The sequence below is a fragment of the Sceloporus occidentalis genome, unplaced genomic scaffold (genome assembly GCF_023333645.1).
Source record: "Sceloporus occidentalis isolate IW3139 unplaced genomic scaffold, rSceOcc1.0.p SCAF_8, whole genome shotgun sequence".
Lineage (NCBI taxonomy): Eukaryota > Metazoa > Chordata > Lepidosauria > Squamata > Phrynosomatidae > Sceloporus > Sceloporus occidentalis.
In genome coordinates, this window is record NW_028316988.1 from 32,672,725 (window position 1) to 32,724,588 (window position 51,864).

Genomic DNA, 51,864 nt, shown 5'->3' on the forward strand with positions numbered 1-51,864 from the left:
CACTGTTGTTAGCGTTGTTGTTGTTTTTTCCGGTGCAGTGGGTGGCCTTCATTGTTTGACCAGAGCAGGATAACACCCCCCCACACACACACACACAAGACACACACAGACTGATGTGTGGGAAAAGATAGCAACAAGCACCTCTACTGACTGCTGGAACTACTAGGTTTTTTGATTTGGGTTTTTTGTGATGGACTCCGAAGGGCTGCCATAATTGTCCACTTTTACCAGGGACAAAATGTAGGACAAATTCAAGACCAAACTGTAGGGCAACTGCAGGACAAAACTCAGCTCAAAATGTAGGACATTTAAGGTCCACCATTTTTCTTCAATGTCCTACATTTTGGGCTGAGTTTTGTCCTGCAGTTGTCCTACAGTTTGGTCTTGAATTTGTTCCACATTTTGTCCCTGGTAAAAGTGGACAATTATGGCAACCCTAGTTGGAGCTGCAAAATAGCATGAGCAAGGAGTGGTCAAACTGATCTCTGCGTACCCCAAAGAACCCCACATGCACACACTTTATGATTGCTTTGGGGGGGGAAATGGGAAATGAAGCCAAAGAGCTCCCCTGCCCTGCCCATGTCATCCTGAGCGGCAAACCTGGGGCAGCAGCTGTTGTGATGGAAGCCTGGCCTGAGACAGGCTTCTTTTAGAGGCAGCGGGGGATCGCTAGCTGGGATGCTTCAAAGACCTGCAAGCCACACTCCGGCTCTTGCTGGCTCTGTCTTTTCGGGTGGGATCTGGGAAAGAAGCTCCTTCCTCTGAGTTCCCACTGCCTCCATCTCCCTGCATCTCCTGGCCCTGCTTGGCCCACAGAAGAGGCCAAGAGAGACAGGCCCTTCCCGGCGGCTGCTCCTTCTCTTTGAGGTTTATCACACGGAGGCCTTTGCAGCTCAGATCCGGAGTGACTCTTGGTTCACCTATATGAATTCACATTATAACATGAGTGTTTTATCACACCTGGTTGCCCTTCCGAATCGAGGGAGAATTGGATTCAAGGCAAGTCGCGTGATGCGGATTCACGCAAAGCAGAGTGAGTGCGCATTGTATTACCACACCGGTGGGATTCAACTATTTGAATCGGCACCCTTGCACATGCTCAGTGCGGGTCTGAATGCATCGCGACCTTGTACGTTTCTGGGGTGAAAAGGGACGCAAGTTCTTGTTCCCTGTTTCGCGTGATTGTGTGAATATATTGCCTCGTGAATCTTTCTGTGTCTTCTTTATCCCCCCTTTTTATTTGCCCTTCCATTTCAGCAATTTCAACACACACATAGATAGATAAATGATAGATAGATAGATAGACAGACAGACAGACAGACATATCTGTATATTCACACATGTATATATTCCAAAAAAATGAGTTGCCCTACAAACACACCTCCTCCTGCAACATAGCAGCTGGGAAGCGCGCCTGAGGCGGGGGGGATAGGAAATGGAAGAAAACCATAGCCCCTCCATTGCAGACGGGAGGAATGGGAAGCCCAAGGTGAGAAATGGGGTCCTGCCCAGTTCACATTATAACGTGAAAATGTTTAACGAGCACATAACCCCCAGGAAAAGGTTTCAGCCTTATCCCAGCGACAACACACAGAACAACGCCTCCCCCCAGTTGCCCTGAAAAGTGGAACGACCACAGGAAGGAAATGGGGGAAACTTGCAGTGCTGCATCATGGGAAATTTGCAACCGGGGGGGGGGGTGTGTGGTGGTGTACCAGAGAAGAAACAAAGTTGCATTCCACACCAGACCAATTTGGAGGGAAATCGAAGTGAAGCGAATTCTGTGAATTCACTTTTTTTCCCGAATTCACCAAAATGAGGAGTCACTTTGGAGTCACTGCGGAAGCACCAAGGAAGGAGCGCCCACAGAAAGGAATTGTGTCTGATAAAACATTCAAGTTATGACGTGAATTCACATGTGGACCCGCAGTCACCTCGGATCTGGCCGCAACCCCCCCCCCCCCAAAAAAAAACCTCAGTGTGATAAACGCCCTTGTAGCTGCCCTTCCTTCTCTGAGAAACTGCGCCCATCAGGCCAAAAGCCTCTGGGGTGGCAGTGGCTGCTGCTGTGAGCCTTGGCAGATGCCCAGTATGGCCAATCTCCACGAGGACACTTCCTACACTCACTCCTGCCCTGTTGGCCTGGCCATCTACACACAGGTGGCAACCCAGTTGGCAGACACTCATGGAAGCAGGGACACCCCCATCCCCCCCGACTCATGGCTGGGCCCCAGGGACTCTTCTGCTGTTTTCCCTTGCTTTGCTCACTCAAGGGAGAGCAGGAGGGGAGCTCAGCTTTGCAGCTCAGCTATGCACCTTTGGTTCCCTCTTCCCCAATGCTTCCCTTCTTTCATGATCATCTGATTTAGCCAAGGCCCAGTGTGCTGGAACCTCAGACCAGCTGTGCTGCTGGCGGAATCCACTGGCGATCGATCGCTCTGGGCACAGAGGGAGCCATGAGCCACAGGGGGCTGTTTCCTCCAGTCCTCCTCATTCTGTGGCGGTGGCCGATGGCCCTAGTCAGAGGCTGCGTCGGCCACAAGAGAAAGGGAGGTGGTAGTCACATGCAGGACCAGGAGGTCTTCCTGTGTGCAGTAACAGCATCGCCATCTGTAAATGGTGTCCCAGCTGTTTTAGCATGGGACAAGTGTCTATAATCGTCACACACTTGAGATTAATTCTATTGGTTCTCGGAGCTCCATGGCTGAGAATGACTAATATGTGACAGCAAGCCTGACCATTCAACTGTGGGGAGCTGAAAACGGCCGTTGTGTGGGGCAAGTGGGGGCTGGCCGCTGGCCCAGGTTCCAAGCCCAGCAGAACCCATCCTTTTCCTGGGGACTGCTGGCCCTCCCCTCCCAGGCAGCACCAAGAGCAGCTAGAAAGTCTGTTCTGCCGCAACATTAATAGAATCCTAGAGTTGAAAGAGACCCAAGAAGGGCCCCAAACCAGTCCAGCCCCATTCTGCCATGCAGGAACTCTCCATCAAAGCATCCCCATTGACAGAGGCTCTCCGTGGTCCTCAGCACCAGCGGCCGCCTGCCCAGCCACCGGCCATGCGGCCCTCCCAGGCCCCGGCCACCTTCCCCACGGCTCCCTTTCCCAGGTGAAGGAGTGGAGGGCTCCCTGTTTGGCACATGTGTCCCGAAACACAAACGGAACATTTCAGACTTAGACTGGCAGGAAAGAAATGAACATGTCCTGTTTCAAGGCTGTATTTTGAAAGTGTAATTTCTTTTTGGGTTAGAAAAAAAACAAGAAAGTTTTCTGGCTAATTAACAATTTTAAAATACATTTTTGCCCATGTACATTGCCATTTGCTTCAAAAAGAAAAGAGAAGTGTGTGTGTGCGTGAGTGTGTCTCTGTGTGTGAACAACTTCTCAAAAGAAGGAGAAAGGAAAACATGGACGTACGCAGATGATGCTTGTTTGGCACGCTTATGGTCTCCTTTTAAAAACATTGGTTGAATACTGATCATGTTTCATACAAAACTGTAAACTATTTTCAAGTTCTTGTTTTAAACATTAGCTCATGGTCATCTTCCAAAAACTGTCACTTTTAAAGCAACAGGATTTCTAAATAGAAAAGCCAACAGGAGGAATGATGATGATGATGATGATGATGATGAGGATGATGATGATGGAGACAGTTTTTGAAAGGATGCCCATGGAGCTGTTGGTGAGTCTGCACTTCCTGCTGCGGCAGCGGCTGCTTCCCTCCTGAAGGAAGGAAGGAAGGAAGGAAGGAGGCTCTCGATGGCTGTCAGTCGTAGGAAGTGCTGCTTGGGAACAGGAAGTGTTTCCTCACTAATCACACTTTCACACCTGTAGAGTAGACAAAGATGGCTCTTTAGGTTGTTTTATTTATCCCCCCCCTTTTTTTTTCCCTGCTGTTTTGTACAAAAAGTCTACATCTAAATCACTTTGCTATAAACATTATTTCCTTTTCTGGTTTGTACACTTTTAAAGCAGACTCTGCTTTTGTGGAAAAAAAGAAGAGACAAAGATCAAGGACTTATTTCATGCAGAAAAATGCAAATCAAAGAAAGGTAATTCAAAAAGGGTGTTTTCCCTGCCCCCCCCCCCCCCCCCAGAAACACTGTACAAGATGCAAAGGAACCGCTCAGAGAAGGTTGAAAATGGCCCACAGCAGTCCCTTCTGCAGCGCATGTTTGGTGTCAGGGCAGTGGCATGGATCTCCCTTGCCATTGGCTTGTTGTGTTTCATTTCACATCTTCCCAGGTGAGATGATGTTGACTTCCCATTACATGTCAGAGGAAGGGGAGGCATCTAAACCGACTTCCAGAGAATGCCTCCTTCTCACCGCGCCCAAGGGGCATGGTGCGTATGTGCAGGGAGCCAAGCTCCTTCACAGCCATGCCATGCGCGCTGCCTTCTCTCTCAACTTTTCGGTTGTTAACTGAGTTATTGTCTGGTTTGTCATGCAAGGCAGCTGTTCTTTTGGCTAAATGCCCATATTACAGCAATAAGTCACCTGTTTCATGATGGAATGATGCATACTATGTAATGATCCAATAAGCAACAACTGACATGCCAACACACAAGCCATCAGCAAACACCACCAGGACACCTGACACTTTCTTCCTAAAGCTCTGGAAATAGTCCAGAGGTTGCCATCCTCCACAAAATAAGGCTGAAGTTTGCTGAAGTCTTATGTACAGTTCAACTTGCCATCTTCAGTGGGATAGACTTCTGCCTCCATGATAACCTCAAGGACCAGAGAGACAGCGTCTGGACTTCTCTCAGCGCATTTCAAGGTAAATGGTACAGTCCTGCTCCTTCCTGCAGCTGTGGGGCAGGAGCAGGGGCACAGTGATGGAGGGGACCAAGGGGCACTGCCCCATCTCCACTGCACTTTTCCAGGAAGAGGAAGAGAAATGAGCCCAGGCAACTTTGCTTCTCTTCCTCTCGCTGGAAAATTGCAGCTGGAAGGGGAAGCACTCTCTGCAGCTCGGTCCTCTTCTCCCTTTCCGTCCTTCTGCAGTTCAGCAGCCGCAGCCGCCGCCTCTGCCCTTTTCCTATGGGGCTTGAACACTGAACTGCACATGCAGAGCATGACATGGCACACCTGGCCCGGAATCTCAGCCCATCATAGGTTTTGAAAGCATATAAAAGGCTGCAAATTCTACAAGCCTTTTCAGTAGGCAGAATGGAGCAGTCTGTGCAGTGCAAAAGCTGGTATGTTCTTAGACCTCCTACTCCTTGGCCTACTACAGATAAGTATACCTGATTGATCTGAAAGAGGTGCACGCAGATGCGCTTGCCTGCCTCTCCCCTAAAGCCCACTTTGGCCTGGGTTAAAGGAAGGGCCTCTCCCCAATTGCTTCAGCTGAAGAAGACAGCCTCCCATTTGGCTTAAAGCACAGGAACAAAAGGACTACTGCCACCAGAAATCTGTATTTCATTGAGCTCTGTGATCTTATGGAGACAGGGAAGATTTATAAAGGGGCAGCTCTTCTCCTCCTCTGCACGAGCAGATTGCATCCACCAAAAGTCTTTCTGCTTCCTGACAGAAGGGATATTGGCTGGCATCCTTTTAGCATGCTACAATAGCCTCGGTCCAACTCACGCCGCCATAACTCTCCCTTTGGTCTTTGTGGGGTCAAAGGGCTTTATCAGCCTGCAGTGACCTAAATTCCCCCAAATCCATCCTTAAAGCAATGCACACGCACACACGCATGCACACACACACACACACACACGCACACATTCAGCTCAGCCATTTTTGTGCTGCTGGAGAATGGGAGGATCAGGGCAGATACCTCCAGCTCTTTTCCTGTCACTGGACATACTTCGCTGGCAATCAGTCTGCAAAGGAATCCTGCAGCACCTTTGAGGCTAACTGAAAGAGCTAAGTTCGTAGCATGAGCTTTCGTAGACTTGGTCTACTTCCTCAGATGCATGTGATGGAGAGGAAAGCCCAGAAACAGACCTTTATAGCAATCTCTGTGTGAGAATGTCCATAGGAATGCAAAACTTTGTGGGTGTGCAGATGGGGTGACAGGTTCCCTCTCTTGGCCAGTCCATCACATCCTCTTTTTGGCTCCCATACCACACCCCAAGACTCACTCATAAGGTGACCTACTCACCTTGGCTTTAGGCAACATCCTTGCCTTGTCACCCAATCACAATAGTTAAAACTGAACTTGTCACCTAATCTCCACACCCCAACATTTCCCATTCCTATGGACATTCTCTCACACAGACTGCTATATAGACCTGCCTCTGGTTTCTCCACTCCTGAGGAAGGAGGATCAAGCCTACAAAACCTCATGCTACCAGCTGCTTTCTTTCAGTTAGTCTCAAAGGTGCCACAAGATCCCTTTGCAGACTGATTTGCCAGACTAACACAGCAATAGCTTTGCATTCTCTATGACTAAAATGCCTAGCAGTTGCGTTGGGGGAGGCAACACCAGGAGCCATTGGTTCCCATGCAGGATTCCAGGATTCCTGCCGCTCTCCTTTGCACCCTTTTTGCAGGAAGAAGAATTTGGAACATAAGGCAAGACCCTGTTTGTGTGTGTGTGTGTGTGTGTGTGTGTGTGAGAGAGAGAGAGAGAGAGAGAGAGAGAGATTGTGAGAGAGAGATGGCTGAGGAGTCGCCTGGGAGGTGACTATCCACCCGCATGCCCCAGCCGGTCTGACCGATCTTGAAGGGCGCGCACGCACGCACCCCCCCCCCACAGCAATTGAGGATGTCACACTGATGCCCCGCAACAATTTAGTCCTAGGGATGCATTTAAATATAACTTTTTAATTAGAGAGGGGAAACTTTCAGCTCTTGTGAATTTCCTGAGAACTCTGTGTTTGTAAAATATTTTCAGTTTTTCAAATATTACTATTTGATTTTACTATTTTGTGATTTGAAATATTGTGGGATTGTTGAACAGGAAAGTGCACTTTTGACTATGTGTGTGTGAACACAAACACAAGGTCAGATTTGGGGAAGTGGGGTTTCCAAGTAACCTGATACTGAGTTTCACACAGTGCCCTAAAATCTCTTTTAGTCCAGACTAGAGCAGGCCCATTCAAGCTCCAGATACATCACCATTGGGCCACTGACCAAACAGGTCCTCTCTGCTCAGGATGACAGCACAGCTGGGGACTCCGGTCCAGCCTTTTGCCTGCTTAAGACGTCACTTGTGGCCCTTTTGCCTTGGGAAACACCCCCATCATGCAAGAAAGGGCAAAGCTTCCCTTTTGAGGCCTGAATATAAGAAGCTGTGATGTGCTGTCTCTCAGCTGCACCGTCAAGATTTCTTCTCCTTAAAAAACAAACATGGCATGCTTATTCGATGCTAGTGAGGCTGGGCAAGCATCCAGGTTAAAGACCTGACTACTATTTTCTGCTAAAGATCCTTTCGGTGACATTAAACCTGGTCACACAACATCCCAGCTCAAGCTCCCCCTAAGAATGGGGCTGGCACTTACTCTGGGGGCCCTACATCTCATTCACTTGGACAAGACCATTCACAGGGGCACATTTACAAAGTGGCCAAGGTTGTTCAAACACTGGGCAGCTGAGAATGGAAGAAATGGGTATGAATGGGCAGCAGGTGAATAGGCACCAGACCCAAGAGGGACAGAAGGGTGAGGTTCCCAAAGCCATACGATGGGGCTGGAATCAGCAGCAACACTGCCGCAGGGGGTACAGGCCCCTCATCTTCCTCACAGCTACACAACTGGGGCACCAACCAACTCACAGGCGGAGCAGCCTGGCAAGGCCTCCATCAGAAGGCAAGCTGGGGGTGCTTGCCCTGACTCACTCATCAGAGCTACTCTTATGGTCTCCAAGGGCATTAGTTTTGGGCTACACAATAGTTCTGCACATTCCAGCAAGGTAGACCCCTCCAAGTCACTTGGGTGATAATCTCTGACTGCTTCTGATAATAGAACCAATTAGACCCATTTCCCAGACAATGATCACGAAAACAGTCTCTACTGCTGTGTTCCAGGACCCTCACAGCTAGCCCTTGCATTCTCCTCAGCGGGGAAGGGCCTGGTGAATTCCCCGTGCCAAGCCTGCTACGCCGCGCCACGGCACTTCTTTGCCTTTGCGGGCCAGGGCCCAGCTGGAGGAACTGTGAAGCCCCTTGCCCCCTCAGGCTCCCTGGCCTCTTGTCCTTCTTTTGCACAGAGGAGAGGCTGGCGAGAACCCAGCAGAGCCAATGTGCAGCCACTGGATGCACTGTGCAAAGCCACCATGTGAGACATCGCCAGCCAGTTCTCACTTGCATTTGTCAAGAGATCACTTTCTGGCTTTTGTGGTCAAACACTTTTTGAAGACTCTCTGTTTTATCTTGCCAGCTTCTTCCTGAAGAACCACATGCTTGGTTTTCACCAAAATGCCAGAAAACAAAGCATAGCTGAAACCAAAGTCCAAGAAAAGCCTACATGTAACTAATCCAACAATTCCTCTCCCTGGCCCTGACCCCACTGCCCCACAGAAACAGAGAATCCCATGTTAAGAGAGCTTTCCTCTTCCTCCCCAGGGACACTGCCAGGGACTGGAAGGGTGTATTTTGCCTGCAAAACAGGCCTGCCTCTCTGCTGCTCACCTACAGACTCCTTTCTTGCTCCCACAATAGGGCTCCTTGCCTTTCAGATCTGACAAAGATGCTTCGGAGACCAATAACGGCCTAAGACGTCTCCCCCTCTTCTTTGGCCATGGCCCATTGTTAGCGGGGTGGCCAGAATTACTAGTGCAGAGGCTGAGTGTCTGTTTTGGCTTCTCCCAACAGTGTCGTTTCTTTCTGAGCAGCTCCTATGTCTGGCAGCATGTCTTCCTCTGCCACCGGACAAGAACCCAATGCTCTTCCATGGCATCCATTCCTGGCAGATGGCCACTCACTGCATGGTAGCACAAACCATTGGCTTTGTTTCTTCCCTCTGGTGTTTCTTGAGGAACGAATGTGACCTCGAGTACTTGCCAGATGTCTCAAAGAATCATAGCCATTTCTTTGAACTGGCCAGCATCTGGGAAGTCCCTGTCTACCCTCAAAAGATGGAATGGGGAGTCAAGGTTCTTCCACTGCTTGGCTGCAAGTCAGATCTTGTCTCCGCGCGATCCCCCCTCTCTGCCGCAGAAGGGTTGCAGCCCCACCTGTGAGGATGGCTGGGGACACCTGCTTGTTCTGGGCATGTTGAATAACTCTCTTTAGCTGATATGAAGGCGCCTCTCTTTTGCCCTGCCTTCAAAGGTACACCATTGCCTTTGTGTGCCATTTGGACATTCTTCTCTTGCCTCGCATTTCATTCGCCTGCTCATTTCCCAGCTTGCTCACCCATCTCTGAAGAAGCAGCAGGGGGTGGCAAGCTGAAGGGATGGATAGGATGGTGTCCCCAGTGCATAAAAATCCCTGAGTGGTGGCAGCGGTGGCGGCGGCTGTGTTCTGTGCCAACAGAGGAAAATGAAGCACGCATGTTCATTGCGCTACCCTGAGATTTCCAACATGCACCTGTTTTCCTCCCCCATATCGTGCAGACTGGATGTCTACCTGCAGACCATCATGTGCAACCTCTGACATTGCCTGAGTGCTCCATTCACCTGAGAGACCAAGCTGTCTCTTAGAGGCAAAAAAACCCATCCTGGGATGAAGAGCTCCGGGGTGCTCCCAGGCTGCTGTGCTGACATCAGAGAAGGAGTGGAGCACAGCCATTGCATGCATTAGGAAGAGCTAGAGGAGATGGTGAGGGTGCCTAGAAGAAACAACCAAGAAAGAAGTAGAGCGAGTCCTCCTCAGAAAGACAGTCCAGATGGCAGAAAAACCAAGGCAGAAAGAGGGGAGGTCAGCACAGTCTTGCCAGTAAGACTCTCTGGCAAGTCGAGATGGTAGCCAAGCAAATGTTTGATGGATGCTTTGGGAAAAAGAAATGGGGTGCACTTTGCTGGAAGTGGCAGCTGAGTGGAGCTGCCATCATGAAAGGATCCCAGTGAGGCTGAGACTCTGAAAGTCTAGGGCGGAAGGGGCAGGCCTCATTTTGGCACTGAGCGGAGCGTCCGTCCCCAACTGGGAGCACCACACCCATCCCACCCCTTCCTGATTTTACATCACACTTGTCTGGACAAAGACAGCAGCAGCTGTGTTTATGAGTGTGTGTCTGTGTGTGGGTGGGGGGCAATACATCTGAAGGAGTCCCTTACTTTCTGTCCAAGACTTGACTCCTCTGATGGTGTAATGGAGGTCAATGGCTCTGCATGTGTGTGTGTCTGTGTGTGTGTGTGTGTACATGCGTGTGTGCGCGCATGCTTGTCAGGGTCTGGCTAGGAAAGAAAGGCAGCTTGCAAACACTGTGGCATGACACACTTGGAAGCATATGCTTTTAAAGCATCCATTACCAGAAAAAAAAGTCCACCTGCCTCTCTCTCTGGACACTTTTTCTTCATAGAGACCTTTGCACAGAGCTCCTCAGTCCCATGTGCTCAGACTACAGTCAAGGCTTGGATGAACACCTGCAAAGCAGCTGCAGCTCCCCAGGAGGAGGTTTTGTCCTTCTTCTCCCAACTGGGAAATCCCACCATCCACTTTCCCACTGCTGGGTCTGGTCATCAGGATGTTGGCGAAAAGAGAGCCACCAATAGCAAGAGCAATTTCAGAGAGAGAAGCTGTTCCTCTCCAGATGAGGCTGGGGCAGAACACATCAAGGTGGAGGATCTTTTGAAAAACTGGTACCCACCACAAGATTTGGAGATAAAGGCAATTAGACATAAATATATTGTTTCCAACTCACTGTTAGTCATCCATTGTGTTGCATCTGTTGAGTGATGAGGATCTTCAGATGCTCCCAGCACTTGTCTCTTGTCCCCATGAAGGGAGAGATGGATGGATGGAGGAGGAAGCCAAGGGCAATGCTGAAGACAGAATAGCAAAGCTCTGTGGGGCCGAGGTGCACCAATGGAGAGCGAGATGCCAAGAAAGAGCAGTTACCCCCACGATGCTCACGGAGGTCTGCATTGGTGGAACGGCCTGTGCTCTTTTCAGTTTGCTTCACACATGGCATTTGCTAAATGGACATTTCAGGCCAGTGCTGCTGAAGCTAAAAGTGGTTGCTCTATGGCTGTGAAAAGTCCAAAGGTGCTGCTTCAGCTCATAATACTCTGAGTCTGGCATGGTCTTCCTGGAGAAGCTTTGGGACACACCTGTTGGCCATTTTCATCAATATGAGAAATCCACAACTGGGTGACGGACTGGGCTTCATGCACCCGCTCCCACCACTGTTTTGCTGAAGGGCATTCATGGCAGAATAGCCTCCGGAGAGCCCTGGCACAAAGAGTCCACCTTGCCTGCCTTGGCACCGCCAGTGCAAGGGAATGCAGCAAAAACAGCTGCTCTTCCAAGTGTTTGTGGACGTCTCATTCTCTTGTCACCGCCGCACATGGGGTCTCCACAACAGGCCCCTTCCCTTCTGGTAGCAGAGAGGGAGTGGGTGCTGCCCCATCTCCTCCCCCCCCAATGCCATGGGGGGCCTGTTGCATTTCGCTGCCTGAACCTTTCTGAGACCTTCCCTACCTTTCCCTACCTTCTTGAAACTCCCCACCACAAGTACACACACAGGACTCCCAAACCCCACACCCCTATTAGCAGTTATACCTTACAGACAGCCTTTTTCTATAAAAGACATAACAAATCCCACCCCTCCCCCTGGAAACAGGCTTTCACACATTTGGGGACACAGCCCCAGACATCCACACCAGGAACAGGTTTAAAAAAGAAACAATCCAGCCCCAGAAGCCGAAAGTTGGAAAAGGCAGCTCACAAACATGCCTTTGCCTTTGAGCTGGGAATGCTCTCCCACACAAGTAACCCCCCATTTCTACCCAGACGGGTGCAACATGAACATTTCATTGTTTTAAGACAGACTCTTGTATACTGATGAGGCAGAAAGAGGGATTAAAGAAATGAAGCTCATGCACCATGAGAATGCAGGCTGAACTTTCAAAAGTATAAATGGGGGAGGGAGATAGAAAGGGATAAAAATGGCCCCCAGGAGAAGGAAGTGGGAGATCTGTGAGCAAAGGATGGTCACCAAGCACCTGCCAGCAACTCCAGGGGCAATGAGGGCCACCGTCCCTGATGCACTGAATTAGCTGCAACAATGCACATTTTGCAAAAGAAAAGGGCCCACCCCACTCAGATGGTAAAGTACTTCAAGCAAAGAATTATAAGGGAGGGAGAGAGAGAGAGAGAGAGAGAGAGAGAGAGATATTTCCCCCACTGATCCCTGAAAGCCACCCCCCTCCACAAGGCCATGGTATATCACACATATACTCTGTGTGTACATAATGTGCTGAAAACAGGAGATGGAGGAGAGAAATGTAACCAAAGATGGGGCAGAGGCAAGGATGTGTGAGAATGGAGCATTTGCCATAATTAAGAAAAGAACCCAAACCCCAAAGACTGCAGCACTCCTGCGGTGTTGTCATAGTTTGAGTGTCTTTCCCTATTTCCACCGCGGATCAGTTCACATAGTACAACCAGTACACCAGGTTGAAGAACCCAAAGGTGATGGGGAAAATGATCCGTGACCACTTGTCAATGGTGCTGACATCTGCCAGATCTGGGATTTTGAGCTTCAGCTTGGATGACCGCCGGCGGAGGCGGCAATTGGTGCGATTGCGGATGGCAGCGTGGTGGGCCAGAGGACCGTGGCGGTCTAAGGTCGGGTGGTGTCCGAAACCATCTCGGGGGGCCAGCGGCTTGCGGAGCTGGATTCCTGAGCCTTCGAAGGACATGACAGAGTTTCGTGAGTCTCCTACCGTGCTCATCATGTCTGTTGCCAGCAGCTCATTGTTCATTTCCAGAGTGCTGAGAAGGATGTTCCCATATGGGTCAACCTGGGAAAGATGGAGCACAGAGTAAGCATTTTCCCTTCCCCTTAGTCACGCCTGAGCAAGCCCCCTGCCAGCTGCAGCTGCTCTCCTCTGACATACTGTAGGTCCCTTGGGGTGGTGCCTACACTGGGGGAGGGCAGTGGCATTAGCTAGCACCCACCAGGGAATGCCCTATGTGCCCCCAGTCACAAAGGCTCCCCTCCTGATGGTTTCAAATGGGGCTACGTTGGCGCCCCCTTGACACAGTCTGATATCCCAGCAATTCTGCAATGGTTGCAACTGGGCAGAGAGGGAGGGAGGGAAAGAAAGAGGGAATGCTACCTCCCTCCTTCTCTCTCTCTCTCACTCCTTTCCCCTCCTTCCTCTTCCCCTCCCTCCCTCCCTCTTCCTCTTCCTCTCACTCGCTTCTCCTCGTATCGGTGCCTCTCGTTATTGGCCTTGTTGATGCGTTCACTCTGCTTCTTCTGCTGACGAGGGCCTCGGCCAAAGAAAATGTAGTTGACGAAGGCATACTCCAGGAGTGCCAGGAACACGAAGACGAAGCAGCCCATGAGATAGACATCGATGGCTTTGACATAGGGGATCTTGGGGAGGGTCTCCCGCAAGTGGGTGTTGATGGTAGTCATGGTGAGCACCGTAGTGACCCCTGCAGGGAGAGAAGGGGCCCACGGCAGTCAGCACCTGCTCCTCACCCCAGGCCCCAAAAGCCCCCTCAGCCTCACACCAAGGTTTGCTCTGTGGATCTGTGCGAAGGACAATGAAGGGGGCTGGCTACAAGGGGGCACTTTTAGCAAGCTGCTTGTAGGGATCCCTATCTAATCATGGGGCGGGGGGGTCTGTCTCGGATGCTGCTTGTTGTTGTGTGCCTTCCAGTCATTTCTGACTTATGGTGACCCTAAGGCAAACCTGTCACAGCATTTTCTTGGCAAGGTTTTTTCTGAAGGTGGTTGCCTTTGCCTTCTTCTGAGGTTGAGACAGCATGACTTGCCAAATGTCAGACAATGGGTTTCCATGGTTGAACAGGGATTTAAACTCTGTTCTCCAGAGACATAGTCTAACCACTGCAGCACACTGGCTCTCACTATATTTGATATCTATAACTATTCCTTTGGTAATTGGCTCTTAGATAACTGCACTGCCTCCAGTGTTCCTGAAAGGCCTGCTGACCTCCCCAAGTTGAATGGGGGCAGTTTAGAGAGAATGCTGCTCCTGCTGCTCCTATCTCCAATATCTGGCCAGAGATAACATTGGGATTTCCATGTGCAACTGCTGGGCAGGGGATCCAGGACATTGCTCCTGGGTGGGAGGGTCCTCCAAGTGCTGGATCCTGGATCTGGGCTGCCTATGAGCAGGTGAGGCTGGCATGCTGAGGGTTCTCTTCCCATGCCATGGGGAACAGAGAGTGGTGTGCCAGGGGAGCACACATTGCACATGCAAAAGGCCTCGCGCAAACCTCCAGCAAGGATTTGGGAACATGCCTCAGTGAAATCCTAGAAAACTGTTGCTGCCAGTCAGTGTAGATGGCACTACACTTGATGGCCCAAAATGTCCTTGGGTCTGAGGCTGCCACATTCTGCTTTCCTGTGTGTGTGATGAGTCTCTCTCATTTTGCAGCTCTTGCCTTTTACTACATACATGCACAGAGAGAATATGTCCTCTGGCCCATTCTGGTAGGTCAGTCACCCATAGTTGAAATGGGAAACAGAAGAGGTCCTAGGCACTGTGAAAACAGTAAAGTGGAGCTGGGATTCTGCGAGTGTCTTCCACAGGCATAACTACAGAACTATGGAAGTGTTTGGATGTTTGTGTTCAAAGTGCAAGAGCTCCAGTGGAGCAAGGGGCTGGGAGCAGTGGTGCATGGTGATGTCCCTTCTCAGCCGGCACATAGCCATGGGTCCCTGTGGGAATTGTTAGTGCTTCTCCTCTGGTTGCATCACTGATGTTCAACTCCACACTGGGAGATTTTTGCCCTTCGCCCTCAATGCAGGCCCTTGGCCCTTGTGTGTTGCACACAGAGCAATGTTCCTGGAGGCCAGGAGGTTCCCTCTGCTCCTTCTTACAAGGGATCCACCTCTACTGTATTTGTCTCCTCCTCTTGCCCATGACCTACCTAGTGCCACGCGAGCAGCAGAGGCGTCGTAATTGATCCAAAAAGAGACCCAGGAGAGGATGGTGATCAGGATAGATGGCATGTAAGTCTGCAAGATGAAGTAGCCAATGTTTCTTTTGATCCGGAAACTGAGGGATAATCGAAGGTAGGAGCCTGTCAATTAGATGACAACAAAACATTTAGAAATGCCAGTGAATTCCCTCCAGAAATCTATGGTTCCTACTAGCCTTTGGCAGACACATGAGTGATAGTGGACAGCAACATGGTGAGCCAGCAGCCAGCCTGTGCTGGGAGGACCAGCCAACCAACCTGGGGTAGGTGCTTCTGAACAAGTGGGGCACAGATTTCAACAAAAGACCTCTCCCTTCAGGTGCTCCCCAGCCCTTCTCCACGGGGCTCCAGTGCCAGATCCCACTGCTCACCTCAGGCTGGCAGGGAGGGAAGGAAGGGCTGGCCCCTGCCACATAGCCCTATTTGGTGGAGCGGGATTGGTGCCATTGACAAGATGATGGTGGTGGTGGTGGTAGTGGTGATATGGTGAAGAACTTTATAAATTGTCAGCTGATTTGGGGACATTTTTGTGGGCTAGGATTGCTGAGAGTCCCAGGCTCTCCGGGACTGCCCCAAGCCCCCCATCCTTCCTACAGACATTTTTCCTTTCCTAGCCTGCCCCCCGTGCACCTTGGTGCCAAATATTGGTCAAGACAGAATTGGGAGGCAGTATTTCTGCTGGAACGGGATGCGCTGGGGTCAGATCTCCTCCAAGGCCAAATTTTCAACTTGCTGATATTTCCTCATTGTAGTGCAATGCCATGATGCCAGGAGTTATGGAGATCATGATGTGGCAGTACAATGAAGAAATATTAGCAAATCCAAATTCCACTTTAGACTACAATAATTCTAGATTAAAAGATCGGACTAATCCAACCCACTCAACATGGGCATCTCTGGAAAAGTCTTTAGCATTTATAGTCAGAAGAAAAACCCAGCAGCTACACTGTTGTCTATCCTACATGATATCCCTGGCTTTGTACAAACTGTACTGGCTTCTAATTTGCTTCCAGTCCAATAACTTTACTCTTGTTTTTGTTGTGTGCCTTCTTTTCAGACTTAGGGCAACCTGAGGCAAATCAACCATAGCTTTTTTGTGGCTATATTTGTCCAGAGGGGGTTTGTCATTGCCTTCTTCTCAGGCTGAGAGTGTGTGGGCACAAAATTGCAGCCTGGGTTCCCATGACTAAGCGGAGATTCAAATCCTGGTCTTCCAAAGTATCAACCCAACACTCTAACTACTATACATCTTTGGCCTTGTTGTTAACTGCTGTTCATTTCCCTTTGACTTATGGTAACTCTATGAATGAGAGACCTCCGACTCCCCTGTTATTAACAGCCCTGCTCAGGTTTTGCAGACTTAGGACAGCCACTTGTGCCTTCCTTTATGGAGTCTGTCCACCTGCAGCGAGTTCTTCTTTTCCTACTGCCTTCTACCTTCCTAAGCAAGATTGTCTTTTCTGGTAAGCCCTGTCTTCTCGTGATGTGTCCAAAACAGGACAGTCTCAGCTTTGCCCTATACAGTCCTATAGAGCCTTGGGCCAGGATGGATGAAGGGGCATGAGGCCCTGGCAGAGGCCCCACTGCATGCCCAGCCACCCCACAAAGCCAGCGGGCAAATGCATGAGGGTCGGGGGTTTCTCAGTAGCAGCCCCTTGGCTGGGGAGGTCAGACTGGCTCCGTCCCTCATGAACTTCCAGCTGGCAGCCAAGATTTCATCCAGGGGACCTTTGCTCCTCAAAACAAGGCCTAGCCTTTGGGAGGATTATAAGTATTGTAACACTTTCTAGAGCTGGCTTTAGAAAAAAGAATTTTTAACTCAATTGTAAAAAATGTTTCTGTCTATTGTAATCTGTTGTACATAGATTTGGAAGTCCTGGCATGATGAGAGTGAATAAACAAACAATTTTAATAAATATCAGTAAATTAATATTCAAAGACATCACTGTATTAACCTGGAAAATCAGTCTGCAAAGGGATCTTGTAGCACCTTTGAAAGTAACTGAAAAAGAGACGTTGGCAGCATGAGCTTTCCTAGACTTCAACCTACTTCATAATGCTGCTAATGTCTCTCTTTCAGTTAGTTTCAAAGGTGCTACAAGACTCATTTGCAAATATGGTTTTTTTGTGGGATTTTCGGGCTCTGTGGCCATGTTCTAGAAGATTTTCCTCCTGACGCTTTGCAAGTAGCATCTGTGGCGTCCAGAAGAAACTCTTCTAGAACATGACCACATAGCCCGAAAAACCCACAAGAAACCATGGATGCCGGCCAGGAAAGCCTTCGACATAACATTTACAAATAAATTAATAGTAAGTTATTATGATAGTAAATATGTTAGGAAATAATGACAACAGAATACCAAATAATGCAATGAAGGCATACATGCTTAAATATTGAAAATGTCCACTAAGCTGGCTTGGTCTCACTGATTTAGAAGCTGGAGACAGTGTAGAGAAAGCCAAGACCAGGACTTTTCTCATTGAAAGCCCCCCCCCCCCCACACACACACAAGTGCTAAAGGGGGGCACAGGGGTTTGGGGCATTTTGGGGAAGGGAAGGAAGAGTTTGCAAAATGGCTTAAGCTATGCACAGATACACAGAATCTCTCTCTCTCTCTCTCTCTCTCTCTCTCTCTCTGAATTTAAACCAATGTTTTGCTGAGTTTAACATTAATAGATAGCCCATTCTAAAAATAAGCTATCCAAACCAAGACACCAAAAGTTCCTGATTTTGCAAAATGGAACAGTTAGCAAACAGAAAGAGAGAACTACCAAAAGGTTATGAGTCATGCCCGTTCAAAGATATGAAGAATATATCCTGATGAAACATAGCCCTGCCTGAATACAATGGTCTATAGTATATCCATAGAACAACCTGGATTTACCTAGGTGTTGACATTATTCATGGAGCCAATGACATCAGTATGTGGTTGTTGATAGGAGCCTGGAGGGGCCCTGAATGCCCTGGCTGCTCTTCCTGCCCTCGGTCCCTCTGGGCCAGCAGTCCCTCCAGCCTCCTGCCTGTCTTCCTTTCCTATGGCTGCCACAGCCCTGAGGCCCAGGAGGACAGGGACATGCACTCTGACTCCCCTGGTTTGTCAGGAACATCCCTGGCTAATCCCCTGCAATACCGCTCTCTCTGCTACTTTTCCCATGACCTGGTTTCTCTGTTCTTTGCCCTCTTCCCCCTTCATTCTCCCCTTACTTCAGTTGCTGGAAATTGAGCACAAAAGGCAGAAGTGGTCTGCACTCAATTTACCCAGCCAAGGACTTAGGAGTGGTGGAGCCATGCCTTTCCCAGAAGGCTCAGGAAAAAGCAAACTGCTGCAGCCTCCCTTAGCTTTGGCCATGGGCAAGCTTAGCACTATGTTTTGTGACTTAAAAATGCTTCTTGAGCAATTACAAATGGAAAAATCACACCTTGTAAAGAGCAGGGGAAGAGGAGAGCCCTATTTGTTAAGAAGGCATTCTCTGAGGAGACCCCAACTGAATTATAGCATCCCTGGAACTTTTCCCTGGCACTCTCTCCATCTCTCTTTCCATGGCACATGGATTTCTCCTGACACCCTTATTTTTCCTAAAATGGCATCAATATGGCAAGGAAGCTTCTTGAATAGATTTTTCCTCCTCCTGATTTTTGTCTAGGCTTGCACAGGCTTTGAGGGGCTAGGTTCCAAGTCTCGCCTTGGAGGAGGAGAGGCCAGAGGAGACAGGTGCCTGGAGGATTCCTAAAGACACATGTTGCTCCTCTGTTCTGCCTGCAGAGCTTTGCTCTCGGCTGCCTAAAGCTGCTTCTGGCCCCTGGCAGGCAAGGAGGCAGCTCAGGAACTCCCAGGAAAACCTTGAGGACCTACCGGTGGTGAAAACGACTTCCCTGGTGACCAGTCTCTGCTCAATAATGGTGAACTGGGGCAGCTCCAGGACCTCCATCCCAGTCACGGCTGAGTTATTTCCTTGCCAGAAGAACACAATGTCATCAACTGTATAGCCATCTGGATGAAAGAGGAGAGGAACGCAGTCAGATCCAAGCCAAAGGCCATGGCCCAGGAGCCACTGCGCATATGTGAGCCAAGGGACCCTCGCCTGAGGGTTGCCAAGCAGGAACCAGGGTTCAAGGCCACTTCCTTCTCAGGAGGCCTTGTGCCTTCTCAGCCTTCTGCAAGGAGGAGGCCTGGATGCCAGGAGGCTACCAGGGCCAGGGGGCTGGCCTGCCCCACACCCGACCGGGTCTCACCTTCCAGGGGGAGCAAGAAGGGGGTGCCTAGAGTGGGGCAGGTGCCACGCTAGTGGCACAGGGCTGCTTCTCCATGGGCAAGGGGCTAGGAAGATTGACGTGTCAGATGAGCTGGGGGCCTCGGCTTTGTCACGGGGTCTTTCTTTGGACTTGAGAGAAAAGGTGTCACCAGCCAGCTGCAAGTTTAGTGCAGAGAGACAACATCTCTCCCACCCAAACATAGCTTCTTACATTTTGAACCTTCTCAACCATCCCTTCTGCAGGGGACAGGCAAGAAACCCTTCTCTGGAAAGAGGCAAAGTGTGCACATGTGTGCGTGTTTGCATGGGTGCACAGGAGCTTCCTGTCACTATGGCTGAGCCCCGCTCCAGCTGGTCTCAGCCAGGGTTGGGGAGGGCAGCACCTGGAGGGAGAGGAGGCAGCCAGTGCCAGCAAGGGGGAAGAATGGGGGGAAGGAAGGGGCCTGGAGCCAGAGCCCAGGGCTGCCTCCCTTTCCTCCAGGCTGCCCTTTGGCAAGGAAGACGGATGGACAGACAGATCCTACGCACAGCTCTCGATCTCGAGGGTGCAGTTCTGCTGGTCGAGGGGGTACCTCCTCAGATCCATCATGCAAGCGGCGGTGGTGGTTATTCTGGAAAAGAAGAAGAAGAGAGGAGGAGAAGACACATCAGCTTGATGGGCTGCTGTTGCTATGACAACCAGAGAACAGGACTGTAGGGAAGTGGGGTGTGTGTGTGTGTGTGTGTGTGTGTGTGTGTGTGTGTCCCAGGAGGATGTGAGTGCTGCTCTTCTCAGCATCAGCTGCACGGCTTAAATCTCATTCGTGACTCACTGCAGCCCTCCGTATCTCCATTAAGAGGAGCTCTGTGTGTCTGTGTGCATCTCTGCCCATTTGTGTGCAGGGGAGGGCAGCACATGGAAAGGGTGGGAAGCAGAGGGAGGCTTCTGCCTTCGTGGCTGCAGGGGAATTGGGGAGGAAGAGGGGAAGCTTGCGCAGTTCCCCAGCTTCTCTGAGGAAAGCTCAGCCATGCCACTGGAAGCAAAGCCAGTGGTTTGCAGATGCTTTCAAACTCTGCAACCAGTGGAGCCTTTGTGATTCTAAAACATGGTTTCTTTTTGTGGACTAATATCCAAGTGTAGCCCATTTCCCCACATGCTGCTATAGTACATGCGACCCACAATTCACCAACCATACGTTACATAAACAAGTTATATAATCCCCAATTCATCAACACAGAAAAGACAATTATGAATTCATGAATAGTAAATAATGAATTCATGAATGTCAAAATGGCAAATGCCTCTATACACGTCAAGTGCAGAATTAACACACTGAAAAGGGACTGGGCTCAACCCATGAAAGTGATCATGTTCAGAGTCTCTCAGGGTTGTGGCTTATTGGGTCAGAATGCAGAACCCGGGTTATCCCTCCCTCCCTCCCTCCCTCCCTCCCTCCCTCCCTTTCCTTCTCCCCTTTGTTTCTTTCCTCCTGGCTTGCACCCAGGATAGATGGTGGCTGCCATATCTGAAGAGCTCAGAGAAGCTGGGCATGTGTCTAGTGGAGCACCTCCTCCGGCAGAATGGGGACAGAAGGCCTTCCGCCGAGTGCTCCCTTCCTGCAGCCCCATCATTTGAGGGTCAAGAACTCACATGGAGAAAAGGCAGAACACTTGGTAATGCACCCTCTGAGCTGTGGGAAACATTTGTGCCATATCCCCCCAACCATCACCACCATTTTATGCCTCAACAGTAAGTTGAGGATGCTTGGAGAGGCATTGGGAAACAAAAGAATTCAGATTTTGGGGTCTGAAGGGTGTCCCCCACGGTGGCAATGCACCCCCCAACCCCCTCCCCCCCGCAGTTCTCCATTCCTAATCTGGCTCCAGGCCTAGTTATGGGTCGGAAACAGCCTTGGTCACTTTTGTGGTTGACCCACACCAGGAACTAGGCAGCGGAAGAGTGCCCCTACTGGTTCTGCTGGACCTCTCTGCAGCTTTCAGTGTCACTGACTGTGATCTCCTCTGGGCTGCCTTGCTGGGTAGGGTTTGGGAGCCCTGTTTTATCATAGCTGCCTTCCTCCCTGGAGGGGCAAATCCAGGCATCAATTGCTGGCCATTGGTCCATGGGGCCCCTTGGGGTTCTACCCCCCCCTTCCCTTGCTATTTAGCAAATACATGGCAGGATGGCCTGGCGCCTGGGGGGTCAGTGGCAGCACCTAACACTGGCGAACCTGCCTTGCACGTGGTGAGCATGGGACACATGTACAGGGAGGGGATGGCAGAGGGGACTGAGCAGCACACCAACCCTCAGCATCCTCCATTGCTCAGCCTGGAGACAGGTACTCACAGCCCCACCAGAGTGGGGTGTTGTGGGGGGCGGATGGAAGGACGAGAGGAATCATTTGTCTCCCCAGAACCCCCACCCCTTGGCCCCTGCTTATGGGGACCCATTGGGGGGCCGCCCAAGGAAGGTTGCCCCCTCCGAGCCTGAGGCCCCCTGTGATAGGGGCTAGGACTGTCCAGGGCCGCGGGGGGAACTCCTTTCCTTGGAGACATGGGAGACACCCACTGGTCAGGGGCTGCACACGAGGTACCCGGGTGTGCTGGTGGAGAAAGAGGGATGGCCATGCGCCAACCAGGAGGCCTTCCTCCAGCCATGCGTTCCTCGAGGGGCGCAAAGGGGGGCAAAGGGGGGAGGGGGGAGCCACAAGGTTGAGAAGGCCCCTGTGTCTTTGAGGTAGCGCTGGAGCTAAATTTATCTTTCTGCTGCGTGTGACGGAGGTTGGAGGAAGCCCGAAGGAGCCGCAGCCTCCCGCCTGGCTAAAAATAGACCCAGCGTTGCTGCTTCTGCTTCTGCCAAGGGAGCACACTCACACTCACACCCCACACACCCCACACACATACTCGCTCTTGGCCTTGGCCTGACGATGGGGGTATGGGGGGATGCCACAGTCTTCTGCCAGGGTCCGCACCTCCCTCCCTCCCTTCCTCCTCTCCACCAGCATCCTTTTCACACGTTCAGAAACATCAGATACCAAGGAGCCCTCAGTTACACAGAGGGAGGATCACACAATCACATGGCTCTGAACATACATCTTTCTGCAGCAGGCCATTACAAAGCAAAAGCATCTGTGGATGAAAACATGCTGCTAAGGAGGGTAAGAGAAAGGGGAGAGGAATTCCCTGGGGGACATGTGAGCCTAGCAGCAGATGGGAGGCCTAGTTTAATCTAGGACTGATGGGAGGACAGATCTAGTCCAGCAATCCCACAGCAATTCATATGGCCAGGATCCGACACTCTGCCTACACACCATGCACACCATGTCATTACATGGTGTGTATGGATGCACAACTCCACTCTTCTGCAGAATACCAACAGATAGTGCCTCTGCTGCCACTTCCTCCCTTGTGAAATGGGGAGTAATGCACTGGGGCTGTTTCTACCATCCCAATGAATCAAGTTGTGCACTAAATCGTCAACAAACAGTTGCACATCATCCGGCTCCATCGGCGTGTCTTCTGGCCAAGTGCTGGCAGGGGGCTCTCCCTCCATCCAACTGCTTTTGCTCCTCTTTGAGAGAGAAGACCAGCCAGCCTCCGCTGGGCTCAGTCACTTTCCCCAAAGCCTCCCCTTTTCCTTTTCTTATTGAGACTGTAAGGCTAAGAGCAGGGAACTGTCCAATTAGCCATTTGTTCTGGGACACATTTTAAGTGAATGGTGGACTACACATGCTCTAAATAAAGTGCTATTAATTGTCCAGTATTTCACACACACCAACTCTTGCTGCTGTTTCCATATCACATATTTCTCTTTCACATTCCTTTCCCCCAAATCATTCATGCTTAAAAGTAACAGGTCAGGCCTAAATGTTATTTCTGTTTTCAAAATCTTCTGCTTCGTTGCACTGACTGTTAACAAAACGTTTCTTGCTTTTTTGCATGTCCATTTTCTGTAGTGGAAGGACCCAACATGCTTATTATACTTCCAGCATTTGTTATTCAACCTTTTATATATTCTAACTAATTTATCAGGGATCATATCCCATCTGAACATCATTTTGTTAAAAATATCTTTATGGTCATAACAACAAGTGAATTATAAGCCATTGAACCATATCTCTTCCTGCTATCACTTTTATGGATTTTGAATGTTATACATGGCCAACATAGCTATACCGGGTATGTTTTCTGCATAATAAGTGTAGATTTGAGAGGAGGAATATTGGGCATAAGTTAATTTACTGTAGCCAGAGAAGAATGAGGCGTCAATTTGAATTGGGGGTTGGGAGAGGGACAAGGTATTGCATATTGTCTTTGATTTTTGTCTTATGTGGTTACTGCTTGCCCCTTGCTTTGTGTAATGCAGTAAGTGTGGTATTAAAATCCAATTTTAAACATTAGTTAACTAAATAAATACATTCAACATTAAGCAACTGCATGGTTGGAAATATCTGTGTGTGGTGGGTACTGTTTGCCTTCAAGGCATCTCAGACTTATGGTGACCCTAAGGCAAACCAATCACAGGCTTTTCTTGGCAACTTTCTTTGGAGGGGATTTGCTGTTGCCATTCTCTGAAGAGGCTGAGCGCAGGAACAGGGATTCTGGCCTGCTCTCCAGAGCCATAGTCCGATGTGCAAAACACTACGCTGAGCTGGCTTTGAGTAGAGCCAGTGAATCCATGGCCGAATGCTGAGTCGACACAAAGGCAAATCCAAGAAACCCAAAGGCTCTCTTCTGCTTGGGAGGGACAATGGCATTTAGGCTCATGGGAAAATGTTGTACTGATACAACTCCACTTAGTGCTTTGTGAACTAAACACATCTGCTGCATTATATCGCCCAAAACAGAAACACTTATGAATTAAGCCAGAAGTAGCAATTACAGAAGAATGGTTAATCAGTGGGAAAACCACATCTTGACCTCTGCGCACATTCACACAGATCATGCTGGGTTTAGGGTTAGATGTCAGTTCTAAATTCTGCTTAGAACTGAGAAACAAACTACATTTGGACTTGGCTCCAGTATGAGTTTGGGAGCAGCACAAGCCGTCCAAAGCCAGGTCAAAGTTAGTCTACTAGGCTTCAGAGATAAGGTATTGACATTAGTAAGGGAGATAAAATGCAACCAACCCATTAGAAAGCAGCCTTCCCCTCCCGTCACCACGGCTCCTTGCAACAGAGAGGCTGATCTGGGCCAGCAAGAAAGCCGCACTCTGGACTCACCTCAGGCCATAGAGGACCGTCCCATCTGGGTGCAGCCGGATCATCCGGTTCTTGACCGTCACCCCGTGCAGGAAGGACTTCTTGTCATTCAGGAAGTAGGTGTCAGGGAGCCACAGCTGGTCAGCCACACGGTTGTCCAGAGTCAGGTTTAGAGGCAGGTCACTGTACGCCAAACGCTTATCACGCCAGCTTTGTTGGAAGTACATGGTGATGGTGTAGTCCTGCAAGCACGGAGGCAAAGGGGAGGAGGGTGACTTGACTGAAGAATGGTCCATAGCCACCAGGGTCTGCTGCCCACATGCGGGGAAAGAGCAAAGCATGCGTAGGGCCACTGCAAAGGATGAGGTGCAGGAGCCCTTGGGGTCTCAAGAGGAGGAGGAAGAGGAGGAGGCAGGATTGAGCTGTTGCAGCCACTACTGCTGACATTGCTGGGTCACTTGTGGGTTGGGTGGCCTGCTCTAGGAGGCGCCTCTGAGCTCCCAAACCCCAGCAGATCCGCCTGGGCACTGTGTCCGCACTGCGCGCACCTGGAGACAGGAGGGGGGCTTCTTTCCCTCCCTCCCTCCCTCCCTCCCTCCTTTCACGATACAGAGTGTGTCATTTCATGCCCGGCGGGAGGCGTCCTGTGCCCACGCTCATTAGGCTCTCCAAAGCCCCCGGCCCACGAAGGGGAGCCTGGGACCCAGAATCTGGACTTGGCTTGGGCTCTGAGGAAGGTTTGGAGCAAAGGCCTTTGTGGGCTTGTGTGGAAAGAAGCCTGAAGCACTCTTTACACATCCACCCGGTCTAAGTGCTGGAAAAACCCTGCCTTAAAAGCCTGACACAACACAACTGTGTCCAGCAATTGTTAGCTTAGGCTTAGGACATGTAAATGTAGTTGAGTGTGCACGTGTTATGACTGGAGAGGCAATCCAGCTTGTCTCTGGATTTCCTCCCCTTCGCTGTTGCCTGGCAACTCCGACTAGCCCCCCCCCCCCATACCCACAAATAGGCGAAGCGTTTGGGGGCGAAGAACTCAACTGCCCTCCGTGGCCCCGCCCATTTCCATACGTGGCCCCGCCCCCTGCCCCATCCTGGCTCCCAGGATGCCGCCCCCCCCCCCCCGAAGCGCCGGCCCTCCTTCTGGGTTCTGGGTTCTGGGTTCTGGGTTCTGGTTCTCGGGAGGGGCTATTGGCTGGCTGCCAGGGGAAGCCCCCCTCCGTCCATCCGGGCATTAACGGCGTTATCACTACTCAGAATGGCAGTGGGGGTGGGGGTGTTACGCCGGAGTAGAGCGCATCCCAGTGTCCCCCTCCTCAAAGAAAAAACCCGTAAGAGTGTTTGAAAAGAGCAAGGCAGCAGATCCAGGCCCTGAGCCCCTCGGCCTGCCTCCTTCCCTCCCTTCGCCCCAGGAGGGGTGGGCCCTTCGGTCAGCCGGCCTGAGCCCCTGTGTCCTCTCTCTCCCTCCCTCCCAGCCGGACCCCCGAGTCCCAGCGCAGCCTCCCTTCAGACCCTGGACAGCTCCCGGCGCCACGCTCTCGGGGCCGCCAGGGGGCGCTGCGGCTGCGGCTGCTTGGGAAGGGACCCCCAGAGCACCGAGGGAGTGGCTGGGGTCCCCTGAACCGAGGAGGGTCCCGAGAAGGAGGAGGAGAAGGCGGTGACGCCTGCCTGAGCTAGGCCCCCCCCTCTCTCGGAAGACCCCCAGAGAAGGAGACCCCCCCCTGCTGCTTGGGGCAATGGTCCCATGGGCGAAGTGCCCTCCCTGGCAAGGAGAAGCTCCTTCTCAGTTCAGCCCAGGTCTCCCCCCTTACATATAGACCTGGCCCCCTCCCCTCCTCAGCAGCCCTGGGGGCCATCATGGCACCCTCCGCTGCCTCCTCTCCGGGAGGAAGGGCCCAGCTCCGCCAGCCTTCTTGTTCTCCATTCCTCTTATCGTCCCCCTCGCCCTTCTCTTGCTCACACCTTTCTTAAAATGAGACACGCAGGACTCCAGATGAAGCCGGACCAGCACAGAATATCATGGGACTATTACTACTTCCCTTGGTTTGAAAACTATGGTTCTGTGAGTGCAGGCTAAAATAGCATTTGCCTTCTTTGCTGCAGCATCACACAACCCCAAAATCCCTTTTGTATATAGTACTGCTGAACCAAGTTCCTCCCATTCTGTACAGCTACATTTTGTTTCTGTGGCCTAAATGTAGAATTTTGCATTAGCACTCTGTTGAATTTCATATTTTTATTTTCTGTCCTATTTTTCTGCTTATATAGGTCCTTTTGAATTCTGCTCTTATCTTCTAATCTGTTAGCCAGCTACCCCCAGTTTCGTGTCATCTGCAAACCTGACAAAGGGTTCCCTCCAGCCGGACATTTAAGTCATGGATGAAAATGTGGAAGAACCCTGTGATGTCAAGAGCTCCTTCCAGTTTGAAGACAACTCTTTCAGCAGGTTTTCCAACCCATTATGAATCCGTCTGCTAATATTCTATACTTAATCAGCTTGCTAAACAAAATAGGCAGTGGGGGGGGGGGGAATCACATGCTTTGCAAAAGCCAGATAAATGACACCCCCCAGCATTCCCACCATCTACTAATCTAGTGCCTTGAGCAAAAACAAACAGAAGATATAAGGTTAGTCTGGCAGGATTTGTTTGTGACAAACCCATGCTGGCTCCCAGTGACCACTGCATTGTCATCAAGATACTGTGGATGGACTCTTGCATTGTCCGTCTTAATATTGTTCCTTCTCTGGAGGTCTGGATCACTGGCCTCTGGCTTCTGGGGCCTTCTGGTTTGAAGAGCGGGACAATGTTTGCCCATCTCCAATCTTCTGGCATCTCACCTGTTCTCCAGGCTTTCTCAAAAATGATGGCAAGTGGTTCAGAGAGTATGTTTGCAAGTTCTTCAGTACTTTGGGTTGTAGTTTGAGCGGCCCAGCAGATTTTAACTTATTTAGGTTGGCTAGGTGATGCGTGGCTAATTCCCTATCAGTATGGATTTGCAATCCAGATCCTTTGCAAAAGTCTCTGCTGCTGCATGGAGCACAGTTTTCTTTCTGGGAGAACACTGAAGCAAAACAGGTGCTGAGCAGTCCTTTCCTTTCTGCCTTGTGACCTGCTGCCATCTGACCATCCTCACAGAGCAGCGCCCACAGCCCCCTTGGTCAGGCTCTGGCCTTGAATGTGTCTGGAGAGCCTCCTTTTTGGCCGCTCTTCTTGCCTAGCCAGCCCTGCTCACTCCAGGTTTAGCTTTCCTGACTCTTTTCCTGCAAACCTGGGCTAGGCATCTATGCCCTTCCCCTGCCCACATGGGCCCTGCCCATTACTTACCATGTTGACTTCAGAAATCTGATCAATGCTTGAGATATGGATGCTCATTCCCACTGTGACAGGGTTGCCTGGAAGATAAAGAGGTAGGATTAACCCTGGCCTGTGCTCAGCAAAGACAGAGCCTCTCTTGGCCAGAGAGGTCACCTGTCAGGCCAGTAGCACCAGAGGGGCCCCTGGGCACATGGCAAAGGAGATGAAGGGCAGGTCCAGAGGGTGGTGGGGGCACAGAAACCAAGGGCACAACTTCCCTACCCTAAAGAGATACTGACAGTTGGGCTCTGCAGGATGTCCAGTGGGTGGGGAACCCTCCACTCCTCCCCCCGTTTCCCCCAGAAAAGCACCCATATCAAGGGAATGGGGTGGGGTGAAGCCCCGTTCCTCCTGTGGGTTGCACAAGAACCAGCACCCCAATTTCCTTCCCAGCTAAAGCAGGCAGAAGCAAGGGCCATCCCAGGCTCTCAGCTCCAAGCTCGGCTGGGAGGCTTTCAGGGCAAGACAGGCTTGCAGACCTAAAGCCATGGCAGGATGGGCTCCATGCCTAGAGTCCTGGGTTCGAGGTCCCCCCTTCCTCTTAGGAAGCTAGTGGCCAAGAGGGCCATTAGGTCCAGTCCCACTTCCTGGGGGCGGGGTGAGAACAGGCTTTTGCCCTGCATTTGAGGATTTGTGCCGTGCTGTTTGTGGACCACTGTCTGACTCTCTTTTTCAGGCTAAGTGTGGCTGGATCCTTTAGCCTTTTCTGGCAGGACTAGCTTTCCATTCCCTGGCTCTTTTTACTGCCATATTCTGACCCTCGGAAGGTTGCTCTTGTTGGAAAAGTCCAGCATCCCCCCCCCCCCCCCTTTCTGTTACAGCAACTGATGTTTGCCAGCTGGGGATTTCCTCCATGTGAAACCTTTCTGGTTCTGTCTTCCCATTTGCTTTGAAATCAATGGTCATAAATACCTTTTCTGTAGCCAAGTAACTAGACCATCTCAGCTGGGGAACTTCCTAGGGTTATTGGTCATATAAAGAGACCCCCCCCCTTCTCAGTCTCACTCTTTTTCATCACTCTCCTTCTTCTGATCTCTGCCTCATCTTCACTTCCCCGTCAACAAGAGGGGCATTAAAAACTGAAGCCATTCTTTCACTTTCTTAATCTTTTCCTTTGCTAGTTAGGATGCAGGCTCTCCGCATGCATTTGCAAATATAAAAACGATTAGTGACATTTTTCTAAATTTGTAACCTGAAATTGCCTGCCTTGTTTAATCTGAGTCAATTTCAGTTCAAGGGAGGCATGCTTTATATGCTTGTTGTTGTCAGATTGAGAGATGCTTTATTTGCTATTCTGCAAAAAGGAAGATGATTCCTAACAGTTTTAGTTTGGGTATTTTTCCCAAACCAGGGCTAACCCCTTGGGACACTCTAACAACCTGCAGTCCTTAGCCCTGGGCTCCTGGCTCCACTGGCGGCCGAAAGCCAGGCCAGAGAAAGAGAGACCATGGCCCCTGGCAGTTATGAAACTATGGCGCTGTTGGTGCACAGCTTCCTCACGCATCTGACTCATGGCCAGGTTGTGTTTAGCTGCCATTCTGAGCCCCTTTCCCATGTTCCCCTTCCACCTCCTTCCTGAGCTAGTGCATCTGAGGGGGAGGGGGAATTGGGGGGTCTAAAGCAGGAATGGGAATCATTTTGCCTACAGATGTTCCAGGAATGCAATTCCCAGCATTCTCTACCATTAATAGGGGCCGATGGGACTTGTAATCCAACAATAGTTGGAGTGCCACATGATTTCACACCAGTCAGCTGTGAATTAACTTGACAGCTTAATCCATTGGTTATGTGTTTTAATTTCTGTGTTAAATCGTTTAGTTAGATATTGTATTTTAATCTATGTTATACCCCACCACAAGCTTTGAGGAGAGGCGGGTGGGAAATAATTCATCATCATCATCATCATCACCACTACCACCACCACCATCACCACCATCATCAATCTTGCATTTACCTAAAGTTGCAAAGGAATATCATGGGGGGGAAGGGGGCTTGTGAAATGGTTTACTAAAATCAAGATAAATTACATGCACATTATTCTCACAATCAATGTAGTAACCAGCATAAAGAAAAGAAAAATAGCTGAAATGTATTCCTTGCAAATCCATGTTGGCTCCCACTATTATCAAGATGATTACAAACACGCTCCTTTATAATCCACATGTTCATCTTCCAATGTGATTTGTGCCATACTATGCCATCAATGCCCATCAGCCCCAGTCCCTGCGCCAAAGGATAAATGGGCATAAATCAGCCATTAGGAATGGGAATACACCAAAACCGGGGGGGGGGGGGGGCAGAACCTTTCAGTCTCCCTGGGCTTGCCATCTCAGAACAGCAGCCCTTGAGCAAAAGAAGTGCCAAGGTAGATTGAAAAGAGAAGCAGCAGTGCAAAGCCGAAGGCGTCCATCACTGAACTGTTCTCCCCTCCTGCAGGCTAGTTTCCAAAGTCAAACTGGTCTTGACACTTCATTTCCATACGCGATGCCTAGCTCCTGATGTCTTTGTTAGTATAAACTAGACCATAGTAAAAACTGGACTTACTACTACATTTCCATACACAAAGGATTTTGAATTTGAACTGACATTCTCTCATACCAATGGCATATATATGTCGGCCCCTGGTTTCCACTCCAGTAAATGCATCTGAGGAGGTAGACCGTAGTCTACAAAAGCTCATGCTACTACTTTCTTTCTTTCTTTCTTTCTTTCTTTCTCTCTCTCTCTCTCTCTCTCTCTCTCTGTTAATCTCAAAGGTGCTACAAGGTTTCTCTACATTCCCCTTTATAATTTGTTCTAGGTGCCTGTTATCAAAATCAGATTGACTGGCCAGATAAACATGTTTACTCAGTACTACCCAGCTGACTGAGCAGACTGACCACAGCTGCTTCCCAAACTTTCCTCTTCCTGCCTCCATTTCATGCAGGGTACCATATTTGCCTTCCTCCAGGTTTTCAGCACCTTGTTGCCTCTGCTCTGGAAGGATTTCCCAGTGGGAGAATTTATCAGAGGCAACAAGTAGAGGTTTTGAGAGGAGACAAGTAAGTCCCTTTAGCAAGGGCAAGTGTGAGACCCCTACCCCCCCAAGACTTGCCTGGGGCAGTGGCATGCCTCCTGCGCAATGGCATGCCCAATGCCATGGCTTTCTAGAACTGCAGCCTGGACCCAGCGCCCAGAGTCCCATTAGTGACATATATGTGCTCAGTATGTGCACACATCTCCTTTTGGAGGGCCACAGGGGGCCTCACCCAAAACCTGTCAAACCCATATCACAGCTGCTTACTGGTATGGAGTGGAGTTGGGGGCCAATGCAGATGGTGTGGCGTTCGGTCTTGCCTCTGGGGGGGAAAGGGAAGGAGAGTTATTCTCACTTAGCCCCCTCTCCAGACTAAGACCCACCTCTCAGAGGGGAAAAGGGGGGACAGGAGACGCTCCTTTTGACAGGAGGAGAGTAGGGAGGCCTGAGGTCTCTTGGAAGGCAGAGGCAGAGCGGCAGCAGGAGGAGCAGCAAGCAGAAACCCCTCCAGGCCCTCCAGGACAAGGCATTTTTAAAGCAAGAACTAGGAGTCAAAATGGCTTTTGGACACTAACACGCATGCCATTTAACCAGTGAACCACATTCAGATGAGGAGCGCCTGAAGCACTGGCTTGTGGAGCGAAACTCTAGTGAAATTGAACACAAACAGCAGGTCATGGAGAAGACAGGGCTGGTCCTGCCATTCGGCCAACCCAGCAGCTGCCTGGCACAGGCCTCCGAGGGGCTCAGGGCTGGCCTTGGAGGGCACCGTTTTATGCAGACTGGCCCCTTGCAAAAAATGCAAGTAACAACTTATACTTTTTATTTTACAATCAATACCATGGCAGGGTTATGGGATATAATTGATAATGCACTCTTATGGAAAACCCAGGGAAAAGATATCCAAAATAAACATATACAGCTTCTAGCAGGTATTATAAAAGCAGAAAAGTTGAGTGCATGCAAGCTCAGCCAAATACTACTCAATATTTGGTTCCAGGACCCCCCCATGCATCCCAAAATCCATGGATGCTCCAGTCCCATTATGTACAGTGGCATGGTAAAATGGTGTCCCTTATATAAAATGACAAACTCAAGGTTTATTTTTTCATTTTTTTTTTAAAAAATATAGTTTAAAGTATGGATAGTTGAATCTCTGGGTGCAAAATCTGTGGATATGGAGGGCTGACTGTAATTGGAAGCAGAAGAAGGAGACATTCCATCCAGGAGCAGATTGTGACACAGACCATGAACTACTAATATCAAAATATCAAAGAGTAAAGCTAAAAAAGAACACTAAACCAACCATCATGCAAAAATGCAACCTGAGGAGCATCCCCAAAGAACGTAAAGCTAATGTGAAAAATGAATTTGCAATGGTAAGTTTAATTGGCCAGGAAGCAGACGAGTGACGGACGGAAGCCAGGGATACTGTCATGGAGGAATGCAGAAAGACGCTCTCTGTTGCCAAGTAAAACAAGTTGGATGAACTTTTATTTATTTATTTACTTAATTATTTAATTGAATTTACAATCTGCCTTTCTCCAGTAATGGGTTTCATATTAGGCCAAATAAAAACGCTTACTATCAATATAGCAATATCTACAAACTTGTTTCCAGGAGGGCCCAGCTCATACTGTCTAAAACGATGACTTTTCCTTTACAAAAGGGACTGATTTATCCTGGTGGCCTCTTTAATTGCCAACACATTTGAAAATAAAAAGGGTGGGGGGCAATTCTTTTAAAGGTGCCACACAAGGACAGGTGGTAGCCAGATCTGTTGGGATGCTGGGAGTCTTGGCTGTGAGACCCACGGAAGGAAGGAAGGAAGGAAGGAAGGAAGGAAGGAAGGAAGGAAGGAAGGGAGGCAGGGAGGGAGGGAGGGAGGGAGGGAGGGAGGAGGAGGCAGGGGAACCAGGGAGGCAAGGGGCAGATGGGGAGACCAGAGCCACAAAATGAGGGGGGGGGGGCAGCAAGAAGCACTGACATAAAGGGCTGCCTCCTGTATCCCTGCCAAGAAAGAGGTGAGGGATTGCTAGAGGTCAGAGAGCGGGGGGAGATGCCATGGCCCACATGCCCTGGAGGGATGGGAGATGCCATGGCCCACATGCCCTGGAGGGATGGGAGATGCCATGGCCCACATGCCCTGGAGGGATGGGAGATGCCATGGCCCACATGCCCTGGAGGGATGGGAGATGCCATGGCCCACATGCCCTGGCAGGATGGGAGATGACATGGCCCACATCCCCTGGCGGGATGAGAGATGCCATGGCCCACATCCCCTGGTGGGATGAGAGATGCCATGGCCCACATCCCCTGGCGGGATGGGAGATGCCATGGCTCACATCCCCTAGTGGGATGAGAGATGCCATGGCCCACATCCCCTGGCGGGATGGGAGATGACATGGCCCACATCCCCTGGCGGGATGAGATATGCCATGGCCCACATCCCCTGGCGGGATGAGAGATGCCATGGCCCACATCCCCTGGCGGGATGGGAGATGCCATGGCCCACATCCCCTGGCGGGATGAGAGATGCCATGGCCCACATCCCCTGGCGGGATGAGAGATGCCATGGCCCACATCCCCTGGCGGGATGAGAGATACCATGGCCCACATCCCCTGGCGGGATGGGAGATGCCATGGCCCACATCCCCTGGCGGGATGGGAGATGCCATGGCCCACATCCCCTGGCGGGATGGGAGATGCCATGGCCCACATCCCCTGGCGGGATAGGAGATGCCATGGCCCACATCCCCTGGCAGGCTTGAGCTTGATACTCCCTTTCCTATCCTGTCCATGACATTGCCATAAAATCACAGAACAGTGTCAGCCTGAAAAAGCAAAACGGCTGATGTTTCATGTTTATCAAAGGAAGTACAATGAGGTATTCCCTCGCTTTGTGAAATTTTAATGAAGAAATCACACTTTGCAGGCGGCCTTCCGTTACAATTCTGCTGGCGCATGTGGTTGTGGCACAGATTCCCTTCAGGAGCCCTGGGGAGCAGAGGAGATGGAGATGAAGCCTCTTGAGGCTCCTCTGTGGGACTCCCCTCTCCCCCAGTGCCCCCCATGGCAGAAAAGGGCCCCCAGTGGTGGGGGCAAGGGGCAGTGTCCGTGAACGGCGGGGGGGAGGATTGTCACAACCCTCTTAATTCTCCCTTCCTCACACCAGGACACTTCTGCCCTCCGCTGCCCATGGTTGGCTTGCTCAGGGTGCCCAGGAGAGGCCCTGAATATTAATCCCGCAAAGAAGTAATCTGAGGGAAACTGGTGTCAGATTCAACATCAAGAGGGTCTGTCTTCCACCATCAGAGACCAATGCTTCAGACTGTTCTTCGACTGATGGAGTGGCTGCTCCTAGGCCCTCAAAAGCACACATTGCTGCACGCAGTTGGGGGGGTGTTGGTTGGCCATTCCTGGTGCCTCAACCCCCCGGAGGAGGTCTCCTCGAGGGTGGGATTTGTATGTCCAGCTGAACCTCCCTTGCCCCCCTCCTATTTCTGCAATTGGAAGGAGAGGAAAGGGAATCTGGGGGCCCCTCCACTGCACCCTCCTGCCTCAGAGAATGAGAGGGGCCAGAGGAGGGAGAGGCAAGAGGACCCCTGCCCCACTTCGCCCTTGTGCCGTTTTCCTGAGGCACCAGCACCATCCAGCACCAGACCAGGCATTTCTTGCTGGCTCCCCCTCACACACACACGCATACACACACGCACACGCACGCACACACACGCATACACACACACACACACACTTTGCTGCCATCGCCATCTCCTCTTCCTGCTTCACTGGGTGCCAGCAATTGCTTTGGCTTCGGGCAACCTGCCTGCCATTTCTGCTTCTTGTGTCTTCTTTGCCAGTCTTGTGGGCTCAACAACCATCCCTGGTTCCTTTTCTTTTTGGCTTCTTTTGCTCTTCCTTTTGAGGGAATACCTTGAACTTTTACAAGCCTTGGGCATCTTGTTGTTCACACAAATAATGGTCTGACCATGCCACAAGTGTATTCTCAAGTGACAGGCCAGATTGACAGACTGACCAATGATTGATTGACAAATGACCTCCATCCTCACATAATATAATATAGATGATCACACTACACTGTTCCCACTCTGACACACACACACACACACACACACACACACACACACACCAGTGCACTGCACTAGCCTCATCTTTGCCTGGAGGTTGAGGCTCTCCGGGTGCTGTGCCGTGTTGTGCTCCTCTTGGTTCATTTGGAAAAGTGCCCCTTTCCCACTTGAAATAATGACCACCCCCCACCTCCAATCCCACTATGGTCTAGTAGACACTTCGGCAAATGTCTCATTCCACTGCACTGCACTGCAACACTGGAAACAAAGTCAGCACCTTGTGAGTGTGGTTTCATTGCTCCTCTGTTGGGGATCCCTCCCCACAAGATCTCCAGCAAGGAAGCCCCAGATCCCATCCAGTGGTTGGGCTGGAGGGCTGTGTGTGTGTGTGTGTAGTAGTAGTGGAATAGAGTAATTACAACATAACCCTATGAAGGATTAATGTCCAGAAAAGCAAAGAAGGATCTCGAAATATTTAAAGCATAAATAACAACCAGGATCTGCCACCAGTCCTGTGGCGGATGGCCATGAGCAAGAGGTTGGCGATAGGCAAAGGCATGGGCCTGAGATGGATGGATTTTTAATATTAATATCCCCACTATAGATTTAGAGAAATGGTTGCACTATGGATATATAGAATGGAGTTTTTGGAGTCAAGGTTGTGTGTGCACAAGAGAGAAAATGCTGGACAGGATTTGCAGTAAAATGTTTAGAGAACAAGTTGGCCTTTGCAAGCATCAAGGCGTCTAGCTTGCTTTGAAAGCCAAAACAATTAAGAGCAGCATCCTTGGATGAAGGAAATAACACATGAGTGATAAAGAGTGATGGGATATTCCAAGTGGGCCTAAAATGTATTTTAATATATTCAAAATTCTGTGTCCTGATTGTATGAAAGTTTTGTATGTTTGCACTTTGAACCAGCCAATAGAATACATTGTTAAGAGACCTCATTGTTGGAATTACTTATATGATCAGCCATTTCCTTTGGTTCTTTGCCTCAGTTCTTTTGGAACTTGATTTCCACTCGGGACTTTGCTAGCAAATAAACAGTTTTGGATTCTCAGCCTTCTGAGTCTGTTGTCCTCTGCTCTGTCAAGCCAGAGGACTTAGTGAGAGAAGTCCAGGCATTTCAGAATCCCACAACAAGCCATCCTTGCCTAGGAAGAGCATCTGGGAGAGACAGGCAAAGAAGGCCTTCCACAGGTGCAAGCACTCCATGGACCTGACAGTCGGCTACATGGCCTCTGCTTAGAAACCTTCATGGAAGGCAACTCCAGCAGCATTGCCCCATCCTGCAGGCGATGGCCCCTCAAATGTGGGAAGATGGCCACCAAGAGGATTACCAAGTAGTCGGGTGGCTGCCTTCAAATACCTGAAGAGTGGCCACAGGTGTGATGGAGCATGGTTGCTAAGGCAGGTTCAGGCTCAACATGCTCATCAGAGCCTTTCCTTGGAAGACTTTGCTTCTGGGTTTCTCACCATCTTTGTTCATAGAATCATAGAATCATAGAGTTGGAAGAGACCCCAAGGGCCATCCAGTCCAACCCTATTCTGCCATGCAGGAACTCTCAGTCAAAGCATCCCCAATGACACATGGCCATCCAGCCTCTGTTTAAAGACTTCCAAGGAAGGAGACTCCAACAGACTCTAAGAAAAGTGTATTACACTATCAAACAGCCCTTACTCTCAGGAAGTTCCTCCTAATGTTTAGGTGGAATCTCTTTTCCTGGAGCTTGCATCCATTGCTCCATTGAGTCCTGGTCTCTGAAGCATCAGAAAACAAGTTGCTCCCTCCTCAATATGAAATCCCTTCAAATATTCACACAGGGCTATCATATCACCTCTTAACCTTCTCTTCTTCATGCTAAACATCCCGAGATCCCTAAGTCATTTCTCATAGGGCTTCATGGTTTCCAGACCTTTCACCATTTAAGCTCCCTCCTTTGGACCCATGGCTCCAGTTTCTCAATGTCCTTTTTGAATTGTGGTGCCCAGAACTGGACACAATATTCCAGGTGGGGGCTGACCAGAGCAGAATAGAGTAGCACTATTACTTCTCTTGATCTAGACACTATACTTCTATTGATGCTGCCTAATATTGCATTGGCCTTTTTAGCTGCCGCATCACACTGTTGACTCATGTTCAACTTGTGGTCTACTTGGACTCCAAGATCCGTTTCACACATATAAGTCTCTCATTCAGTCAGGTGTCCCCCATGATCCTATATCTGTGCATTTCATTTTTCCGCCCTAATTTCTCCGTGTTGAATTTCATTTTGTTAGCTTTGGCCCAGCTTTCTAATCTATTCAGGTCATTCTGAATGTTGATCCTGTCCTCTGGAGTATTAGCTATTCCTCCTAATTTGGTGTCATCTGCAAATTTGATAAGTATGCTCCCAATTCTGTCATCCAAGTCATTGATAAAGATGTTGAATAGCACTGGGCCCAGGACAGAGCCCCACTGGACACCCCACTGGTCACTTCTCTCCAGGATGAAAAGGAGCCATTGTTGAGCACCCTTTGGGTTCGGCTGGTCAACCAATTACAGATCCATTTAACAGTTCCTTTGTCTAGCCCACATTTTACAAGCTTGTTTGCAAGAATGTCATGAGAAACCTTGTCAAAGGCCTTACTGAAATCAAGAGATACTATATCCACAGCATTCCCTTCATCTACCAAGCTAGTAATTTTATCAAAGAAAGAGATTAGATTTGTCTGGCATGACTTGTTTCTCTGAAACCCATGTTGACTTTTTGTGATTATGGCATTGCTTTCTAGATGTTCACAGACTCTCTGTTTAATGATCTGCTCCAGAATCTTTCCTGGGATTGATGTCAGACTAATTGGATGATAATTGTTGGGATCCCCTTTTTGAAGATGGGGACAACGTTTGCCCTCCTCCAGTCTGCTGGGACTTCTCCTGTTTTCCAGTTTTCAAAGACTATTATTGCCAATAGCTCTGATATTACATTTGCCAGCTCTTTTAATACCCTTGGATGTAGTTCATCAGGTCCTGGGGACTTATATTCATTTAGATTAACCAGGTAAACCTGTACTATCTCTTTGCTTTGTTGCCCATCTTTAAATTCTGGTGCTCCTACAGCAGACAGAGGGCTTCACGGGAGTCCTCAACATGTCCATTAAACTATCTGCTGTGGTCTACTAATACTCTGAGATCCTTTTCACATGGAATCATCAAGCATTTGTGCATCTTGATTCTGCTTGGATGCAGAACTTTTTATCTGTTGAAAGTGGCTAGGTTAAGTTCTCTATCCTTTCACAGTCATTTTGAATCTTCCTTGCATTTTCTAGGATAGTAGCCGCACCTCACAGTTTGTTAACATCTTTGGATCTGTTCAATACCCCCTTGTCTCTTTCATCCAAGTCATTCACAAAGATGCTGATGACACTGGGCCCAGAATGAGGGGGAGCAGGAAGCCCTGCAGCATCCAGATGGTGGTCACTTCTCTCCAGGTGGAGAAGGAGCTGCTCCCGCCTCCCTAGTCCTGGGTCAGCTCCACAGGCACCACTTAGCCCACATTTTTCCAGTTTCCCAAGAAGAAATCAGGATGTGCTGAAAGGATACAGGCCAGAATCCTGTCAGCAGCATGCACACATTTAGCTTGAGGCTACATTACATGCGTATGTGCCATGTACTGCATGGGTCCCCTTGCACAGTGTCCAAAACCTTCCCTCTTCTGGCAGCTGTCAAGTCTCATAGGGCCATGGCCAGGGAAAGAGGAAAGGGAGGAAGGCTGGAAATGGTATCCTCTGCTGGCTGCAGTTCCTCAGAGAGAGAAAGAGAACCGTTTTGGGGTTCCTTTGCTTCTCTTCCTCTCTCTGGAGAGCTGCAGTGGGGGCAGGAGGCAGTCCCTTGTCCTTGCTCTTCTTTCTTCTTTGCCCATGAGCATGGCATCTATGGAGGGTTGGAGGGGGCATGGAACTGTGTGCATAGTGCACTATTCTCCAAGGGTCCAATCATCACCATTTGTTCTGAGAAAACCATGTCGGCTCCTTTAATCACAGTGTCCTTTTCTAAATGCTCACCAAATAACTGTCCAATTAGCTCATATTTTAGAAGCATTCCAGATAAGAATACCAAGCTGTGGCCCATTTCTTGAAGGCAAGGAGATTGTTTGTTCACCCTCAGTTTCTGACCCTTCTCCAGGAATGCTCAAAAACAATAGAAAGGACCTCAGGATCCTGGGAAACCCAAATTCACTCCTGACTCATCAGTTGCATCCAAGATACCTCTTTGCCCAACTTGGGCTACCATCTCTGACGGGATGGCCATGGGCCAGAGCCGACCCAATGGCCCACAAGAACAACATCTCTTAGCTATAGGAATTACTCTGGGATAGGGAGATGGCAAGAGCAAAAACTCAGGAAGCCCACCCACCCCTTGCACACACATGCGCGTACATGCATGCACCACCCCCACCCCACGGCAGGGTGCTTTCTCTGCTGACAAGGGCACGACTGGGGCCCCCACCTCAAAAGACCCCCCAATCCCATGCACTTTTCTTCATGTTTATTTGTCTGTGTGTACATGCCTTCAAGTCACCTGTTCACTTATGGCAACCCCATAAATGCCACAGGGTTTTCTTAAGCAAGAAATGCTCAGAGGTGGTTTGCCAGTTCCTTCCTCAGAAACAGAGCCTCCAGCCCCTGGCATTCCCAGGCCAGCTCCCACCTCACCAAGGCTGCCCTGCTTAGCTCCAAAGGTCTGTCGATATCTGATGGTGCCTTCAGCCTATTTAGTTATTCACTAATTTATCAACCCAGGAGGCCTTCCTGCACCAGGTCCCAGGATGACACTTCCTGGGTCCCTCCTCTGCTCATGGAAGCCACCCAACTTGCCCCTACACCCCTTTGACCACTTTTAAAACATGGTTTTGCAGTTTGTAACTTAGCCTCCATTTATGTTTTCAGAAAAAAAGAAGCAAGGGACACATAGACATATGCAAGCTTTTAAAATAATGATGACTGGAACCAAGGCTTGATGCATCCAGGAACAAGACCCCCCCGCCCAGTCTTCACCAACTGCCAGAGAGGAGAAGTGAGGTTGCTGGCTGCCATGACATCTTCCCTGCCCTCCAAGACAATCCCCCCAACGCATTTGCTGCTTCAAATGAGGGGAGGGAAGAGAAGGGGGATGAAAGGAAGGGCAGACCAACCAGGGCCTTCCTAGCCCCAAGCCGAGTGGGGCAGCAGGGGCCAGGGAGGAAGGGCCACAGGCGCTGCCTCAGATGGGGGTATCCTTGGGGGGAAGCGCCCTCAGATGAGTTCCTCCTCAGGCACTCAGCTCAGCTCAGGAAACATCTCAAGATCTCAGAAAGGGAGCTGCAATCCCCAAAGGCCTGACCTCCTTTTGGAAACACTTGGCGCTCTCCCCACCCTCCCTGGAGCAGCGCAGGCTTTTATAGGGAGGCTGAAACTTCAGGCAAGACTGTGTGGGGACAGGGGCAAAGGGGCCAATGGGGTGGGGGTGAGGACCCTGGGCCAAAGGGGCCACATTCTGGGGTCAAGGGGTGCCCTGGGAAAGGGACTGCTCTGTGGAGGCCTCAGGCGGTTTGCCTGGAGGGCTGGACTCCTCCTTTGGGAAGAGGCTCCCGGTTTCCTTTTCTCTCCATGTCCAGCTCCTTCCTCAGCCCATCAAGAGCCACTTGGGGCTGCCCTCTCCTGAGCCCCCCAAAAGCTTCCCAGAGGCTCACGTGGCCCATCTGTCTATCCATCCATTCACCTGCATGGTCTCATTGGCTCTGAAGAGTCCCTCTGCAGAAAGCCCTGGCCTCCCCATGGATGTGGGTTGGACCCCCTCTCCTGGACGTTATTGCTGGAGACAAAATTGCCCAGCCTGCCAGGCAGAAGGGTCAGGGCATTTGGGCGGGTGCGTTTTTTATGGGGGGGGGGGGCATTACATTATCCCTCTCTCAACTTCTGACTTGTCTTCTGGACTTTTGCTATGCATGACTGGTTCATGCTGGTCAGTTAACCAAAAATGACATGGAGGGCATAGAGTTGCACCTGAGCACACAATGGTGCACACACACACAGCTCCATGTGCTGCTGCAGCATTATGGGATCCCTCCTGCCCACCTTCCCTGCCACAGGGGCGGCTCTGGTGTCCTTAGCGAAGAGACCCCCTCCTGGGGACCCCCCCCCCCGGGCTCCTGTGGTTCAGGTTTCCCCCAGAATACCCCTCCTTCTCCAGCCACCAAGTCTGAAGGCCTGTCCTTGGCCTAAGGGCCCTCCCCCCTTGCGGAGGAGGGTTGGGGCATGGGAGGGGGCTGCAACTGGGGTCTGGCTCCAGAAAGGCCTGCTGATTAACCCTTGAAATCCTGAGCTGCCCTGGGCAGACCTAGGGCCCGCTGCAGAAAAGCAACAACACACATGGAAGTGGGGCCAGGGGTGCTGCGACCCCCCCACTGCGACCCCCCCCCCGCTACTGAGCACTGAAAGGGCCGAAACATCCCTTTTGGACCCAAGTGGAGTGGAAGCAGAGGGAAGCCGGGGGAGAGGGGCTGGGATTGGGGATTGGGGAGAAGGAAGGAGGGCAGGGGAAAGCAAAGGGGGCAGAGCAGAAGCACCTGCAGAATAGCCATCCAGGCAAATGGAGTCAGGTGCCCGAAACACACACACACACGCCCCACTGGCGATGCTTCTCTATCCCCTTGGACTGAGGTCCCCAGACAAAGCGCAAGTTGGGAGCAGGAAAGTGGGGCTCCTACGTACCTCCAAAGTCAGGGCGGAGGCGGACATCGTAGCCTTTCAGCAGCTTGTCCACAATTTCTTTCACCACCGAAATATTCCCAGTGGAGGGGCTGGAAGGAGAGAGGGGAGAGTCTCAGTTGGGCCATTGGGTCTCTTTCCCACGGACAGAGAGAGCCCTGGCACTGTGTCCCCAGCCCTTGGCAGATGCCCACCCGGCCCTGACCAGTCGCTATAAAGAGGCCCCGCGGAATAGAGCAACCGAAAGGCAGGGCAGCGCCCCCTCCTTCTCCCAAGCCCTCCCCCACCCGCTCCGGTGCCCTGAGTGCAAGAGATGGGCGCCTGGGCTGCTCTCTGGTCCATGGGACAGGAGCCAGTTCAGGGGGACTCCCTGGAGCCAGCAGCCACGAAGAGGGGCTGAGGGACGGGGGAGGGGAGGGGATAGAGGGAGGGAGGAAGGGGGAGACAACCCCTTCGCCCCCTGCTCCCCTCGGCCGGCCGGCCTCCACAGCCTCCACCGTCTTCTGCAGCTTCTGATTTGCCTCGCTGGCGCCGGTTGTTGTCACCAGACCATGTTCACACACTCAGCAGACACACAACGGGGTTCTGCCTGCCTGCTTAGATTCCCTCCGCTCTCCTGGGCACACACACACAGAAATGGGCAGCACCCGCTGGCACCCTTGTCTGGCATTCCCAAGCCTGCCTTCAGTCGCAAGGTTGCCCCTTCAGGGCCCAGTTTCCCCCCTCGAAGCCCTCTCCAGGCTCTTCCCCCCCCTACACACACACACACACACACACACACACGTACACGCACAGACAGGCGGGGGGGGGGGCGAGGAGAAGCCAGGCTCCTCAGCTCCGCCATCCTTTCCGCCTAGCGGCCAAAGCGGCCACTGCCATGGTCCACCCCGAGTGTGTGTGTGTGTGAACCCTTAGAAACAAAGCACCCTCCGCCGCCCCTCGGCCTGCAGCCCCTTGATGCCTTTCCGTGACCCAGAGGGTGGGGGGGGGGTCCAATGGGGGGCTGCCACGAACCCGGAGGGTCACGTGGGAGAGTGCGATGCCAGGAAGGGGGTGCCCCCCGTGGCCAGCCTGGCACCGAGACCCCTGCCAGCCGAGGCACTGGTCCCCTTTGAGCCCAGGGCCCCCTCCCCTCATTTCCCTTCCAAGCTGGCGCTGCGACGGTGGCAGAGGGAGGCAGGGAGGGCCAGCCTGGGCGCCGTGCAGCTCCTCTGGGAAGAAGAGGCGGCGGGGGCTTCTCCCCGCCCCTCCCCAGGGCCAACCTGCAGGTCCCTCGGCCGGGCAAGGGGGTCCTGTCGGTGGGGCGCGTGGACCCGGGCCTCGCAAGGCTTCGCAACAGGCGGGGGACGGAGGGGTGGCTTCCCCGGGAGATCCCCACCCCCAAAAGGACGGTTCTGGGGGGGGGAGGTTCCGGTGGCTAATCCTGGGGCAGCCACGTTTGGATCGACGAACCGGAGCTTGTCTTCAGCTGGGGAGGTTCGCTTGCAAGCCCCCGCCGCCCCCGCCCCACTTTGCAAAACGGCTGCTGTCCGTCAGTGCCCAACTGGATTGGGGCTAGAGAGGGTCCAAAGGTGCTGTCGGGGTCGGGGATCCCGATTCAGGTCCCTTTGGATTCAGAGCCGACTCTGGGGAGCCTGTAGCTGTCTCTGGGAGGCCCGGAGCGGGAGGGGAGGGGGCGAAGGGGCTCCCCTTCCGGGGCTCCTGGTCCCTTCACCGGCAGGAGGGAGGGGCACCTGCGTGGGGGCTTCCCCCTCCCCTCTTCTCCCCTTCGGCTGGCAAACCAGTCCCTTCCTCCGCTCCCGTGGCTGGCCCCACAGTTTCTGGCCTGTCCTTGCCTCTTGGAGGGGGCGGAGGGCTGGTCTGCCTGGGGTCTTGGGGATCTCGAGGCCCCTTCGCCTGGGCCCACGGCAAGGGGGCACTTCCAGGGGGGCGGAAGAGGTGCGCGACTGGCTCCGACCAGATTCCCGGGACTCCACTCTCTCCCTCCTGCCTTTGGGGGGGGTGACCCCTCTCCCCCCCCTCATGGGCAGTGACATCGCCGGGGGGGCGAAGGAGAGTGCAGCAGCCTTCCTCGAGGCTGGTGGGCGGCCCCCTCCCTCCCTCCCCTGCGCCCCTCCCTGAGCAATTCCGCCGTCCCCCTCTTCCTTCCCGCAACGCGGCTGACTGATGGCCGCCCCGCGCCGCCGGAGAAGCAATGCGGGAGAAGGAGGGGGAGGGAGGGAAGGGGAGGGGAGGGGAGAGGGGGGGCGGCAGCATCCCCCCCCCCGCTTACCTCTGGGCGCCGCAAGCGAGACAAAGAGCCGCTAAAGCCGAGACGAGTCCACTCAGCCTCTCTGCCTGGAGTCTCCACATTTCCACCACCAGCATCGAGGGGAGGGGAGGGGGAGGGGGAGGGGAGAGGAGGGGTCAGTCGCCCCCCAGGGGGACCAGCAGCCCTCGGATTCCCAGGAACCGCTCCGGGATTGCGGGGGGGGGGGGCGGGTGTCCTTTTTCAAAAGCAAGCCCAAAGATGGATGGCGTAACGGTGGCTCTTCTCTCCGATCTTTCGAGGACGGAGGGCGGTGTGCGGTGCGGTTACAAGCGCTGGGGGGAGGCGGCGGTGAAGAGCCCCCCAAGAGCAGTCAGGGCCGGATCACGGCCCCCCCCTCCGCCTCCGCCGCCGCCGGATCTGTTCCGATGCCCCCTCCTCCTCCTCCTCCTCCTCCGAGCATCCAGCATCCTCCTCCTCCTCCTCTTCCTCCTCCTCCTGCTCTCAGCGCGGCGGCATCCTCCCGCTCCTCCCCCGGCGACGGAGAAGAAAAAAGAGAAGGACCCCCGCGACCCCCGCCGGGAGCCCAGCAGAGCGATGCCCGCCGCCGCGACCGGGCTCTGCGCAAGGACCGGGGCCGCGCGATGGAGGGAGGTAGGGAGGGAAGGATGGAGAGGGGATGGAGGTAGGGATTGCTGCGTCGGCGGCGGGGGGCGGCGAGGGGCGGCCAGGCAAAGGCCCCGATCCGCGGCTGCGCTCGCCGGTCCCTCCCGCCGCTACGTCGCCATCCGGCGCAGCCCTGCAGCTGAGAGAGAGAGAGAGCGCCTCCCCCGCCGCCGCCGCCGCTCCGACGACCCTCCTCCGCGGGAGGAGGAGGAGGAGGAGGAGGAGGGGAGGGAGGGAGGGGAGCCCGGGCGCCCGTTCTCTCTCTCACCGCCTCGCGGCGCTCGCCGCCCCCTCCCCTCGCCATCTATTTTTAGAACAGCCTCGCAAGGGGACCCTCTGCGGCCGCCCTCGGCTTCGGGGGGCCACAGGATCGGGGCTGCGCCTTCCCGCGGGTTGGGGGAAGCTGCCAGGGCTCTGGGGCCCGTGGGGGGAGGCTGGGTGAGTGAGGGGCTCGGGCGGCTGGAGCGGGGAGGCGGCCGGGGAAAAGGGAGGTTGCCCACCAACCGTCCGCTGCCCTCGGCCCTTCTCAGCACTCCCTTGCCCAAAAGCAGGCCCCCGGGGCCCAGGCACGGACTGGGAGGGGGATCCGAGTCTCACGGGCCGAAGCTCAGGCGAGGATGAAGTGGGCCTTGGTAGTGTGGGGCAGGGGTTGGGGAAGACCAGGAGCACCAGGTCCGCTAAGCCAGACCCAGACTGGCAGCCCTGAAGTGGGCCGGGGCGCTGTGGCCCTCACCTTCCCGGTGGGGCGTGAGGGGCACCTGGCCCTTGGCCTCAGGTGGCAAAAGAGGTGGGTCAGCTTGAAGACGGCAGTCGCCCCCTCCACAGCCACACCCTCCTGCTGTTGTCTTGTCCTGCCAGGAAGTGACGTCTGCAGCTGCGTATCTGGGGCCCACATTTCTGGACTGGGAGCCAGGGTGGAGGGTCTTCATGGGCCACCGAAATATGACACCCACAAAGTGACTGGAAGACCCCTCCTGTTCCTCCCAAGTGTGTATATTTTTCGTCGGAACTGGCACAGCATAGTGGTTTAAGTGTTGGATTAGGACTCTGGAATCCTGCTGCTGGGCCAAGGAAAGCTCCTGAGTGAACCTGGGCAAGTCACTCTCTCTCAGCCTCAGAGTGGTGGCAACACCATAAGTTGGAAGGAACTTGAAGGAGCACCACAAAAACCTGGAGCAGCCCTGCAACAGATTTGATGGCAGTGGCATCACTGGAGTTGGGGCCACTTCTGTGCAGTAACTCATGCTGTCGCCATAGGCTCACTGCTGGCAATCCAGTGGTTCCTCAGGAGTAGATTGAGCCACTGTGGAAGAAGAAGGCTCAGGTCCATTGCCACTGGTGCCTGGTGGACTGGGACATGTGAAGGGCCTGTCCGTGTCTGGGTTGCTCCTGTCTCCCCACCTTGTTCGCAAGACCTGAAGGGGTCCAGGTGATGTTAGGTTATGGGAGAGGCCTCCAGGGGTTTGCTGTGGCATGCCAACAAGATCCTGGCGGCCTCCTTGCTGGCTCTGGGCAGGTGGACGGGTCCTTCCCAGGACCTTCAGAACTGCAGTGATAGACTCCACTTCGGAAAGCAGACACCCCTTTCTTCCGAGAGGTGCTGTGCCAGCCCCTTGGCCATTGCGGTTGCCTCCACCTGCACCTTCTGTAGCCACAACATTGTGCACTCTGCTCTTTCTGGCCCACATTCATGGCCACTGGGCTCTGCAAATGCCAGCACTGAGGAAACTGGTAGAGGAGCCATGTGGGGCTGGGAGAGGAGGCTCTGCTCCAATCTGGTGGGACAACAGCAGCCCACAGACAGACAGATGCACACCTGCCCCTGGTTCCCCCTAAGCTTCAGCCCTTCTGCCTTTTGCTTCCCTCGTCTGCTCTGCTTGGATGCTGCATTGGAGGATGTAGCTTTAATTCTTTCCAGGAACTGGGTTTTGGTTATTCTTACTATATGCGATTACAGGGAGTTCAGAGGAAAGTTGTCCCTAGCATGCATGCCACCTTGAGCACTTTTCTGTAGGAGGGTATGGGTAAGTTTAACAACAACAGTTATCTGTACCTGTCTCTCCCATATCTCCAAGACCTTGGGACTAGACATCTGAGACTTGGCATACACACCAAGGGGACCTGAGGGCTGTGGATCTCGAGAGTTATCTTCTTTTTAAAAAATGCATTAATACATTTAAATCCATTTAAATCTATCTGTAGTTTGTACTATCACCTTCCGTCACTGTGGGGCAGACTCCCTAACTACTATTGGCCACAACAAGTGCTCCGGTTAAGGGAAGGCATTTTATTCTAGGAGAGGCCACCTGGCCAAACGGCAGCCAGCAAAGGCAGCAGGAAGAGCAACTGAGATGGCAGAACCACAAGAGGCAAGACCAGGGCCGTGTGGCTGAGGACGGTTGCGTCTGAGAGCAGCCGAAGTCCAGGAGCCACAGCAGCAGGGTGGCTAAAGCTGGGTGTCCCTCTGGAAGGAAGGGAAAACCTCTCAGGCTGGACAGTGGCTCTCATCCGCTGGTCACTCTGGTCCATAGCCATGCAGTCAATCAGAACCTCCACAGATGTGCTGCAGTATATCCCAGTGATTTCCCCCTGCTTGTGGGGCAGAATACACAGAGGAGAAGACTAAATGAGAGCCAAAATGGGGGAAGAGGAAGGCCTGTAGGGAGTGGGAGTGGAGCAGGATAGAGAAAGCGAAGGGAAGAAGGGTCACCTGGATGGGAGGCAGAGGGGGGGCATGAGAGGGGTGAGGAGAGGGAGGGGCTGTAATGGAGGGAAGAGGAAGGGGCTGCGGGATTTGGGAGGGACAGGGAGGTGGCAAAGGGCTCTCCCAGGCTCTATCCAGCCAAGTCCTTCTGCCCATTAAATATAAATGTAACATTTAAAATTCAGCTGGTTCCAAGTGAAATTGAACTGAATCGTTTTGCCGTGGTTTTGTTGTGGCAACTGCCCTCAAGCTGGCTATGATTCATGGTGACCCTGTGGATGAGGCCTCTCCAAGACCCCTTGTCCTCCAATGCTCCAGTTAGGTCCTGCAAATTCAGGGCCATGACCCCTCTGACTGAGTCCATCCATCTAGCATGTGGCCTTCTGCTCTTTCTACTACTCTCTACCTTTCCTAGCATTGATGTTTTTTCCAATGAGTTTCCTTCTCATGACGTGACCAAAGTACAACAACCTGGAAGTCATCTTGGCTTCCAGAGAGACTTCAGGCCATTGTATCCTCAGCACTGTTCTCCAGCGCCACATTTGAATGAATTTATTTGCTTTCTATCCACTTGCTTCACCATCCAGCTCTCACATCTGTACATGGGGATGGGGAATGCCATGACTTGAATGATCTTGACTGTAGTGGTCAGTTGTGTATCTTTACACTTTAGGATCTTGTCTAGTTCTCTAATGGCTGCCCTTCCCATTCTTAGTCTTCTTAGTTCTTGACTGCAATCTCTGTCCTTGTCAATATTTGATCCGAGCTATGGAGACCAATCTATCTGGCAGGAGAACTCTGTTTAGGGCAGCAAAACTGACCAAAGGGGAGGCATCTCTGCTTGTGATGGCAAGCCTGCAACCACCACTTACCTTTGGCTGTTGGGGGACCGGTCAGCCTGACTGGCTGCACTCCTTGGGAAGAGTCACTGGGACATTCCCTGAAACAGGGTGACAGCAAGGAAATATGTGTGTTTGTGTGTATATGTATGTGTGCATGTGTATTTGTGTGAGTGAGAGAGAGAGAGCCTGGGCAGGAAAGGATCCTGGTGGAGCCTCCTGCAGGCTCACAACACGGGAATTGTGTCTAAAGAGCTCAGTTAAACCCCCTGCCCTCAGCCCACTCCCCGAATGGGAAGGAAAGATTTCCCCAGACTTCCAGGGTCCCTTCCTTTTAGAGACTTGTTTGGCAACAGGACTTTCAGCACAAGTAACCTAGAGTCTGTTTTTTTTCTGTAGAAAAACTGAAATATTACCCATCTGAGGAGGAGTCTGGCTCACAGGGAAAAAAGAGACGATGCTGCAATCTTCTTAGCAGATTTTGGGATCTGATCTGACTGAGCCACCTTCTCCAGCAGATCAGCCTGGCAGGTCATTGTAGGCAGGAAGAAATGTGGGCCTGTGGCTCCTGAACTGTGGCAGAGAAAAATAGTGGGTTTGTGGTGGATTTGGACTCTGTGGAAGTGCTGGTCCAGGAAGGAGCTGCTGTGAAAAGGAAGAAACGGAAGAAGAAAAACAAATAAATGGGAAAGACAGCTGGTTGTGGTGGCTGGGAAGTCACCAGAGGCTGCCTGCCACTCCTGGGCAGGCAAGTTGGATGTGCTCTTGCCCTTCTGCCCTGCCTGTGGGCTTCTACTGGAGGGCAGAGGTAGCTGTGATGCTGATGGGGAGATCTGGTTGGCCATGATGGGAAGAAGGGTGCAGGGATATGCAGGCAGGCCCCCCTGCCTGGTCTGGCCCAGCTTTGGGGTGCTTCCAAGCCCCACACATTGGTAGTGATGAGGGTGAGCCAAGCAGTGCTTCTGAGGTGAAGAGTTGGGGCTTCTCTGTTGCTGCCGATCTCTGCCCTGGCAGAACTCATTGCAAGCACTGAGCCTTCATGCATAATTGAGAGCCTCCTGAGTAAGGCACTGAGGCCAAAACAAGAGAGGTAATTAAGAGCGAAAGGCAGCAAACAGCTCCACTGGGAGCCTGGATGCAGAGAACCAGGAAGGGGGTGGTGGATGGGGGAGACAGTGGAAGAGATGGGGGAGCGGGGTGTGTGATGCCTGGGTGGGTGAGGGGTCCTGACCCACTTGTCTCAGAAAACTCCCAGAAGCTGGTGCTGGAGTTTTGCCTCTGCACCATGGGCAGAAAGAGGTTAATTGAGATGAGACCAGATGTTGCTTCTGGCCATGGTGACACATGCTTTGACCACATCCTCTTTGGACTACTGCAATACACTCCATTCTCCTTACATTTCAGGAGGCCCAAAATGCTGCAGCCAGGCTTCTGACCAGTGCTGGTTACAGCTATCTTACAAACTGACAACTTCCTTGGTGGAACAGCTCCACTGGTTGCCGGTCTTTTTCTGGGCACAGTGCAAAATGCTGATGATGACTGAAAAAGTTTGGGTCCATGCCATATGAAGGCCTCAATTTCCCCATGTGAACCTGCCCAAATTTTAAAGTCCTTGGGGAGGGCTTTCTCTTGGCCCCACCCCTTCACAGGCCTTTCTGGAAAGGCCACAGGAGCGGGAGGGACAGGGCCTTCCTGGTGGCTGCTCCCACCTGCGGCCCTCTCTTCCGCGGGGGGGGGGGGGCTTGGCTGGCCCTTTCCTGCTCTCTTACACTGGAGACAAAGGCCTTTTTGTTATTTAAGCAGCCAGTTTGGTGACCAGTCTGGTTGTGCAGAGGGGCCTTCCCATGACATTCTGTGCAGCTGTGTGCATGCATCATTTTCATTCTTATTGTTACATGTTAAAGTTTTTAAATACTTAAAATAAGCAGCACTTTGATACAATTTCTCATTAAATGTGCTTTGCTAATATTTTTAATCATCCGGTTTGGGCTTATCCCTTGTTTTAACCTTGTTTTAATGTTGGGTCCATGCTGGAAGAAAAGCAGAATATTAAGAAAAGAAAGAGAAAGGGAAAAAGGGAAAAAGAAAAAAGGAGAAGGCAAGAAAGCCAAGGGCACATGCCCACAACATGCACCAGGAATGACAATATAACACTGGTCTTGAAGTCCCTGCACTGGCTGCCTATTAGTTTCCGGGCAAAGTACAAGGTGTTGGTGATTACCTTTAAAGCCCTACATGGCTTGGGCCCAGAGTATTTGAGGGAATGCCTTCTTCCCTATTGTCCGTCCCGCACTCTAAGGTCCTCTGGAAGAAATCTACTACAGCCAAAAAAATCTAGTCTAACATCAGTCTCCCAGAGGGCCTTTTCTACTACTGCTCCTAAACTATGGAACGACCGGCCGGAGGAGATCCGTCACATTTCCACTCTGGCAGCTTTTAAGAAAGCACTCAAGACGGATCTCTTCCGGCAGGCCTTTCCAACTTAGTTACCCTCCCCAGATATAGAGATATTTGTCCCCTCATCTGTCTATTCTTCCCCGCCTATGTTTCTGCCTTTTTAAAAATGTTTTTAATGTTTTTATACTATTACTGTTTAATTCTGTTTTAGTACTGGGAATGGGGGGGGGGGGGCGGTAGGTCTAGGGTTTGATTTGATTTTATTTTTTAACTCCATTGTAATGTGATGTATTTTATTGTTGTAACCCACTTGGATTTTTCGTGATTGGGCGGACTAGAAATAAATCTTTATTATTATTATTCATTCATTCATTCATTCATTCCATCTATTATGGCAAATAGCCAGCATAGGACCAGAGCAAGCTGAGAGGCAAGGCTAGCTAGAGGCCTGAGGGCGCCATGGCAGGGCTGGCCCATTGGTCCCCTCTAGCGCTGGTCTCGGTCTCTGCCCCCCATGTGCAGAAATATCACAATCCTGGGGCCGAAAGAAAGCAACAGAAATAGCCCTGAGGAGAGGGCCCTTTTCCGGCCCCTTAATGCCAGACGCACCAAATGAAGCCCTTCCTCCCCATCCCTTTCTGGCTTTCCTTTTTCTCCCCCTCCATATTCCACCTATAGTGAACTTTGGTTGTGTCATGGGGGGGGGGCTTCTCCCCACAGGTAACACTGGAAACCAACTGTGTAACTGTTCTGCAGGGGCTGCATGGAAAGAGACTGGTTTCTTTCTTCTGAAGGGGGTCCCTCATTTCCCGCTAGGCCCCAGCCCCACATAACCGTTCTTGAAATTTGGCCCCTCCGACTTTATGGTGGTTCCTCTGACCTGTCGGCCAAGAGGCTGACCCCAAACTGTGGGTGGGTCAGCGGGGCTTCCCTGACACCCAAATTACACCCCCTGCACCATTTCCCATCCCAACTGAACTGCTGGCATGAAGTAGGTCTGGTAGGGACAGGCTAGGAGTTCCCTTTAGTCCTGACACTCAAATCAGTTCTGCTCCTGGATTGGCCTTCAGGAAAAGGCAGCCAGACACAACCTACTTGGATTTTCCTCCACTGGGGAAGAGTGGGGCACTGCGTGTCTCAGAGTTGTACTAACGTGGTCAAGAGACCACAGACCCACAGGTACTAGTCTGCCAGCCTCTTATTGCTCTGTGGCTGGCACCTTAGCCAGGCTGCTCTTCTTCCATGTCTCACTGCCAGTCCCCTGGGAGACCTGGTCTCAGAGCCCCCTGCACAACTGGGCCCCACAGATTTTGTGGGTCCTAGCTTCCAAGCAAAAGGAGAGTCCGCTCCCCCCTCAAGTGCCAAGCGCA

General features: G+C 51.8%; 1 protein-coding gene across 2 annotated transcripts; it reads right to left on the reverse strand.

Moving 5' to 3' along the window:
* Positions 1-3,206: 3,206 nt before the first annotated feature.
* Positions 3,207-44,348, reverse strand: LOC149308582 (gamma-aminobutyric acid receptor subunit beta-4). 2 transcript variants are annotated; one of them, XR_016282167.1, is made up of 10 exons: positions 43,913-44,348; positions 41,644-41,732; positions 27,775-27,842; positions 24,470-24,690; positions 19,797-19,879; positions 18,869-19,006; positions 14,964-15,116; positions 13,255-13,499; positions 12,412-12,856; positions 3,207-3,825 (listed from the first exon to the last, which is right to left on the reverse strand). XR_016282167.1 is itself a non-coding variant. In XM_089536054.1 (9 exons), exons 1-9 carry the CDS (start codon positions 44,005-44,007, stop codon positions 12,479-12,481), a joined length of 1,470 nt encoding a protein of 489 aa, XP_089392180.1. In that variant the 5' UTR covers positions 44,008-44,348; the 3' UTR covers positions 4,739-12,478. The 2 variants fall into 2 exon arrangements, 1 of the variants encoding a protein (XP_089392180.1); XM_089536054.1 differs by lacking the exon at positions 3,207-3,825 and having other exon boundaries at positions 4,739-12,856.
* Positions 44,349-51,864: the final 7,516 nt, after the last annotated feature.

What these genes read in the sequence shown, in the direction of transcription:
- LOC149308582 (XM_089536054.1), bottom strand. Translation starts at nt 44,007, where the DNA reads ATGCTGGTGGTGGAAATGTGGAGACTCCAGGCAGAGAGGCTGAGTGGA. An exon ending in CCTCCGCCCTGACTTTGGAG is followed by an intron (nt 27,843 to 41,643) that starts GTACGTAGGAGC and finishes TTTATCTTCCAG; the next exon opens with GCAACCCTGTCACAGTGGGA. An exon ending in ACGGTCCTCTATGGCCTGAG is followed by an intron (nt 19,880 to 24,469) that starts GTGAGTCCAGAG and finishes CTTCTTTTCCAG; the next exon opens with AATAACCACCACCGCCGCTT.